Here is a 70,947-nt window from a genome sequence, read left to right as displayed (position 1 = left end):
TGGGTCCAGTCGATTTTTTTGTGGTACTAGTATCCACGTGCGCAGCCAGCGAAGTGTAGCGTACCGCGTAGCCTTCACTGCATGGCATGCATCCCACATGCAGTAGTCACGTACAGGCAGTGCAGGTCACTGCATGCATGCAGTGGTCGGGACTGTTGTACGCGTACCGTTCGAATCGAAGACTTGTCTGTCCGCGTATCATCAAGAGTAAATAATAGGTTAATGTACTCTTGGTATCATGTGACTTGAAACGATCGACAGACTGTCAGTTCAAGTGGTGGAGCAAAAGGTGGAAAAACTGCCACTTGTCCTCCTTACCTTCCTTGTCGTTTTGTTTCATTTCGCGCTGGCTGGACTGTACTGAGGTTTCCTCCGTTGCAGTACGAAGATATTTTTTGTGTTTGTCGTGTAGTTTGCCATGTCGCGGTGGAGAAAAAGGTGGAAAAACTGCCACTTGTCCTTCTTACCTTCCTTGTCGTTTTGTTTTATTTCGCGCTGGCTGGACTGTAGGTTTCCTCCGTCGCAGTACGAAGATAATGTTTGTGTTTGTCGTGTAGTTTGCCATGTCGCGACATCTGCCAAAGAGGCGAGCGGCCGATCAGTTGCCATTGAGCTTGGCTTCGTTCCGCCGTGTACGGCGCGAATGTGACGACACGGAGTCCCAGCCGGAGAACAGTCAGAGAACTTCGCCTTCCGTCAGTTCGGAAAATGCTGCAGGCACGGCCTTAGTTTCTGCCTGTGCTGCAGCTTTGTACTTTGTAAGGCTCTAAACGCATTACCCTTGTCTTATTGGCCAAGGGCTACCGTGACAATAAAGATTTTGCAACTCCCGGTGTACTGAACGAACCAAAATTTGGCGAAAACAGTTGGAAGCGAATTAAATTCTGTGCACTCGAAAAAATTTGACCCCCCCCCCCCCCCTGAAAAATTCCTGGATCCGCCCCTGAATGCATACAGGTAATGTTCTTAAAAAATGTACGCATCATGTTCAAAAGGACATACCTGGCAAGTATTGCTCAGAAGACTGATTACGCTTCATGCAGTGAAGGATTACTCTCTTGGGCCTGTCGTGGAGGCACTTTGGTATGGAGCTGTGGAGCTGCAAGCATACAAGAAAGGGCACATTCGGGGATGCATGATAACTGATCTTTTGCAATTCCAAATCTTCGTATCCGAAGGTGCATGATTGGAAGAGTAGATTGTCCAGATATGTTAGGTTGTTCCACTCCACACCGTATTGAAGTTTTTAGAAACAGTGAACAATGAAGTGAAGCCTGGTTCTTCGCTTTCCCAGCACATTTTAAGTTACCTTCGAAAAGAGCTTAGTTGGCTGACATCCATCACCACGAACTTCCGCTTTTGCTCCTCCAGAAACCTTTCAACGATAATGGTAAACGTCTCGCTCAGGGTCCTCTTCTTCCCGTTGCTGGTGTTGAGGAATGAGTATTTGAGGACCTTAATTAATCAAATCAAATGAGACACATGCTGCATTTCAGAAATGGAACCTGTCTAAGACCAATTTTATAACGCAAACTTCCTCTGGAAGTCAGGGAAGTTATTTCTACTTCGAACACTGGACTTAATTAATGTTCTACCTGCTTACCAGTGTCGTGGAACAGCGCTTTATCCTCTTAAGAAACTGTGTTTAAGCAAAATTGGTACTTTATGAGTGATACTTGCATTGACATTTAAAACCAGTGCATCAAAGGATACCTTGTTTTGCGCTTCGACTCCATTGTTCGTAAATACATTGTGCTAATAGTCTCGCGCAGTCCCCGCCCTCGCACACCGCTGCAAAAGAGAACACAATATCACACAACATCCAAAAAACCTACTGTAGCTTGATCTTTATTTCCCACAGTTTTCATTGTGTCGCACTACATCGCTATACTGCCATTCGCTACCTAATCACTGCCCACCATCATGCCCGCATTACTAACCACTGACTGATCTAACAAATTCTTACCTCTGGGATTGAGAGCCATTTTCCATTCAGCCAGTTTCTCACTTGCATATTGCTTCTAAAGACATCCACATCCTGCAATTTTGACTCTGCCTCACGAAAGTGCCTAAAAGACAGTATGACAATGCACACAAGTCGCAAGGTATTTCCTGTTTTCCACGTATCAACAGGTAAACGATTAGTGCGGCGATCAGGGATACAAGCTACAGAGAAAAATTACAGCGGACATGATCCTTGGACCCTTACTTATCAGGAGCTTGTCCCTCATCTCGGCATGGTGGATCATAAGCAAGGCTGCGCAAAGCCACTAGGAGTGCTGACGCTTCATCATCGTTAAGGCCATGGTTCCGGTTCTTCGTCCAGCGCTGCCAGGCTTGCTCGCAATGGAAGTCACACAGATATATCCTTGCTTCAGGGAACACCTGAATTGTTGTATATACATGTACCAGCATATATCCAACCACATATGCACATGTACACACAAACCATAAACACCATACACCAGGATACACACCATACACACACACACACACACACACACACACACACACACACACACACACACACACACACAGCATAGCATTGGGTATATAATATTTATAACTAATTATGCGGAATGCATCTTTCATCCGAGCTGCTGAAAATGAAATTCATATACAGTAAAACCTGGTTTAAGCGACCTCTCGTTTTAGCGACCATCTGCTCTTAACGACCGTTTTTCCATGCACGGACAGTTTATGCACACACTGTGGCCCGTGTAGGACCTGGTTCTGAAGACCACCTGTCTCTAACGACCGCTTTTCCTTGCACCGTGAGGGGAACTCCCACGAAAAAATGAAAATTTGATATCCAGTAGAGTTTCGGGCGCTGAGTCGAATGGTCTTGGTCCGAAGTCTCTACGAGAAAGCGTTCTTGAGATATTTCAATTTTAGTAACGCCCCTATACCAATGTATGTGTGACGTCATTGTGGCACGGTGCGAAAATACTTGATTTTGAATCTCACTTTCTTCAGGATGAAAGTCACTTCAGAAAGTAGTTTGCCAAGTCGCCTGAGCCGCTGGGATACCAAATTGTTGTGTTGTTGGTTGTGCCAGTATCACATAATCCTCCTGGGGTTTGTTTTCTCAGATTCCCAAAGGATGGAGATCTGGCAAAGTGCCGAGATGTTGCAATGCGTCTTGAAAATTTCAAGCCTATTTTCTAGGGCTGAAACGATCATCCATTTAGCCCAATCGATTACTCTTTATCATAACGATCGATTATTCGATTATAATCTTTAAGAGGCCGCACCTGGAATATGTACGTAGAATGGCCAAAAGTGGAAATATGTACAAAATTTTGCACAAAAAAAGTGTTATGTATGCAGACCTTGACCTTCGAGCTTCATGCTCCAGCTTCGTTGTACTACACTGTAGGACTGTTTTTCGATTTTGACAGCATGTAACAAGGCGAGTCGCGCGTGCAGTGCGTAAGAAATTTAAAATTATAAAAACGCAAAATAATCGTAATCGGTAATCTAAACGATTGCTCGATCGTTAGAGTTATCAAACGAGTACTCGATTATTCGGTATAATCGTTTCAGCCCTACTATTTTCACAGCACGAGCTATGTTTGCTCGCTGCATTTATGATCCAGAGGGACTTGAGAGATGGGTTTTGACGAGTACGCCGTCCAGGAAAGCCCTCATCAGTGTACCAGTGCCCTCTGAACCGTGAGCCTCCAGCAAAGCGAACTGAACAAGCTGGAACTGAGAAAGCAGGACGAGGTACGTACCATCAGGATCAGAAGAGTACATCACCCCATCAACTCAGACTGCAGCTAGCTGATGAACGATATTACCCCAGTAACTTTGCGCATACCAGTACTCAAACTGTGCACATCTGTCATCAACTGGGACGCAAACAGACAGACCCCCTTACCTCCTGTACGGTGAAGTTAGCAGTATATTGTGTAAGCAAGTGTGTTTTCTCCACATTCTTTTTGCCATGCAGGTATACCACAGTGTCATGCCAAAGTACATTCTCAAACGCATTCGTTTCTCAATTCTGGGGATGATTGGACACGCAATCTCGCAGCTCTTGACGACGTCAATGTCAACCGTCGCCACTGCACAACCAAAAAGACCGCGATAGCAAGGTAATAAAATCCAGTTCTCAAAGCATAAAGAAGACTATGTGGCCAGATAGATAATTATACGACAGAAAGAGCTATGAGTATGTTGACAAGCTCGTGTGTGAGGTGGTAGCGGTTGCAAATGGCAACCTCGATGTTCCTGCCTTGGAGCCTAGCGGAAGCGCGTTTCCCTGCCAAATTCCAGGTGGAAGCCTCCTGAGAAGGCTGAGGTGGTGCAGGATTTGGTATCTTTGCCTGATGGTATTCACAACGCAGGCTGGAAGACGACAACGAAGTGCTTGCCCAATCTGCCGTGTACATACAGTGTGTACTGCCTGTGTGCCGCATAGCGTAGAGATCTACAGATACATAGAATGTCATATGGAGTGTGTATGCTGAGTGCTTGTACACATGCCACATTTCTGTACTGTACTAATTATTATAGTCAAATACTCATTTACTCTACATATGCGCTGTATTACACCTACCGGTACCTACCTGCATGTTCAGTGCGCGCGCCATAATAATTTAGTGTCCACTGGTACAAAGATGGAGGTTCTTGTAGAATTTCCCATAATTGCTGATTTCAAATTGAATTCCAATGATCTGGGGGATGAATACTGATTAAAGGGGAAGTTAGAGCAAAAATCAAAATTTCACGAGTTGTAGTCTTCGGGGTGCTGAGTCGAATGGTCGTGGTCCGAGGAAGCTGAGACGCTCCCTTCCTACTTTAACCCCAATCGAACTCGCGCACTTCCACCGAAACTGGGTGACTGCGGTCTACTAGATGGGGATTTGTATGCAAAATGTCACTAAAAGCGATTTTCGTTCTTATAAAAGCACGGATGACCGCGATTGGCCCATATGTTGTAGTCTTTTGGACGCTGAGTCGATTGGTTTTGGTCCGAAAAGGCTGCGATGCAGCGTTCCTCCTTTATTCCCAATCGAACATGGTTGAACAAGCGGTCACGTGCTCCTGCGTACACCAGTCACCTGATCACCGTGCCTGCAGGGTACAACTTACTAGCCTGTTTGACCTTTTTTGGGTGCAGTCCTGTCACTCGAGTTGAACTCGAGTTCCTTTGTGTGAAAGTTGTCGCCTGCTGGCGCGGTGACCAGGTGATTTGGGCACCCAGGAGCACGTGACCGCTTGTTCAGCCATGTTCGATTGGGAATAGAGCAGGAACACTGCATCGCAGCCTTTTCGGACCAAAACCAGTCGACTCAGCGTCCAAAAGACTACAACATATGGGCCAATCGCGGTCATCCGTGCTTTTATAAGAACGAAATGGCGCTTTTAGTGACATTTTGCATACAAATCCCCATCTAGTAGGGCGCAGTCACCCAGTTTCGGTGGAAGTGCGCGAGTTCGATTGGGATTCAAGTAGGAAGGGAGCGTCTCAGCTTTCTCGGACCAAGACCATTCGACTCAGCACCCCGAAGACTACAACTGGTGAAATTTTAATTTTTGCCTTAACTTCCCCTTTAAGACACGTTCGATAATTACTACATGTAGTAGAAAGTCATCTTGGTCAGAAAGTATAGATGTCTTACCCTCCTGCCAGAATGTGTGCATTATTTTGGTGTACGCTTTCTTGACCCCACGCTTGTACGTTGCATGACATGGTATACTAGAGAACGGGTTTATTGACAAAGTCTATCCGTGAAATGATAAAGTATGGGTTCGGGTGTGATCAAATGCACCCATGGTGCTCATAAACAGTGTGCACTGCAGTGCTCTCTTCACCAACAGAACATTACCATACTTTGCAGATCTTGTACCAATCCAAGGGGAAATGACACAGACAAAATCTAATGTGTTTGAGTCATGCATGAAAACTTGTGATAACTACTAGCACTATTGTACAACGCTTTTCGTGCTATGCCTGACAACAATAAGTTACACACAAAACATTACGCCCATCGATCCTCACAAGACAAGTCAAGACAAACCAATTGAGGCTTACCTAATGTAAGACTCTTCTGTCACTGGCACTGGCGGCTTCTGCATGTCGAGATAACCTCGAAGAGCAGTGGTGGGCACAGCCTAATGCAAGGTTACGATCTCGTAATCTGCGGGGTCCGCTACGCAAGAAACCTTGGGCTGTCTTCTCGACAGCGACGGCAGCGTCCTGCCAGCAAAATCATTCCCGCGGGCTGGGCATGGCTATACACTTTTGTCCACGCTCGCACCAGTCGGAGTCCCAAACGAATCGAGATTCTGGTGGCCAAGCTACTCGTCTTCTGTCGGACACAGCTGCTGAGGCATCTTCTTCCTCAACATTTGTTACACGCGATGGCAGCTCCTCAGCAGAGTATCTGGGCTCCCTGCCCCAACCATATGCGGCCGTGGGTTGATGGTAGTCTTCACTGACCTCAGCATCGCTGCCTTCATTGCTGGGTACAGAGAATTGTTCGGAATAGCTCATCTTTCCTTGAAATTGTATATTAAAATAGTGCTCCGAGATTGCGACTGTGCCACAATGACGTAGGCAGGCCGGGATGACATAGCCAAATGGCCGCATGACGTCAGGGCGCGGCCCCCGTTTTCGCAATTTCAAAGTGAAATATCTCACGCACGCTTTGTCGTAGAGACTTTGGACCAAGACCATTCGACTCAGCGCCCGAATTTTTTTTTACTGTATGTACACACATATCTTCAAGCTTCTTCTCTTTACCTTTTCGATGGCAAGCATCTCAGCTTCAGAATAATCTGTCATAAAGAACTTGGGGTGCCACAACGGTGTGTTTTCTTTGATGATAGTGAGCGCTTCTGCAATTTCAGCATTTTTCTCCGACTGCACACAAACCTCTATAGGGACAATGAACAGGAAAAAGGATGAAGTTTCCTTGTTAGAGAGATTATGCGGTTACATCATCACTTGACATCTGTTGGGGAAGTCGTGGACTTATGGCACAGCACTGAACTTGCACTAGCGACTCACGATACAGACTTAGCAAACATAACCCGTATAAGATGGCTCTACCCTGGGCACATACGAGGAGAGCCCACAGACTCACACTGTGAGTAAGATGACATACGTAAAGAAGAGCAGAGCGAGGGCCCTGAGCTGGCAGCTCTCTCATTACATTAGCAATTGGCAAGTTGTCGTAACCCCAAAACGTAAACTGTTCCGTCAATAATCTATCCAATGGAAAGTATCAATTCTGTGCTTACAAAAATAATGTGTTCCACTTAGGACTTACCACCAACAACCACAACCTGAATTGGTATGGACGACCATGAAGAACAATGCCAGGTCGTAGCAGGTGGTGCGGTACTTGGCGTCCATCAGCACCAACTCTCCATACTTAATCAGTACCTCTTGCTGCCACTTTTCCTGATGTATCACCAGGAGGCGAGAGGAAGTTAACACCGGATCAATCAATGGCTCATCATCTCTGCCACCGCTGCCTTGAAACCTGTGTGAAAGTCGGTTAATGGTGAAAAAAAAGGAACATTTGTCAGAAATAGGACACAAAATAGGGCCATGTTCATCGCAGACCATAACTGACATCAGGCTTAATTGTATGCGTGTGTGTACGTGTGCCTGTATTTGCAAATAGAAACTGTCACATACCTTCCACCAGAGGGTGTTTCATTTCCCTCCAAAGACAGCTGATCACTCAGCTCGACCCGATCGGATGATTGAACTGGGGACGTGGCCACATATGGGCGAAAGTGCAACAATCGTGTAGAAAGGAGGAGGAAATGTGGATACGAGTTATTGTTATAGAGGATCACCAGATCCACTGAATCCGCTATCGGCAATCCACAATAACAAGGCCTCGGAGTGATAGAGAACGCCCATTCTATCAAGTTTCTAACTGCTTATAACGTCCCTGTAGACACTCATACAACACACGCCTTTCGATAGGCGCGGTCCTTCGATCCTTTCACACAAGTACATGTACAGTGCGTATCGCCTATAAGGTTGGCGGCTATAGGGATCAACTTCTGAAATTCATTTTCATTTGCCATACCTAAGTATACAGTTACCGTGTATAGTAATAGTCATCTATAGTAATATATTATCAAGAGTAGATAAACAAGAGTGTGCAACTCCGGATCTCTCCTGCACAATCTGCAGATACCCCCGCCCACGGCGGAATTTTTGTTGACGTCACCTTTTTCAGAGAAACGCCCATTTTGCCGCAGAGCAGTGTGAGAGCACGTGCTGGGCACCGACCTTGCAGTGTAAAGCCCGGCCAAGAGCACGAGGGACAACTTTCCGAAAGACTCGCAGTGTGTGCGTCGGCGAAAAGATTACGACAACAAAAAATTCCGCCATGGGCCTGCCCATCCGCGAGTTGCACTCTTGTTTATCTTCTCTTGATATTGCCTATTAATGATCAAATTCAATTTTCAAAAGACCTCTACTACATTATTTTTGCATCGACTAAAGAAAAATTGAAGTTGGTTGCTCCAACGAGGAGCACACGCTTCTTGCCGAACTTGACACTTGACTCGTTGGAGACTCGTTGGAGCAACCAACTTCATGACTATTACCGCCGAAGTCGCAACTTCTAAGTTCGTAAAGAAAAATTGATGTGGAATCAAGTGGTGCCAGAGGTGAACAGGAAGTTATTTCTTTGTGAAAGTTTTGCTCAGTGTTGTTTCGTGAGTCCTACTTGTAGTATTAATTGCCTAAAATACCTCCATTGTGAGGATAATGCTGACGATGTGTCTCAGGCGCCTTGGCTGCGTAGGCATGATAGGATGAATTTCTCAAAGTAGGAGTACACATGATGTACGCTGCAACCAACTATGCAGTGTGTATGTGCACGGCGCCCTGAATCTTTTGATACCCGACTCGCATACAGTACATACAGCATCGGTCAAAAAATAATATAATATCGCTTATAGTGATAAAATGCTCAAAATCAAAGACCAACGCTATAGGCGATACTGACTTTACAAGAAAGCTAACGTAAAACCGAGTCTACTTCAGTAGCAACAACTGCAAGAATGCTTCTGATGAAATAATGAGAGCGCAGCGGGCGGTCGCCATCTGAGGCACGTCAATGCACAAAGGCAAAACCGGCCAATATTGCAGAAGTATTCAATATGGCAGAAAACTACTAAACAACTCTCCGTCCTCGTCCAAACACCTATATTTAGAAGCTACATGGAATACTGTGATAATGCACAAAAGAACTAGCAGTGTTCTCCTGAACAGTTATGAGCGACTGTCCGTCACTGTAACAAACATATGGTCAGATAGTGTGACCGTGATCTAGATACCAAGCGGAGAGTACTGAGAAATTCAGCGATTCAGCGACACATCTCCAATGTGCAAACCAGGCACGTACGAACTGGTAAGGTTCATGGTATACAATCTGGTTACAGTGGTGGACCGTTGCTTGTTACTGATATCCATGTTTACTTTCTCCTTTCTACACACTGATATTAGTTCAGTATCCAAAAAATGGGGTTTTAGTCTAGGGTTATCACAAATGGTGTTCATTTAATGAGGAAACCCACCTTGTGAGCCATTTGCGTCTGGTCCAGTCTGGACTGCTGCAACTTGTGCATTGCCAGAGCGATGTGGGACTGGATGTCCTTTAATTCCGGATGATGTGCACGGCCAGTTTCCTGGGACATGGAGAAGTTAACAAAAAGAAGTACTATTATACATGTATGGTATTGAGTAACTGAGTTTTATGTTTCGTTACATTTTCGTCAGATCTCCTGTGTACCGGTTTTGTGGCACAATGATTATAGCCATTATAATTATTTGGTCGTCTCCATTCTTGTGCAATCATGCATTATGTAGGTTGGTTCTCTTCATGTTATTGTGACCAATTTCATAGATGTTGGTTGCCTTGTTGCTTTCTCTCCCCTCTCCTCTCACCCAAGCCATTCTGCATAAGCGAAGCTGTGGACGCAGCATACTGCTGCTACACTTCAACGCGGGAATGCGTATAATAATAATAATAATGGTATGGTATTCTATTAGTGACAAAAGATAGACTCCTCCTCTACTGTGAAGGAGGGAAAATCATGGAACGGCAATTAAGAAAGGGAACACGGTGCAATAGAAGGAGTGTATGCCTACTATGGGTTATGTTTATCTACTGTATGACCTACTTAACGCCCATCTGCATGTACACCACACAGCATTGAGAGCATTGAGTTGTGGGAATAGGAGTTGTTCGTCAATTGCTGTTTGCCAGGCTCGCAGTATTATTTTTACTGGCAGCAGGGTGAGTGTGACCCTGGCCGCATATTGTCAGCCATGCAACTCTCAGCAGGAAACAAACTGTAAAGTGTCCGGTGTGGCGCATGCGCCTTTCTTAACTTCATTTATTCAGTAAGATCATACCTAAGAACTTACGTTTTTGAATTCTACTTTGAATATAGTGTGCATAGCTCACGCACTTCGAAGTCCATTCTCGACCATTGTAAATATACGCCCGATTACTGCGGGGCTAAGCCTTTGGCTCAGCTCACCGGTAAGTTTTCCTGTTTCTGTTGTTATGTCACGACCAGTATGGCACTCAGCTGTGGGATAGCTAACGATGAACCTAGTAGGGTGCAGAAAAAAAACACATATACATCATACATAAAAAATCCGGTTTGCATTAGCTGTGGATTTTTCAACTCCCATCCTCCCTGCAGAGAAACGTTGTACAGGTGGAATCCTGATAATTCGAACCTCAAAATGCCGGGAAAACACTTCTAATTATCCGGACATTCTAATTATCCAAACATGAACCCACAACACAATATGTATGTCAAAATGCTCTCATGGTCACGCAGAGTTGCGCTGTGGACCTTAGAAACAGATTTCACGGATACTGAACTGACCGGCACAGCCTGCTCATGCAAACTGAACCGACCAGTACAGTGTACAGTGAACTTCGAATTACAGTTTGCTTACTTCGAATTATCAGCACAAATCCCACATGTTTTCTATGTAAGTGGAATCTGTGGGACTTCTAATTAACCGGACATATCCAGTTCGAGGTTCGAATTATCAGAAATGTTTATGTGGGAATCGTATTGATAGAAATCGGTCCTGGAAAAACTTCTAATTAAGTCAGTTTTGAGTCTCACCAGTGTCCCTGCCCTCCCACCCTTCATTTCTGTGCATATTATCATTGCTTTTTATCACTGTTTGCCGTGATGTGCTTGCCATGCCTCCATGATGCCTAATCGCCATTGGGGATATACACCCGTTTTTTTCCCTCACAACTGCGTCCGTCGGCGCGACGGTTTTTTCCCGGCTGGCTCGGCCCAGAAAAATTAATCTGACGGTCCCAAGTGGTTCTGCATCACGGCCTATTTCTGCTATCCACCGGCACGCCTATTCTATCTGAGACACTCTGTTCTCAGTCCTTGCTTCCATACCCCACACGTTATCCGGTTCACATCTGCCTGTGGCCAACTACCCTTCACTTTGTGTGTTGTCGCTATTGCTGTCTATGTCTCTGTGTATGCCAGTATATGTGGAGCGAGAAGAACGGAAATTTGGTATATTCTGATGTGATATTGAGTCGCGTGATATTGCAAGATACATGTAACACAATTTCACACATTGACTGATTGAGTGCCAGATCAGATAACATTCATATCACTTATGTAACACGGACAAATCCGATAGTGTGGGCACAAGTTATGCGAGCGATATGAACGAATTGATCATACCTGGTGCCTTCGGCAATGCTGCTGTAGGCTTTGCTCCTGCGTCCTGGGAACGATAATCCTGCTCATTCAGCGTGCTCAGTGACGTATTTTGCTGTTAGTACTGAGATGAACGGCTGCTGAAAATGTTATTGCGTCTGCGTTGTCAGTGTGACTGCTTTTGATACGCTGCCTGCTCTTCTTGGCATTGCTGCAGCTACGAGTACTGCAGTCTTCTTTCTTGGACTTGGGTACTGCACTGGTAGAATTATTAGAAGCGAAAAAGACATCACCGAAGGCGATAGAAGTATTTACACTTTACAGTCTATGTTTTGGAGCTCAACCCTGCACTACCATGACTACTGGGTCACGGCGAAGTGTCTCACTCGCTCTCCCTGCCGCGCGCAAGTCTGCAGCGCTTTTGCAGTGCCGTGGTGGCTCTCGCGTGTGTGCTTCTGGTTGCCATGGTGCCATGGTGCCATGGTGCAAGAAATCCGGCGAGAAATCCGGCAAGAAATCCGGCCCTCCTAGACCAGCGTCCCTACAATACAAAATAATAATGTAGTCTTTGTAGATCTACTCACTACTGCCAGGCCTTGACGGATTATGCTAGCATAATTTTTCGCATAATTCCTACCAAAATCGAATAATCGCATAAGTCGAGGCAAATTGCATACGAATCACATAAAATTGTAATAATACGCCTGTTCGCATCAAATTCCATACAGTTGTACATGTTCTACAAGTACAAGTACAAGTAGATGCACTAGGAAGTAATTAGTTGTAGGTTTACGACTCCCTTGATAACAATACATGTCCAGTCCACTACAATCAGTGATGGTCGTAGCTACATGTAGGTCGGACGGTGCGTTGACCCCGTTGAACTTTTGCTACTACAGTCTACAGTACAACGCCCTCTGCAAAAAAATTCCCCTGTTATTTTGCACAGAACCATTATGCATTAGCAGCATATGTGAGCATAATGCGGCATAATATGATAACTTTTAGCATAAAAATAGCATACTTCTGCAATTTTTTCAGCTATGCGAAAAGCATAATTAATATTTCACGAAAATATTAGCATAATCCGTCAAGGCCTATCTACTGCCACCGTACAGTGTACTATTGCAGTATTGGGTTTAGACTTGTTTGTTTTTTTGTTTAGTGCTTCGCTAATGCCGAGTAACAGAGTAATGCCAGTAATGGGAGTAATGCGAGGGCCTTTGACTGAGATTGTTTCCTGCATTTACATGATTGTATAATCGAAGGCAAAGAGGAGCACCAGCATATGCGGAGATCTTCCATTCTAACGGGTTGAACGTCTTGTGGCTGATATCAAGAGTCCATAACCCAAGAGTATGCAACTGTGATCTCTTATGGGCCAACCGCGCGGCGCGCTGCCTTCATTACATCATTCAGCTGCAGTCCGCGCACTGCGGAAAATCAAACACCGCACTTTCCCTCTAGTTTGAAATGAACTTTCGTACGGAACTGGAGTTCACGCGCCAGAAATCAGAGATTGTGTAGGTACTGGAACGAATCGAGCAAAAACGGATGGGCTCGTGCGAGAAATTGGGAGTTTGAATGCATGCTTTCAGAGCGTGATGAAGGCAAGTTACGTAATGAAGGCAGCGCGCCACGCATGCACCCATAATCACAGTTGCATACTCTTGGGTAAGTTGGGTTATGGACTCTTGCTGATATGGCAAAGAGATCATGTCATTCACCAATGAAGGGAATGCAGAACCCGCGAAACATGTGACAAATTTACATGACTTATTGTACTCGAAGGATGCATCCATTGATAGTGGCTGCACACCACAGTGACCTGCACGTGTTTCAAGTTAATTTTAATTAAAGGGGAAGTATACCCTAAAATCAAATTTTCACCAGTTGTAGTCTTCTGGGTGCTGAGTCGAATGGTCTTGGTCCGAGGAAGCTGCGACGCTCCCTTCCTACTTGAATCCCAATCGAACTCGCGCACTTCCACCGAAACTGGGTGACTGCGCCCTACTAGATGGGGATTTGTATGCAAAATGTCACTAAAAGCGCCATTTCGTTCTTATAAAAGCACGGATGACCGCGATTGGCCCATATGTTGTAGTCTTTTGGACGCTTAGTCGACTGGTTTTGGTCCGAAAAGGCTGCGATGCAGCGTTCCTCCTTTATTCCCAATCGAACATGGTTGAACAAGCGGTCACGTGCTCCTGGGTGCCCAAATCACCTGGTCACCGCGCCAGCAGGCGACAACTTTCACACCAAGGTTCAACTCGAGTTCAACTCCAGTGACAGGACTGCACCCAAAAAAGGTCAAACAGGCTAGTAAGTATTAGTTGTACCCTGCAGGCACGGTGACCAGGTGACTGGTGTACGCAGGAGCACGTGACCGCTTTTTCAACCATGTTCGATTGGGAATAAAGGAGGAACGCTGCATCGCAGCCTTTTCGGACCAAAACCAGTCGACTCAGCGTCCAAAAGACTACAACATATGGGCCAATCGCGGTCATCCGTGCTTTTATAAGAACGAAATGGCGCTTTTAGTGACATTTTGCATACAAATCCCCATCTAGTAGGGCGCAGTCACCCAGTTTCGGTGGAAGTGCGCGAGTTCGATTGGGATTCAAGTAGGAAGGGAGCGTCTCAGCTTCCCCGGACCAAGACCATTCGACTCAGCACCCCGAAGACTACATCTGGTGAAAATTTGATTTTAGGGTATACTTCCCCTAAGAAATGAAATTGTACCAGGCCCGCCGGAAGGCGAGCGAAATTGGTCCGGTTTGAGGGGGGGGGGTGCGGGGGATCACCCGCAGGGCATTTTTTGAAAAATCAGGTCGGAGACTCGGAAATAGCATAATTATTTGGCCCTTTCACAAGTTTTCAGGGCCCACGACAGGGAATAATTTTGCATGGATATCAATGTACAATTATTTTTATCACATTTTAAACAATGTTTGGCCTACTATGGGAGTATGGGTGCATGTAATTTATTTATCACAGCATCTCATAGCACAGTGAGAACACCGGCCAATACAAAGAGAGAGGGTGTTAGCCAACCACGGCAAGGAAGGGAGAAGGGGAGGAGAAGAAAAAAGGAACCGGCATGGATAAGCAGTGATTGCAACAAAATGAGAAACACAAAATCAAAGTAAGGTGCGACAAGGCTCTTAAAAAGGCGGAGGGAAGAAAGGTCTTTAGCTTCTTGGGGAAGTGCCAGCCACGCAGAGTACGCAGTGAAAAAGGGAGAGTGAAGTAGAAAGAAAGACTTAGGTTTCGGAAGGGGAAGGGAGTTTCTCGTGCTACGGGAAGAGAACCAGTTGAAACAGTGGAGGTGAGGTGGACACAGATTGAGTTTGAGAGAATGGATACGGGTGGCAAGATGTTATTATGTACATGTACAAGTATGCATGATCGATAATACAATTATGTACCCAGAACTTTTTCTCCCCGGTTATAGACGAATCCCAGGAGATGACCTGAGCCAGAGTTGGTCCGGCTGTCACCGGACCAAGCGGACTGGTTTCCGGCGGCCCTGAGTACGGTCATTGCAGAACAGTTGTTTACCTCGAAATGCTGAGTAGAGAATACAGTTCTTGTGTTCTAGCTAGCCGGTCCTTGAATAATGAGCATTGAAGCAAAGTAAACATAATAAGAAAAGCCATAGAGATAACAGGCCGCTGTGTGTTAGGACCGGATTACTGCAGGAATACACATCCTATGCCGACGTTGCATTCGGCCTTCATCTAAAGCAGCCTCATTTCTCGGATCTTCAAGACATCGCACACATCATTACACTTGTGTGACTTGAAGAAGGAGATCATACCACTGCTGCCATGGTTACCACCATGGCCGAATCGAAGGAGATCCTTGCTGTGGATGACTGGGTCAGTTAGATACAACTTCCGGCCAATGACGGCCCCTTGCAGATCCACGACAAGCATGCGCTTCTTGGAAGCAACCCACGTCCAGTGGGAGAATGCCTGAACAAGGTGGTTTAGCTCTGTCTCATCCTCTCGAACATATCGGCCGTTGTTATTGAACTTGATGAAGCCGCGTGGACCCACGCGTAGCAAAGCCTCCATGGCCATGTAGCGATCGCCTTCTGCAACGCCCTCAAATGCCATCACCTTTGCAACGACCATCTTGATGTCGTACTCACTGAGGAGGCCTCCGGGCACAACTTTCTTGAACTCAGTTAGAAACCTGGCTGCTGCAGCTTGGACCTCAGCATCCTCCAGGTAGCGTTTCATCCGATTGAACTGGATTTCCTGGAACTGGCTTTGCTTGACAACCAATCGCTTGTCATGGATCGTGTCAAATGCATGGTATGCCAGGCGAAAGCTTCCCATTGCGAACGGTTTGGGCGCAATCCGAACACATGCCTCGTGAGTAGTCATGACCAGTTCTCCTCCTGCTAGCAGCTGGTCAATGCTTTCTGGCATGGCAAACGTTTTGGCTACACCCTTTCGGTCCGGAATGCCGTGGAAGTGTTCCGGAATGCCTTGGGTTTCGTTCATTAGCTTCACTGCTTGTCGCGGTGTGCCCCTCAACCCTTCCAGTGAATGTTGAATACTACATTGGACTGCGTTCTCAAGATGGTCAATGAAGTGGCCTGTGTCTGGGTCGGTCACGTTAAAAGATGTGATTGATAGCTGCTTCTCTGAAGGAGAGTGAGCACGCAACATCCTGTCGAAACAGCGAATCATTCTGTCTGTTGAGCCGTTGATCCGTCCGAAGAAGTACTGGATCTCTTCTTCAGCCAAAGCTTTCATCATGTCATCAGGATGGTAGCCGTCTGGGTCCCCGTTCGGGTATTTGTCGTTGGCATCGTCATGGTAATCACTGCCATGGCAGGGGGCATCGGCAATGTGTATCAGCAGTTTTGTTACGTCCTTGCGCCACTGGAGCTTGGTAGTAACTGCGTCAAAACCGATCATGATATCCTCCGCCTGATCGTCACCGCCATCCGCCCGTATTGTGCTCAGAAACTTCTGGAACTTCTCTGGATCGTAGTCGAACGCAAACACTTTGACACGGTCACGACGCTTCACATCGTAATCGGTGTAGGCAACGAATGCGACCCGCATGCAGCACATTTTGCCATACAGCTTTTGCATTCTCTTGTACAGCTTTCCAATATTGCTCATGACAGCATCTATCCACCTTTGCATGCTGCCCGTGGCGTCAACCATAAAGCAAAGGTCAACTTCTTCGGAGATGCGTAGCTGCCGGTTAATTTCGTTCACACCGCGTTGTTTCTCTGCCAGCTTACGTGCATACTCTTTCTTCAACCTCTCTCGCTCAGCTGGGTCCTGTACATGACTGGGCATTGCCTTGACCGTGTATTCCCTGGAAGGGGTGTTCACTCGCTCATAGCGGTTCGCAGGCATAGGGGTTGCTGCCCCATCAGTATCCGCACAAGAAACTACGCTTGCTTCAGCAGCGCCCAGAAGCTCAACATTCAGCCTCACTTCACTTGGATCTGACGATAAGTCTTCGCTGTACGACCACCTTCTTTCGTTCTCCGCCGCAGCTATTGGTTCACCATACAAAAGGGTTGCAACATTTCCTTCGTCAGCTACATTTTCCACTTCCTCGGCTTCTTCAGCCCCACCGTCTAACAGTGTACGCTCGATATCCTCGGGGCTCATTACGCCGCTAGTTGCACCAGCTCCATCAATTCTCATATCACGCAGTGCGGCAAGAGGCGTTTCGAGGCGACGGTCACCAAGTCCATTGGCCCCTACACTCTCTGGCAGCCGGGTGACGTTCACACCTGAAGCAACGCTGTTCACAGCTCGCGCACCTCCCTTCTCCACTTCGCCGTCCGAGTAGCAGGAGAGAGAGGACTCATCACCCGAGGACGCCATAGTTTCCCTGCCCAACGTCAGCGAAACGATAAGAATATTGTTTCTTTCAGCCAGGGCAGTGTATGAGCTGAATCCAAGTTTCACCGAGAAGATTTCACCCATGCCAAGACCGGCAAACTCGTCAACAAAACTTGCTGTAAGAAACCTTTCTGACTTGTACGACCTGACTTCTGCCAAGTCTCATACAATGCATCGAATATCTTACAACATCTACGTTGCTCGCTCTCTGGTAGAAATACCTGTCATTTCAGACGGAAAATCGAGTCCGGCGCAGGTGCGCAAGACCATTTTCCTGCTCCCAAAATGTTTCGACACGTACTTTTTGTTGACAGTTGAAGCTGGCTGTGCAGTGGCCGTCGTCGACAAATTTCAGGAATGAGCGACACCATCATGTGCAACAGCGGCCGGATAAAAGAGCCCAAGAGAAGAAGAGACAGTAGTCGCTTCATTTGATAGTCTTGTGCTTGCAGCTTAGACAAGAACGAGGAGAAGGGGCGATGGGAGGGACCGCCTCACGGAAGTATGAAGCGAGGGAAGTTGGTAATGCCGAGAACAGCAGCGGTACAGCGGGGCTCGTAACTGCTGAGGAAACCGCCGAGACGCACACGTCGGCTGCAGAAATCAATGACCGGCATGGCCCCGAAGAACAACTCGGCGAAGAGCATGTGGACAACCCCTATACGCAAAACAGCTCCAGAGTGCAGGACAACCCAACGCAGGAAGATAGCGGCCCAAAGCACGGCCAGGATGAGCAATGTCGTGAAGTACCACCCAAACCTACTGATGGACGGGAGGCAGAATGGCGAGAATCGTCCGTGGATGCTGAGCCTTGCTGCAGTCCTGCGACTACTACTAGCACTAGCACCGGAGGCAAGTCTGAGCGTGAAGTTTCGTGTGGTACTTTGACTCGCAGCTCAGATTCTGACTCTGAACCCGAGTGTGTGACTGTGAGATTCGCACATGGTTTTGGTTCTACCGCACACTCTGATGCAGCTCGTGAGAAAAAAGACGAAGACCAGAAAATGGAGGAGTCCTCAGTGTGCAATCCAGGCGGTCAAAGTGATATGGATGATTCTGACCTTGAGCGGACAATTGTGCCATGGTCAAATGCATGCCCAGAACAAGGCAAAGCCAGGGGGGATGCAGAGTCAAGCCGACCATTACGCAGTCACAATGCTGCAAAGACTGGCGTTGTAGAGAGCATGAGAGGTGAGCTCAAACCTCTGAGAGACTACGTTGCCGGGCTGCACGGACACAGCAGCGTTGACGTATGCTTCCTAGTGGAGCTGACACAGAGAATGCAACCCTATCTAAACGCAATCTCCAGCAGCGCCAATGCTGCACTGTTCAGTCGACTTCAGGACTACACGTACCGTTGCCATGGCAATGTCAGGGTAGCTGTTGTTGGGTACACAGCGGACGTGAGTGAGAACACGTCCACTAAGCCCGTGCAGTTCATGGACTTTAGCGGTGATCCAGATAAGCTCACTGAGTTCATTTCCTCAGCAACCTTGACTCCATGTACTGGTAGGGAATGCGTAGAGCACGATACCAGTGCCTTTGACGCTGTCCTACGATTATCCTGGAGCCAGCATGCCACTAAAGTTCTGGTACACCTGACAGAGTGTGTGTGTTACGAACATGTACCGCCAGCTGGTGATAGCGATGGCGTCTCTGATCCGGCTCCTGCTAATGCTGGTGCTGATTCTGATGCTGCTTCTGATGCTGATGCTGGTGCTGGTGCTGATGTTCCTTCTGATGCTGCTTTTGATGCTGCTCCTGCTGGTGCTGCTGCTCCTGCTGGCGCTGATGCTGATTTGGCCACTAGTGCGGATGCCGCTGATGCTGATGCTACTGGTGCTGCTGGTGTTGATGCTGCTGCTGCTGCTGATGATGATGATGCCACTGGTGCTGATGCTGATGCCACTGGTGCTGATGCTGATGCCACTGGTGCTGCTGATGCTGCTGATGCCACTGGTGCTGATGCTGCTGATGCCACTGGTGCTGCTGATGCTGGCACTGATGCTGCTGATGCTGATGCTGATGCTGGTACTGATGCTGGGACTGGTGCTGGCACTGATGCTGATTCTGCTCCTGCTTCTGATGCTGCTGCTACTGCTGCTGCTGCTGATACTACTGGTAACAATGCTGTTGTTAGTGGCGAAACAGCAGCTGTTGCTGTTAGTAGTGATGATGCTGCTGCTGCTGTCACTGCTGATGCTGAAGATCATGCGGTCACTGTTGCTGCGGGTATTGAAGCTACTGTTGCGGATGTTGCTTGTGGTGCTGATGATGATGCAGGCGGTGATGATCTTGTTGATGCTGCTGCAGCAAGTAGTGATACTGCTTCTGGTGATGCTGCCATTGGTGCTGATGATGATGCAGGCGGTGATGATCTTGTTGATGCTGCTGCAGCAAGTAGTGATACTGCTTCTGGTGATGCTGCCATTGGTGCTGATGATGATGCAGGCGGTGATGATCTTGTTGATGCTGCTGCAGCAAGTAGTGATACTGCTTCTGGTGATGCTGCTTCTGGTGATGCGGCTTCTGGTGATGCGGCTTCTGGTGATGCGGCTTCTGGTGATGCGGCTTCTGGTGATGCGGCTTCTGGTGATGTGGCTGCCAATGGCGATGTTGATGAGGAGTTGATGCTTCTTCCACACGGTCTGAGCCAGGTGATGAAGGCACTTGTCGGAGCTGAAGTTCAGTACATCTTCGGCCGGGTGAGCGCAAAAACAGATGAAGTGCTAGACACCGTAAACAAGCGACTGCAAACCATGTCAAGCGGCACGCACCGCGTCACATCCTTTGATGCCTCCGACCCACTGGACAACACGTTCACAGATCAGCTTTTCTTGGCTATCAAGTCGAGCATAGCATGCACTACTGCAGCTCTGCCATTGCCTGGAATCAAGCGAACTGCCTGTGAGCGGATCCACAGTGCTGATGACGTCAGCTTCGACGGAGCCATGACGGAAAACGTCCAGGTGATGCACTTCAAAATGCCGTCATCAATCAGAGATGTTCTCTCCGAGACGGGCATGGGCCTGCAAACCTACCATGCCAAGCTGAAAATCTCCCAGGAAGCGTACGCAGTGAATGGCCATCGTCTTGCATATCATGGTTTCAACACGGCTAAGAACAAGCGAGTCGTTCTGAAGCAAAGTCAGTTTCAGGAGCTCAAGTACAATCGGCTCAAGCGCTACCTTGAAGATATGGAGGCTCAAGCCATCATGGCCCGATTCCTGACGGACTTCATGAAAGTCCTACCGGAAGACGCTCGCAAAGGCAAGAACGTGTCCGTGCTTGTGGTCAAAGCCATTGAGCTGGAGCGCTACTGTCGCCGTGAAGACAAGTACATGATCATGGAGCCATTCCTCGCCGGAGTACTAGCCCCTGCGGTCACCAGCCCCGCTCACTATGCCTCCCGGAACAGCATAGAAAAACTACTGAAAACGTTCAGTCACTGGAGCTACGCCGAATCCGCAGGCAAGATGGTGATTGCCGACTTTCAGCGAAGGTACCAAGGCGATGTCACCTATCTTTCCGAGCCAGCCATACACTGTACAAATGAAGACCGCTTCCCTGCCACAAACAACGGCCACGACGGAATACAAGCGTTTGTGTCCGGCCACGACTGCAATGGAATGTGCCAGCTTCTCTCTCTGGAGTCCTTCAAGACACTGTGAGTAGCTGTTACATGACTGTATGGATGCATGCACTTGGATATTCAGAAGTCAGTTTCACTGGTGAGGCTGCACCGAGGAAATGGAAACAAACCTATCAGTTCAGTTTTCAGCACTTTCCAAGACCCTGTTGGAGTGTTGGGTACATTTTGCAGACTGACAGCCCTACAGCCCCACAGCCCCATGCCTCTACTACCTTGTCACCATTGTTTCACAACGTGATCCTACCCACATTATGCTTCTTTCAAGTTAAAAGTTGATTTGTTTGTTACCCTTTCAACAGTCAAGAATTTGGCTGGACGCTAACTGCAGTTTTAGAGTGTTTGTGCAAAAAAGTGAATACCGGCAATCGCAATAGTTTCTTTCATCATTTCAGTTTCTGCCATTTTTCGTGATATGAATGTAAAAATGCACTCCTAATAATTATGTCTCCAGGCACAGAGGGAAATGCTTGTGGCATCTAAGTTAGTTAGCTGGGTGTTCCTCGTCGTGTGCCACTGCTCAACTGCTGCTTGCCAATCACATCATTTCGCATATACTGTTTCTCTGATTTCGTACATTGCCCTTTTGAAGAAGAATTTGATGCACCAATACTAGTGTCACATCTTGAAAGCCATGCTGATGACGTGGACTAATTTCTGCCGGGCAGCAGAATGGCTTTCCTTCACGGTTAAGGCTGCACATTTCTAAAAGAGGGATCCGGTCATAGTGTTCTAGCCAGGCTTGAGGTAGACACACCTGATTGCTACCGTACTTTGCCCCTTTTTTTATGTTGTCGGACTCCGACTCTACCACTCACAGGATTTCTATGAAATGAGTCAGTGCAAACATGGGAGAATACGCACATGTACAAGTTCGAACTCGAAAGTTTAGCCAATGTTATCATAGAAAAGAGGAAGGATAAAACTGTGTTCCGAGTGACGGCTAACGTACATGCACTCGCGGGATTGGTTCTTCAAAGTCCTTCACGGATGGGGCACTATTCGAGAGAGGCACTTTTTTCAATGCTTGTACATTCAAGCCATCCAGCACTAAAACGAAGAAGACAAAGAAGAACAGAGTCAAAAATTTACGAAGAACAGAGTCAAAAATTTACTGTTCTAAAACCGACCTCAAACTTACTTGCACATGCACTTGATTTCAAGCCGGGGGTGGCCTTAGAGATGGATTTATTGTGCACCAAAGTAACCTGATCAGATACAGCGCACAGTCAGACATGTTGCGAAATTACTCAAGGGTGGGAGACTGGTTGGATCATGAGTATCAGAAGCTGAATTACTTTATTTATAGTACCTGACGATGTCAGAAGCAAACAACTGTATCAACATTGCCACACACGCAACTGTTACAAAGCTAGCCTGGAGGAGCGAGGGGGGGGGGGGGACTCGTATTGGCATGCATGTAGCCAGTCTGATAATTGCAAACAAATGTCAGAATAGCATAATAATAATTATTATTATGAGGAACATCACCAGGATCCTGCCTTGCATCAGCCCGCAGTTTTATCAACAACAGAAGTCGCTAGTCTTTGCTTACTTTTAAGTTTCAAAGTTGCATTACTGTACACAATATTCATAGCCTTGAACAAACTTTGACGCGCTGAATAGCTAGATGATGATGGATCACATTTTCGAAATAACACAATTCTCACATGCCACCTCACACAACAGAAACGGGTGTGAGGTTCAGAGAACGGCACACTCTGTTGCACTCGTGGCCAGCAAAGAACATGCGCATGCCCTGCACTCCGTAGTTGGTCGTCTTGCCAAAGCGCTTGGCGTCGGTGCAGTGAATGGCCGGGTCGGTGAGATAGGTCACGCCGTTGTGAACGCTACCTTGGAGATCGACGACGATCATGCGCTCTCGGGATCTGGTGTATGTCCAGTGGCTGAACGCCTGCATAATACGCTCCAGCTCGCTACCAGCACACTGGCTATAGGCATTGTTGCTGAACTTGCTGTAGTTCCCGGAGAGGTACGGCTCCATCATCATGTAGCGATCCTCCTCGCAGAATGCACTCTGCAACTTTATCACCTTTGCGATCAGCACCTCGATCTTTTGCGCAGCGGCACTCGCAGTGGCCGGCAGAGCTTTTTTGAAGTCGGCCAAGAAGCGAGCAGTGACCGCCTGCATCTCCATGTCCTCGAGGTAGCGCTTGAAGCGGTTGTGCTCCGGATTGGTGAAGCGGCTCCGTTTCAGGACGACGCGTTTGTTCTTCGCGACGTCCAGACCGTGATAGGCCAAGCGCAGGCAGCCCTGTGCAAACGGCTTCACGGCCATGCGCAGCGTTACGTCATACTTCATCAGCTTCATGGCCGTACTCCGGAGAATGTCGTCGTCGATGGACGCCGGCATTTCAAAGCGCATGGCCACAGCGGCTGTGATCGGTAGCCTCTCCAGGTGCATTGGCAAGGTGGGATCAATTTCCCTGCATGCTGGTCTTGTCTCAAGTGGTGTGCGCAGTTCGCTGACCGAGTGGATGATGCTTGAACGTACGGCCGACAGCAGAGCGGTAGAGAAGCCCTCCCCCTCCGGAGAGATGGCATCAAACGTCGTGATGGACAGGCGTCCGTAGGATTCCCGCTTGAGGCACTCATTGAACACATTGATCATTTTCCCTGTATGCCCGGTGATCTCTCCAAAGTAGTACTGAATGTTCTCACGAGCCATCACCTTCATCATATCAACATGAGACCGTTTCCAGGGGTCCCCTGAAGGATAGTCGTCACTGACTTGCCAATGGTGGTAGATCCGACCGTGACATGGCTGATCCGCAATGTGAATGATCAGCTTCGTGACTCCCTCTCTCCACGATAGCTTGAAGGTCTCCTCGAATCCGGTCATCACGTCCTCTGCAGCGTCAGCACCACCACCAACATACACCTTGTTCACAAAGCTGTAAAACTTCGTGGGAGATGTCGTAAAGTCTAGCTTGGTCGAGGGCCGCTCCAGTTTGTACCACCTGTTTTCGACATCGTAGTAGCCTACGAATGCAGCTCGTATGTGGCACTGGCGGTTATAGATCTCCTGTATGCGCTGGTAGAGTGTCTTGATGTTGTTCCTTACAGCTACTATCCACCTACCCATGCTCTTCGTACAGTCCACCATGAAGCACACATCCACACTCTCCGCCTGGCTAAGCTGCTCACCAAGTACATGCAGTGCTGGGGGCTTGCTAGTGCCATCGGCCGCCGAGGACGACTTCCTCACCTTTTGCTTCCCTCTCACTTCCTGGAAAAGGTCCTGCGCTAGAACTGTTCCCGCATCGTCACTGCTTGCTTCTGAATTTGCAGTTTTTGATCGGTGGACGTCCAAGTCTGAGACAGTTTCGTCGGCAAGGACTGTACGTTCTGCGAGCCTGCGAGCACCGCTTGCCGTGGATCTGCTACTGAGTCTGTTCACGGTCCCATTCGAAGTGGCCAGGACTGTGTCAGCGTCTTCGCTCTCCATCATTTCTGGTCCGCATCGTGAATCAACATCCGACGTCAGGGACGACTCCGGCTGGCTCTCGGACGTGACCGAAGCACCAGATCTTGTCAAATCCGCAGTAGAGAAGTCACACGAAAGCCAACTTGCCGCCGGAGACTCTGTCACTGAGTCCCGGTCGTTTGCAGCCACACCCGTCGCCGCCACAGCAGCAGCAGCAGCACCACCACCAGCTGCTGCCCTGGTTCTCGCCAAAGGAAAACATTGCACCCCCTCACTCCCAGCTAAAACTGTTGCTGCGGACTCGTCGCTAGAACTATCTTCGTCGCCGTTCTGCTCGGCCTCAAGCACTGACCGCCGTAGAGAGTCTCGTCTGCCAATGGCCGTTTTCTTGTCGCGTAAGGACTCCGCCATCACCCTTGGAACTGGCACACGAGATGTCTACAGCATCGCAAGACCTCTTTCCTGCAGGCCTGTTGAACGTTTCCCGATCCGTGTGCAACTAACAATCACTTGCTAACTCGATGGACAGTGATTTCGGATGAGCGAGTTAGCGGCGAAGATGATTCGCTGCACTGCTCCAACGCCATTCCAGTGCACTCGATTCAGCTTTCGAAACACCCAGACTAAAACGATGTGCGTAGATCTATTGACTGCGCAATCAGTAATGGCCAGTCGACCACACTACTGCTAGTACTGGTCCACACCAACTTTCGTTTGAGGATGGGCCTTCCCCGGGTGCTCACTGTCTGTTCCTGACACCGTATTCAGCAACTAACCATTAGGCTAACTAAACGTGTTACTTCATGCACACGTTCACGAAGTGAACTTGCTTCTGTTGGAACAGTGTACAACTCGCCAGCATAGCAGTAGGGAATTGCTAAAAGTTTCGATTGTCGCCGCTTGACACCAACTCGCCTGGTGCAGGATCTAGGAAGGCCAGCACTTTGTTCTCGTCGTCGAAAGACTTTCCGTACTAACCAAAGCTGTCCCCAAATGCAAGAGGGCCGACGATGGCCGATACCTCTGGCACAGTTCTAGCATTTTTTGCCTAATCTTGGGTCCTGCTCCAACGAAACTTTGCGCCAAGGAAGAAGACCTTTGCCATCAAGATTGCCACGGAGTGGGAGATTTTGTTCTCGCGCTGCATGGCCGAAAGGCGCAAAGAGAGTCGGTGCAAGTGCAAAAGGCTAGTCGATTGCGTGAACCCATTTCGTATTTTGGTTGGGAACTATATTGGGTAGAGTTTTCTTTCTGTGAGGCTGCCTGTCGATAGCCATGGCCGAGTGCAGTGAATCCTACGATTCGGAGATTTCGGTACACGGATCAGCCAGTGCTTCGTCCGAGCGGGACGACTACATGGTGCTTGATATGCTGAACGTCGACGAGGATGCCGGCACGGAGGTACTTGATGATCACCTGGATAGAGAGCTCGAAGGGCTGACACTACGTGGCCCTTCTGTAAGCAGTGAAAGCCGCGTGGAAGAACGACGACTCAGGCATGCTCACTTCGACACGCCTGCGTTCGCACCAGCCACTCCGCACCGAGAACCAGCCGAAGACGGAGACAGCGGCCTCGGTAGTGTCCTTTCCACCATTTCACTGGCCCTGCCAGAGTGTGACGCTGATGAAGCTGTCGCTACCGTACTGGCAGAAGGTGAAGGCGCAGCCTCAGATTCCGTCACACTAAACCGCTGGATACACGAGGGCGGTGAAGAAACGGCGAGTCGACTGGACGTTGCTAATCCGATCAATGTAAATCTAGAGCTATCTTCATCGGATCAGACATCCGTTCTTGCCAGTGATGGATCTGGAACGCGACCAGAATTCAAGGGTAATCCTGGCAAACGATTTGTGCGCGTCAAAACCTCGACAGGCCTTTCCACAGTGAAGGAAGTCTCTGATTCGGTCACGGCTGAATCGAATACCACTCCAACGGAAATATCACGCCGGGAGGAGCTACGGCGCGAGCGAATGCAGAAGCTCCTGGAGGAGAAGAAAGCCGGCATTGAAGAGCTGAACAGGTTGATGCGACTGGCCCAAAGTGTGGACGTGTGTTTCATGGTGGACAGTACAGGAAGCATGCAGAGCTGGATTGATGGAGTCAAAAAGAACATTCATGCTCTCTACGATCGAATCCAGAAAGTCTACAAGAAGAGCTGTCACATGCGTGCGGCTTTCATCGCGTACACAGACTTTGACGTAGCAGAAAGCGAACGTGTGAAGGTTTTTGAGTTCAACCTCTACCCGCAGGAGTTCTACCGATTTGTTGATAGCGTCAAGGCCCATGGTGGCGGTGACACAGCGGAGGATATCATGGGAGCATTTCACGCCATGTTCACAAAGCTCTCCTGGAGGCCAGATGTGACAAAGCTACTCATCCACATTGCTGATGCTCCCTGCCATGGTAAACAGTACCACAACGGCGTCAGTGATAGCAACCCTGAGGGAGATCCAAACCGCCGCACACATGATGAAATGATGCGGAAAATGGCGGAGAACAAGATCCAGTACTTCTTTGGCAAGATCAACGATAGTACCGACAAAATGATTGGAATCTTTGAGCAGGCCCTACAGATCAGCTCCAGGGGTGACCTTTCGATCACAACGTTCAGCAGCGTCGACCCAAGCTGTGGGGATTTCCTCGAGTCGCTGGAGACTGCCATCAAGTGCAGCGTACAGCACTCCATGGCGGCGGCGCACTGCAAAACGGAGCGCCCGGAGTGCAGGCTACTGGACAAGACACTGCCGAAGGACTTTCACGGTGTGCAAGATCGTCCGGGCACTGCTGTGCGTTTTCACATGCCCAAGTCCATCGACGCACTCATGGACGGTGCCGGTATACAGATCGACAAGTACAAAGTCATCATTCGAGCAGCAGCACGCCCCTTCGCCAAGGGCTCGGCACGCCTGGCTTTTCATGGTGTGGAGCGAGTCCACAAGAAGCGCGTAGTCCTGAAGAGCAGCAAGTTCGAAGAGGTCATGTACAACCGCTACAAGCGCTACCTGGAGGACGCCGAAGTGCAAACCGTTGCGGCCAAGTTTCTCTCGGATTTCAAGAAAGCACTTCCAGCGCCGTACAAGGACCGATATCGCATGCACATGATTGTCTCCAAGGTGGTCGCATTCGACAACGCCGCCAGCGAAGGTACAAAGTACATGGCCATGGAGCCATTGCTGCCGCCAGCCGATTACGAGAAGTTCACCAATAACTACGACGTACAGCCCTCGGACACGCCGTTCCTGGAGACCTTGCAGGCTCTCAGTCACTGGAGCTGGGTGATTTCCAAGGAGAGAATGATGCTGGTCGACCTGCAGGGCGTGCCCAAGGACGGCATCATCTACCTCACCGATCCAGCTATCCACTCCAAGAACCTGCTGCAGTTCGGCTACGGCACCAACCTTGGCGTGCAAGGCATGATCAAATTCTTTGAGGCGCACCGCTGCAATGATATCTGCCGAGCGTTTGGCTTCAAACCCAACCCAATGGTATGATGCCCCTAGGAGAGCAGCTAGTAATTATCATAATGTACATATGACAATGATGGTGATCAATGATTATCATACTCACTCCAGGAATACATGCATGTTGAACTGTCTCTGCTAGGATGATGACTCAACCCTTGCTTACTTCTATGTAGAGTATCACTGGCCGAAGGTGAGGGTACCTCGTTCAAGTTCTGGTCGAAGTTTTCTGCAGATTTATTTTCCCTTTTTCCCTCCCTTAAACTCTTGAACACTGATTCCAGCTGATAAACCCTACAATAAACTCAAGGCTCATAGTGACACCGTGGGATGACCTTGGGTATTGTTTTACATGCTACAGTGGACACATGTACAGTTTGTACCTTCCTGACCATGCTCTTTTTAGTTAAATTTCTTTTTAATCATTAATTTTACGGTAGATGAAGAGCTGTGTTTGGCCTTTTGGAGCTGAGTTCTTTTCAAAATGTCAGTATTATATGACCTTGATGGACTACAATATGTTAACATATAAAGCAGTAGAAGACAATGCTTAGGGGGCATGGGTCCAATCTGAAGCTGCTTGATGCATGGTGCTACTGCCACAGCGAACATGCCGCAACGGCCATTTCTGTTTCCATAATATCTTGATGAACACAGTCATTGTCGAGTGCATCTGTTGTGTGTGGGGAGTACTCGAATACTAGTGCTAGTAGTAGAGCTAGTTCGTTGACCTAGGACTTGAGAGACTACCGAGTACCGTGTCATTCATGCGCCTGGCTACTTTGCCTGAGTGCAAAACTGAAATGGGCTAGAGATCGGCATCGGCTCCTAATGCTCATCTATTCTGCAAAATTAATGCTTTCGGCACTGATCGTTATTTCACCAAATAATGCCAGTTTGAATGTTCTTTCTGCACTATATTGCTTGCAACAGATGTGACAGATGTGTGGACAAGAAGTTGAAGAACTTCATAAAATTCAAAACCAGCTGCAGCATAAGACAGTGTGGTATAATTATATACAAGTACTTGCAGGCATTCCTTCAGCCGTTCAGGCTTCAATCAAATCGACTTGTTTGATTCATTGCTGTGTAATATTTGTCGTACGGTATAACTATAAACTCGACTCCCTGTTTGAGACTTTGAGAGTGAGGATCCTACAGGTAGACCATGGTAGACTAGTACTAGTAGATCTACGTACAAACATAAGATGATGACTGTAAGCGGTCGCAGGAAGAATTAACGGTTAACCGATAAAGATAACGGTTACGCAGTAACTTTTCAGTCAATTTTTCAAGTATCAGGTCGTTGCAAAGTATGCATTTTCGCAGGCTGTCGCACGCTTACGCAATTTCTGGGCTGTCAACTCGGTCATATCTGGTCTCTTGGTGTGTGTATGAATGAGCATGCAAGAGAATGTACATGTGTGCGTTGTACTGAATAGGGTACATTTTTTGAATGAGTATAGTCAAATATACGGTTAAAAAAGAGTCCGCAGGATTGCCGTGGCTTATAGGTTATAACCGTTAAACCGACCGTTAGCTTAGCGCTAGCAGTTAACCGTTAGGGGTAAAACCGTGACCGTTTGATGAGTTCACAAAGAACGAAACAGCATGCTGTCCGCAGATTGAGTACAAACCAGGGAGTCATAGACCCAGGCCAAGGAGTCGTATACCCTCCCTGGTACAAACATAGATTGATCACTGAAGACTGAAGTCGAAAAGCAATGCACTTGGGTCGTAACCATGGTAACGTGTTTACACAGACCTGCGTGAAGAATCATCTTTGAGTGAAGAGCTGGAGCTGAGGCCGGGTGAAATGAAAGGTCCAGGGCTCGCTTTATCCTATCGTCCACGACTTGTGTAACCATCAAGATATCCAGACACGTCGGAAGTAGCACGTTTGTTTTGTCGTAGAATACTAGATCTGCTGACCTGTGCGGCACTGAGCGGTGCCGATTTATCGGATTTGAGGAGAATAGTGCAGAATGGCGGCCGGTCGCATAAGCTGCCTCAAGGCCGTGTTCTGCCTGCTAGCGATTACTCTGCCCACTGGCAGGGCAGCGGTGGACAAGAAACCGAACTTCGTGTTCTTGCTCATGGATGATGTAAGAAATATTTCCTAACACTGGCGGCATTTGTACTGAACATGGCTTCCCTTGCAGTGCTAAGTGCTCCGCGATGTGGAACATTGCGGTGAATCCACTCGTTCTGGACCGACGTGCTTGTAAAAATGAGTTTGTGACCATGTTGGGCAGGGTTGTATAGCATGGTAGATTTACACGATGAATCCTTACTTTTATGGTCATGGCCAGCGATGCCCGATCAGCTACGGCTCAGTCGTTCTCTCAGCAGACACCGCTCCAGCTAGTATTTGACTGCGCCGTAGCTGGTGGAGCATCATTGGCCATTAATTAAGTAAGGGGCTCCTGGCTCGAGTCCTGTTGGTGACAGTCATTGTTCTGAATGAAGCAGTTTAGATTCTTGATTTAGTGCGTTGATATGCACGGACCACAATGTATGAAATTCTACAGCTGCGCTCGCTGAAATTTGACCCAGAGTACAAAACTGGCGCCCCTGACCATTTTCGATAAAATTACTGTACTTATACAAGTGTACGTCCAGCTGCATTCGTACCACTTCCAGGGCGTCAAGGGCCATCACAGGTCCCCATCGCGATTCCGCGGCCGCGTTTTTTCCCGTTTTTTTGCCAATTTTTTGAAAGACCGCGTTTTCCGCGATTTTCCCGCGTTTTTGAACTTTTTTGTTGCACTACACGTACACACAGTGCACTGTTCGGTCAGCAACGTCTCATCGTGGCGGCTTTGCACTCAAATATGACGAGTGCTTACACCAGAGACTTGTAACTGATTGATTTCACCACATACTCACTGAAAATTGCCTCATATCAACTGCAAACTTGCCGCATACTATTCACCGCATATATACCGCAAATTCACCGCAAATTATGCCAGTTTTATCCGCAAATTATGCCATATTTACCCGCAAATTGCACCGCAAATTCTGGGATTTTTCCCGCGATTTTCCCCGGGGACACTGACAGGTTGAGGACGGCAGATATGCACTTTGGGTTGGATTGCACCACGCACAACAGCACTAGTGGTAGTACCATGACCGGTATTCTTTGTTCAGTACGAACCCACAGATTTACCAGCCAAACATGCTTTGCGTGACGTACAATTTGTTTGGCTGTAAGTCCATGTCAACTGGCTTTCTATTTATTGGCCAGAGACCTGGATAAAAGAGACCGGAAAGGCGATGTCTGACCGTGGCATTATTGGTATGATTCTGATGACCTGGTGCTGCAATGTGCGTACAGATGGGATGGGGTGACCTTGGAGTGTTTGGACACCCCGCTAAAGAAACGCCCAACCTGGACAAGATGGCTGCCGATGGAATGACCTTTCCGGACTTCTACTCCGCAAATCCCCTCTGCTCGCCATGTAAGATTGTGGTCCATCAACACAAACACTCAACCACGGCCTCTTTGCTGCATACATCACTAAAAAATGTTCACCAAATTTCCGGGCCTGGCCCATCATCAGAGTTAAACAAAACTAAATGTAGTATGTGAGGTTGTCATTAGCTTATAGGGAACTAACATACACAGCTGTTCATGTTCTGCATCATGTGAAGGATTACCGGTAGGGAATGGGGGAGGCAGAACAGTGCCTGTCATTGCGTGCTCTCAAACAGTTACACTCAGGATAGGTTACGCAATATGACATTCAGACCTGACCAACGGAATGCTGCTGTCTATTTATGGTGCTGGGCACTTTGTAAGTATTGAATTTTAGATCCTGGAGAGGGGGGGGGGGGGGTGTTAACATAACGTGATATTGCTATTTGTACATTATGTCCCGGCTTAACAAATCCAAATGTATGAGTCAGCTCCCTGTATCCCCTATTCTGTTCTGCACAATCCTGCTGGGACTGATACTATGTAGCACGGGCAGCATTGATGAGTGGCCGACTGCCCATCCGCAATGGCTTCTACACGACCAACGCACATGCCAGGAATGGTGAGTGATGTCTGATGACGGTGTGAGTGCTTGATGGTGAAGCAGCAATAGATCAAACTTAGCATAAATTTTACCACATAATACCATTGTTATGACAGCGTAGTTTCATGCCTAGTCTTGATCATGTCTCAATCTCCTTCTTCACCACCACGGTTTCACACTGTAATCGTCGTAAATATCTCTCCGAATGTTCGGCCTAGGGGATTCATCAGGGAGTACACAAATGTGAAGCTAGGTCAGCTGCAAAAATATCAGTATAAGAATGACAACTAGTCTTGATCACAGAAATAGTAACTGCACTGTGATCACAGAAATAGTAACTGCACTGTGATCACAGAAATAGTAACTGCACTGTGATCACAGAGTACTTAGAGAGTGCTGACGGTGTGCTGTTAAGAGTGGTGAATGAACAGAGGACAGCTGTGCGTTGGACGGCCTTTAGAACACCGACATGAGCTGTGCATTCCTCTCCATTGGTACGAGCACACCGATCAATGTTCATGCTCTCATCGCTTGTTTTCGTTCATTGACGCAGGGTACACTCCACAAGACATCGTGGGTGGGATTCCAGACAAGGAGATACTGTTCCCCGAGCTGCTGCAGAAAGCCGGATATAAGAACAAGATCATCGGGAAATGGTAAGAAGCTATCCTCAAGACCGAGGCAGCATAGAAATCATAAGTGCTGGAAACATTACATATTTGGAACTTGAAGCAGCTGGCAGACATACACAAAATTGGCCTGCGCAATGGATAATACAGTGGACCTACCCTTATAACGATATTTGCGTCACACCAAGAAATTTTGTTATAAGGGTAATATTGTTATAGGGGTAACTGGTTCATTTCATACACATACGTCATAATGCATGGATTTTGTTCATTTTTTACACTCCTCAAAGCATAAATAACTGACGTACATGCACATTATGTTCAGAGCAAGGTGCCCACTGGTGCCCCCATTGCATTTCGTCATGTCCCAGCGACTTATCAAGTGAAGCTTGCCCTACCTGGATAGTAGGATTCCCTCTAGATCTTTACTTATAAAGAAGAGGCACCTGTGACGTGTGTCTGTACCAAACTCAGCATCACTACGGCATTCAGACACGAGAACGGCATCATCAGCATACTCCAGGTCACTAACAGACAGTGACTCGCCAGCCCTGCGCGATGATGAGCGGGGGTAGAGTTGGCCATCGATGGAAAACTGGATGCTGACAGAGTGACTACGACCTGCATCCTTTAGCCGGGCACGCCATGTCTGAACAACCGCCCCGAAGTACAGGTTAAAGAGAACGGGTGCCATGACACATCCTTGTCGGAGACCATTAACCACAGGGAACTCATCAGAGGTGGAGTTGCCAACTCGGACCGAGGCAGAGGTAGAGGTGTGGAAAGCCTTAATCAGGGCCACTAGCTGTTGCGGGACCCCAAGTCGGCCCAAGGCCACCCAGAGAGCAGCGCGTGGTACAGAATCGTACGCCTTTTTCAAATCCACAAACACACAGAAGAGCTGCTGACGATGTTCGTATGCTTTCTCGATTAGCTGGCGGAGCGAGAAGATGGCATCAACACAGCCCCTGCCTGGCCGAAAGCCGCTCTGGGACTCTGGGAGTTCCGACTCAGCCAACAACTGCAGGCGATCTTGAATCATGCGGCCACACACCTTGCCAACAACATCAAGAAGGGCAATACCCCGCCAATTATCACATTTGGACAGGTCGCCCTTCTTGGGAACAGGAACCAACTCGGCATCGCGCCATTCCTGCGGAACAGTGGCCGTCGTCCAAGCAAGTTGGACGAGATCCAGCAATGCGTCCAGGGAATCATGGCCACCTGCTTTCACAAGCTCGGGGACTATACGCGAGGAACCTCCAGCTTTGCCATTTGCAAGGTGTCTGATGACGACGACAAGGTCTTCCATTGTTGGTGTGACTGCCAGAGACTCGTCAGGCTCACGTTGAGGGATGTTAGCAACGGTGGAGGCATTGAAGGTACTGGGGACATTGAGCAAGTTCGAGAAGTGAGTGGACCAGCAGTCTTCCTGCTCCTCCAAAGACGTGCAAACTATGCCCTCAGCATTACGGACCGGATGGATGGTGACGGATCGGAGTCCTGAATAGCACCGTTGAATGTCTCGGATGGCGGACCAAACGTGCTTACCACTAAATTTGCCACGCTCCACAGTGCTAGCTCTCTGCTCCAACCATGCACTCTTCGCTGCACCAACTGCGGTACGCCATCTACCTCGGACATCGAGGAAGCGGCGGTGGTCCGCTGGCAGCTCTGATTGACGCCACTGTTGATGGAGGCGTGTGCGCTCAGCAAAAAGAGGTTGGAGGATGTCTCCTGCTGCTAGGAACCAGTCTGGTTGTAGTCGAACGGGTTTGCCCAGGTGTGCCTCAGCGCTGGAGGTCAAGGCAGATTTGTATGCCGACCACTTGGCATCAACGGTATCAGCTGGCCCAGACGATTGCAGATGGTGTTGCACACCGGAGGCGAATTGGAGCCGAGTAGCCTGCACGGCATTAGATTGTTCGTCGGTCATACCAGGGCGGGTCATGAGAGCTTGGATATTAAAGCGTGAACGCCGTGCTACTCCGGTGCGAAAGTTGACGGTGTACGACAGACAGAACGATAAGCATACAAGATTGTGGTCGGTACTACACTCCGCACTACGGATAACGCGGCAGTCTGTGCAGGCTAGCAGATCTTGCCGCCTGACAATGGCATAATCGATACAGTGCCACTTCTTCGACCGTGGGTGCTGCCATGTATACTTGTGGATACGCTTCTTGGCAAACCAGGTGTTGCACACAGTGAGGCTGTTGCATGTCAAGAACTGGAGCAGTTCCAGTCCAGCGTGGTTCGTTTCCCCTATCCCATTATCTCCACAAGTCCCATACCATGGATCAGCACTCTGGATGAGACCAACCCGTGCATTGAAGTCGCCAAGGATAATCAATTGTTGACTTGGTGGCACTGAGTTTACGCTCGCTTGCAGGGATGCAAAAAATTCATTTTTGGACTCCCTACTTGATCTGAAAGTTGGAGCGTAGCATGCAATCACATTGATCCAGGTGTTTTTGTTTCCGTGGTGGACGAACTTCAACTTGCATTGTGCAATTCTCGACGATACCGCCGTCCATTGGTTTCCTCCTGCCGAGAAAGCGTTCCGTGCACGGCCTCTCAGGACGATGCAGACTCCTTCTCCGCGTTTGAAATTTTCAGCTGGTACGGGACGTCCAGACGACAACACGATCGAATCCGCGACATTGTAGATCTCAGCTCCAAACCACTTCGATTCCTGAAGTCCAGCCACTTCGATGTCGAGTCTCTTCAGCTCATTTATGACAGTATTGATCTTCCTGTCCTCGACTACTCTATGTCCAGACGCAGCAGTTTCGATTGGGCCGTCAGCATTCACGAGAGTTCTGACATTCCACGAAGCGAATTTTAGTAGAGAATCGCTTCTGCTGGGGGGATCCTGCCTGCGACGACGTCGCCCGTTTTCTGGTTGCTGAAAAGCTGAGGATGGTAGAGGCGACATCCGAGGGGTAGCTAGCCCACTGCGGATGGAGGACGGAGAGCGGCGCGCCAGTGACAATATCAAAATTTAAATTGTCCTGGAAAACGCGCCGTGAGCCTCTCCGACCTGTATTTCTATCTGGACGCCAGGGGCTCTCCTAGCAAGGCTAGGAGAGCCCTGGGGGGCGAGAACTAACTTAGGGAGAGCTCCAAGTAAGTAGAAGACGGGAACTAGACAGAGCCTCAAAAGATCAAACTGACCTCAAGAGACTCAACTCAACACTAACTGTGAGCATCGCCAAGACGAAGATCATGACGGCGGGCCATGGGGTCTCTGCTGAAGACTCGGCTGACATCGTTCTCCCCCTTGGCACTATCGAAGCCGTGCCGAAGTTCACCTACCTAGGATCCATAGTGACCCCTGACAGTCGTTCTTCATCCGACATCAAGCGCCGTATTGCCGAAGCCTCAAAGGCCTTCGGAGCCCTCCAGAAGGTATTCACTGACAGATCTCTGTCCCTCTCTAGTAAACGCCACCTGTACATGGCCTGCGTTTCCTCAATATTACTGTATGGCGGAGAGTGTTGGACCCCACTCCAACGGGATATCAGAAGTTTGGATAAATTCCACCATCAATGCATCCGGACTGTCCTCAGCATCACCAAGCCTCGTCAGTGGTCCGAGCGGCTGTCATCCACAGACCTGCGGAACCGTTGGGGAGACCCAGTACTGATGTCTACACGCCTCCGCAATCGGCGTCTGGAATGGACTGGGCACGTTGCGCGTATGGATGAGGATCGCACCCCCCTCCAACTCCTCTTTGGGTGGCTGCCTGTGCCTCGGCCGTTTTGTGGTCCCCGGCGACGGTGGAAAGACACGGTGATGACCGACCTCAAGGTTGCACTGCAACAGCCATCTCAGTGGTTCATCCTTGCTCAGGACCGCCAACAGTGGAGGGAAGTACGGGTTGCCCCTCAGTCGAGCTCCACCATGCCCAAGTCTGTGCATTGCGCAGTGTGTGACCGGAACTTCTCACGGGTCTCGGATAGGACGCGGCACAAGTGCACCACTCAGAGACGGCTTCCCATCCAGCTCCAGCGTGGATCAGTGCAATGCCAGAACTGCCAGAGGTGGTTCCGCAGCAAGGGTGGCTACTCTGTTCATCGATGCCAGCCTGTCACGAGTTCTCCTACACCAACAGTCAGTCTGTCTGTGCCACTTTCAGCTTGTTGCCAGCAGCACTGCCCAACATGTCAGCGATGCTTCCGTTCTGCGGCCGGGTTCAAGCGTCACAACTGCAATCGTGGTGCGAGACCATCTGCTGCTGAGAGAGCAGCTCTGCCCCTCAGCTGCCCACGTTGTAAACGCAATTTCCGCCGGCAGCAGGACCTAGCCAGACATTCGCGGTCCTGCTTGTGATCCGTGTCCCGTTTTCTGGTCCCCTTTCCATTGGGGTGACACTTGCCCCTCTGGGCAGTCATGCTGCTAGTAGTAGTAGTAGTAGTAGTGTGTGTGTGTGTGTGTGTCACGCTCCTTATAAAGAAGAGGCACCTGTGACGCGTGTCTGTGTGTGTGTGTGTGTGTGTGTGTCACGCTCCTTATAAAGAAGAGGCACCTGTGACATGTGTGTGTATGTCACGCTGAAGCGCTGCGGAGCAGCGCTGCCCTGACTACTGGCCTGAGCACGCGAAGCGTGTGAACAGTGTAGCACAGTGTAGCTAGCGGCCGCAGAAGCACTGAGCACGCGAAGCGTGCGAACGAAGCGTGCGAATCGTGTAGCTAGCGGAAGCAGCCACAGAAGCACTGAGCACGCGAAGCGTGCGAATCGTGTAGCCACCTAGCCTAGGCCATAGGTAGCACTAGCAGCCGCACAAGCGCTGCGGACCACGTGAACCGTTCTCTGCAAATAGAAACATCTGCAACAAAAGGATACAAAAGATCTGCACTGACTGCACTCTGCATCTGATCTGCAGTGAAGAGCGCATCGCACTTTTGTTCGTAAGTTTATGAATTTTTTGAGCCGCTTCATCCGCCACCAGGTGATGGACAACCCTGACCAGCCTCCCGAAGGCGTAACAGACGTCCCTCCTTCTCCTTCCAACGATGAAGAACCTCCCTCACCAGGACTTCAGCGGTCTGGCCACCACCACGTGCTGAGCACGTGTGCTGTTCACGTACTTGCTTCACGCGGCCGCATGCCACATTCGGCCAGGCAACGCTGGCCGGTGGTGCTGCTAGTATTGTTATAAAATGGAAAATGTCGATTGATCAGCCCATTTTATATCGTTATAGGGGTAATATCGTTATAGCAATATTGTTATAGAGGTAAGGCATTGTATACAAAAGTCAATGGAGTGATTTGGTTTAGCAGAAAAATATCGTTATAAGGCCAAACTAAAGAAGGTGTGTGGTTCGACTCACCCGACCGACCGTACAATTTCAGCCCGACCGTAACTTTTTTTCGGCGGGCTGTCGTGTGACTGACGTACGTGGACTGAACACGTCCACGTCTACGTGCTGTGTGGCGTGAGTCTGCGGACGCAGGCGGCTCCTTTTGGACTTGACTTGTAGTTGTACTGCAGTGCAGTGCAGTGAGTGGTACGACTGCTGCCTTGTGCTGGTAGTAGAGTCTACTCGATACGCGTATACAGTGTATTTACATGTACTAAAAAATATATTAAAAAAAAAAAAAATCCGCCCGCCCGCCCGTAAAAAAAATGTCCATGTTAGTCGAACCACACACCTTCTTTAGTTTGGCCTAAGGGTAATATCGTTATAGAGGTTATCGTTATAAGGGTAGGTCGACTGTACAAAGAGGTTTTGCTTATTTCAGAATGGGACTCTCTAGCTTTGCATGCCTAACATACATTCAATGCATCTCGGGACGTAGGTTTTGAGCAAGTGCACCCATGTTTAAATCATCCCTGCCCCACCCGAGTCCGATCATTCTTGGGTGGGAAATACCCCTGTAACCAAATCAGAACATCCTGCAACCAAGTTAGATCATCCTACAAGCAAGGCAGATCACTCCCACAAGGAAGTCAGGAGTTGCTAAGGACAACCCGTACCTGGTGATAAAATTGATTGGTAGAGGTACTACGTTGCATACCAACCATCAGCCTCAGCATGACCTGTTCAATCTCACTCTTACGCCGAATAATCTCTTCTACGTCATATCCAGTACCTTAGTGTATCACCTAGTGCATGTAATACATGCAAGCATGGACAGTGCTGTACAATAGAATCCTATCTCACGAGTCACGTTTGCGCCCCACGCCCAATCCACATCCCAGTGTTCGCATGTCCAGGTCTGCACAGTGCCCGGTGTGGCATTGGCATCGGCATCGGCATTGGCATTGGCTTGCTTGATTGGATTTTCATTGAGCAGCATTGTGCTACTAATGAAATCATGTTGAGACTGACTTGGCTTCCTCTGTGTACATACATGCACTTGATCCTTTTTGCTCCGATCTAGGCATCTAGGTCAGCAGGAGCAGTACTTGCCTCATAAGCACGGCTTCGACGAGTGGTTCGGAGCTCCCAACTGCCATTTTGGACCGTACAACGACAAGGGAAAGCCAAACATTCCTATGTATCGCGATGATCATATGATCGGCCGGTTGTACGAGGACTTTGTGATCAATAAAACCAGCGGGTATTCCAATCTAACCCAAATCTACATCGAGGTCAGTGTCACCATATTACTTGTATTGCATTGCTTAACGTGTAGTACTCTCTCTTCTGCAGCCAAGCAAGAAAACCCTGTGAAGAGGGTTGAAGTGATTGCTCTACGGACTGGTGGTTTCACACACAAGGCTGAGTGAAGCCAAGTTGCATTCTGCCCCCCCCCCCCAATCTACCGCCTTTCTCTGTGAGGTTGGAGGTTGTGAACAGGTGTATGTCCCTGCTAAAGATGAATATACAGCCGTAGGAAACTGTTGCATACAATGAAGTCAATGTGATGTGATTTTCAACCCTTCAATATGTAGTCTGCGTTTCTTTCTTTGTCGAGTAGACGCGCATGACTGTGGACCACTGTTATAGAAAGTACATGAACTGAAGTCAGTGGACAAAGAGGAATATTCAAACTGTTCCAGATAGTCCTACCAATGTGTTGAAACTCATCCCTGTGTTGTTTGTCAATGTTTTCAGGAAGCTACAAACTTCATTAATGAGCAGTCGACGGCGGCCAATCCGTTCCTCTTGTACTGGGCAGTGGATGCCACACATGGTCCAGTCTATGCGTCACATGACTTCCTTGGGACAAGCCAGCGTGGGCTGTAAGTCACACGTCAGCTACCGCTGTCCATTAGTGGTATTCAGTTCCCTGGAACTCTGTTTGTTGTTCACTTCTTCACTACTGTTCTGTGTATCGGGTGCAGGTCGGAGGAGGGGTGGAGGTGTCGGAGGAGGGCATTGTGTGCACCTGCACCCCCCCCCCCCCCGACCCCACCCCCATTCATTGAAAGTAGTATTCAAGATATGAAAAAGTCCAAATTGGTATACTGGGTAACCAGTCATTTGACCTCTGAAGAGAATGGCGGTTATGAAACCACTACAGTCAGTTGAAATGCCGTGTGTTTAATATTGTAGTTCCAGAGGCGATAATGACCTACTGGCTGTCCTTCATCGCAACGTAATGTTTACGAATCAATCATGGTGACGTTCCCGTAGGGTGAGCGACATTCAGTGCACCCCAAGGGCCTTTAACAACTAGGCATCAACTTCCAGCTCCCTCTGTCAGTGGTAACGAGGCATCTTATAGCGTGTAGAGTAATAGCCTGAAGATGTTAACTTTGTCTTTATCTTCACATACACATACACACACACACATATATAAACACACATGTACACGTAAAAACACACACGTTTACACACTGTTATAGGTATGGCGATGCAGTGCGTGAGTTGGACTATGGTGTTGGTGTCATACTGGCTGCAATCAAGTCAGCTGGTGTTGAGGAAAACACACTAGTCATGTTCTCGTCCGACAATGGTGGAGCTACGTATGCCAAAGAACAAGGTAAACATCACACAACATTTACTAAGTTAGTAGGAGCACATACTTCACGTTTTTCACCAATAATTTGAAATATTTCACGAGCAAACTTTCGTGCCATCTCTTCAGGTGATATACAGGCAAGAGTAAAGGAACAAAAAAGTTTACTTGTGAAATTTCCAAATGCTGTTCAAGAACCAGAAGTGTGTGCTTCCACTAAGTACTGTATTAGATGAAGGGCTTTATTGCAAAACGAGATAAATCCGTTTTGACCAGTTTTTAGGAGGAGAGATTTTTTTCTGTGATCAAAAACTGGCTGGGTTTGTGTCAGATCGAACTTAGCAGATTAGAAGAGTAGGGTGGTGTATGCGAATACAGGCGAATACAGGCTTTCTCAAAAATTAGGGTCTATATATTTCTCAAGCAAGGTGTTTCTTCAACATTTGTTTTGGAAAACCAGATATATCCGCCGGACTAATCAGTGTTATGAGGTTAGAAAATACAAGTACAAAGACTTCACTGAGCTCGGAACTCTGAAGGACTCTGGGATCAGCAGCAGCAGCAGCAGCAGCGTCGTCGATCCCTGACGCCTCTAGCATACTGCTCCTCTCAGTTTCGAAAGCGAAAAAACAACCGCTACGAAGAAGGAAATATGCAAAGAACAAAAAGGAAACGCAGATGTAGCTGCTATAAAGCAACAACACGAAAACAATGTACTTTGAACTGTGGCATTGACATTGTGTACAGTCGCGATGTTTGCCACGTGCTGCGCCAGCACTCGCTGGCTTTTCACGGGTCACACTGGCCCGCGTGATAGGGTATGTTACCCTTAAATCTTTGCTCGAAAACATTGGTGGTGTTTATCGCGTTTTGCAATAGAACGTCGACTTCAAAGTAGATGTTCAGTGGTATATGTCTTGTTTTGGCGAATTCCTTTTGTCCATCATTTGCAGTGGTCCCTACTGAGTCGATTGATACCGAAAATGCCATATAAGATTGGCGTTTATCGCGTTTTGCAATGAAGCCATTCATATGCATTTGTGTTTACATGTGTGTGTGTGTGTGTGTGTGTGTGTGTGTGTGTGTGTGTGTGTGTGTGTGTGTGTGTGTGTGTGTGTGTGTGTGTGTGTGTGTGTGTGTGTGTGTGTGTGTGTGTGTGTGTGTGTGTGTGTGTGTGTGTGTGTGTGTGTGTGTGTGTGTGTGTGTGTGTGTGTGTGTGTGTGTGTGTGTGTGTGTGTGTGTGTGTGTGTGTGTGTGTGTGTGTGTGTGTGTGTGTGTGTGTGTGTGTGTGTGTGTGTGTGTGTGTGTGTGTGTGTGTGTGTGTGTGTGTGTGTGTGTGTGTGTGTGTGTGTGTGTGTGTGTGTGTGTGTGTGTGTGTGTGTGTGTGTGTGTGTGTGTGTGTGTGTGTGTGTGTGTGTGTGTGTGTGTGTGTGTGTGTGTGTGTGTGTGTGTGTGTGTGTGTGTGTGTGTGTGTGTGTGTGTGTGTGTGTGTGTGTGTGTGTGTGTGTGTGTGTGTGTGTGTGTGTGTGTGTGTGTGTGTGTGTGTGTGTGTGTGTGTGTGTGTGTGTGTGTGTGTGTGTGTGTGTGTGTGTGTGTGTGTGTGTGTGTGTGTGTGTGTGTGTGTGTGTGTGTGTGTGTGTGTGTGTGTGTGTGTGTGTGTGTGTGTGTGTGTGTGTGTGTGTGTGTGTGTGTGTGTGTGTGTGTGTGTGTGTGTGTGTGTGTGTGTGTGTGTGTGTGTGTGTGTGTGTGTGTGTGTGTGTGTGTGTGTGTGTGTGTGTGTGTGTGTGTGTGTGTGTGTGTGTGTGTGTGTGTGTGTGTGTGTGTGTGTGTGTGTGTGTGTGTGTGTGTGTGTGTGTGTGTGTGTGTGTGTGTGTGTGTGTGTGTGTGTGTGTGTGTGTGTGTGTGTGTGTGTGTGTGTGTGTGTGTGTGTGTGTGTGTGTGTCTGTGTGTGTATGTGTGTGTGTGTGTGTGTGTGTGTGTGTGTGTGTGTGTGTGTGTGTGTGTGTGTGTGTATGTGTGTGTGTGTGTGTGTGTGTTTGTCCGTGTGTGTGTGTGTGTTTGCTTGTGATATTCCCCTCGTGCATGGTTCAACAGGAGGTAGCAACGGGCCATTCCTGTGTGGCAAGGAGACGACATACGAAGGTGGAATGAGAGAGCCAACCATCGCTCAGTGGCCTGGTCGTATACAAGCTGGAACAGTAAGCAAGGAGCTGCAGATCCCTGGTTTCTTCAACCTCAGACCTATTTTTTCAAAACAAAGATTGCTTTATAAACCTGCAGAACAGAGTGAGTGTTAGCTGGGGTAGGGAGCAGGCCAGGGTTTGTCTCTAAACTGAACTGTTCCTCTTTTAGTGGAGTGGCAGGGATTTGAGGAATGAGGGGAGGGAAGGGGTGGGGAGGGGGAGTAGATGTACAGTCACAAGTAGATACCGTACTCACTCGATTAGAAGCCGGGGCTTCTATTTTTTCAATACCAATTTCGAGGAGGCTTCTATTCAAGAGGGGCTTTTATTGTTTCATTCTATACCAGTATTCCAATCGAATCTCTAAAACTTTCATTTTCACAGCAACTCAGCCCCGAGTTAGTTTGCACACACTACGTCGACCAGGACATGTACCAATATGAATATGCACGAGATGTTCTTTGCACACTTGACCTTCATACATCGCACTCGCTGGTCACCCCATGCTTTGCGAATAGTAGTCCGGACTTCTATTCAAGAGGGGCTTGTATTTTTTCAAACAGTCCTTGTAGGTTGATAAATATGGTGGTAAAGACACACCTGGCAATATGGCGGTAAACACACGCCTGCCCACACACGCTCTCTAGGCTGCAAAGTTCTGGCACAGAGCTCTCCTTCTCACCACCACCACCACCATCAGTTCGCGCCTGGCGCCTGGTCGATGCATGGCTGGCGGTAACCGGCATAGCAGGCTGGTACATCAAGTAGCGCATGGCACATAGATGATGACACAGCAACGACATAGCTCGATTGCGACGTACGTTTCGTCCCCGCTGGACTCATCAGGCAATCTTCTTCTTGGATGTCTTCATACGGAGCTTGACTCGGGAGAATGAAGTCGTTGCTGTGTCATCTATGCTGTGTCATCTATGTGCCATGCGCTACTTGATGTACCAGCCTGCTATGCCGGTTACCGCCAGCCATGCATCGACCAGGCGCCAGGCGCGAACTGATGGTGGTGGTGGTGGTGAGAAGGAGAGCTCTGTGCCAGAACTTTGCAGCCTAGAGAGCGTGTGTGGGCAGGCGTGTGTTTACCGCCATATTGCCAGGTGTGTCTTTATCACCATATTTATCAACCATAAGTACAGCTGCAGTGGTGTCTTCGACTTCATTCTCCCGAGTCAAGCTCCGTATGAAGACATCCAAGAAGAAGATTGCCTGATGAGTCCAGCGGGGACGAAACGTACGTCACAATCGAGCTATGTCGTTGCTGTGTCATCATCTATGTGCCATGCGCTACTTGATGTACCAGCCTGCTATGCCGGTTACCGCCAGCCATGCATCGACCAGGCGCCAGGCGCGAACTGATGGTGGTGGTGGTGGTGAGAAGGAGAGCTCTGTGCCAGAACTTTGCAGCCTAGAGAGCGTGTGTGGGCAGGCGTGTGTTTACCGCCATATTGCCAGGTGTGTCTTTACCACCATATTTATTGTTGTGTCCTACCCCAGGTGGGTTCTACTCGGACTCATCCAGCTCGATCACACACACACTCGAGGCCATTACAGATTTCAGTTCGTCTCAAACTCCATATCCGAAAAAGACCAAGCTCACGTGCGAGCATGCGCACTACATACATATGGTCCATGTCCAGGACATGACAATTTCCCCCTCACTAGTTGAGGCGAAGCATCTAGAACTATGCAATAGTAAACATATCAAGATGCAATCACAAAACTCACAACTGCCGAGACATAATATTTCATGATACACTATACACCATATATACACCATAAATATATAATTATATACAATATCCAGCAGAGTCCAAAATATATCATTTAAACTCTACAGACTAGAATAGGTCCATATGAACTGAGTGTTCTGAACGTCAATCCTTGAAACGAACTGGTCGAACAGTAGCGCGGGTTGACCGTCGTTCAGCTTGCGGTGACGACGTCTTGCTGTAGCTGGCACGTGAAGTGCTAACGGACGCAGACTCACTAGTACCGGTTGTTGCTGAGACCGGCGCGCCTAGCTCCGCTGCCGTGACACTGGCGTCGTTGTTGCTGAGTGACGGTTGTGACGGAACCTGAGCTGTTAAACTTGCTCCACTCTGCTCAGACGCCCCTGCATCGAACTGAGGGATTTGCCGAGGACGGAGCTGGTTGCGATGGCGTTTCCACATTGCATCACCGACTTGTATCTGATACGTCATCGGACTGAGAACTGCCGTGACCACGGCTGGGGCCCACTTATCTCCTCCTTTGCCGAAATTCAAAGCCAGGACAGCTTGGCCGCACTGAAATTCCGGGGTCCCATTGCCATTCAGCAGATTTCTTCACCAGATTGTACAGAGGTACCATTATTGTTGCGAAATGAGGTATGAACCGTCGCAAGAAATTCGCCGTTCCAATGAATGATTGAAGCTCGATAACATTCGAAGGAGCCTTAGCGTCCCGCATTGCCTCAATCTTATCCGCTGTAGGAGCCACACCAGCACTAGAAATCGTGTGACCCAGGTAGGAAATCTCATCCATCATGAAATGAAACTTACTGGGATTAAGCTTCATCCCGACCTCCTGTAGGCGACGTAGTACCCTGATCAGGTTGTTGTGGTGTTCATCCTCATCCTTCCCAGTAATCAAGATGTCATCCACATAGACGATGCACCCAGGCAGATCTGCCAATATGGATTCCATTGTGCGTTGGAAAATTGCCACTGCCGAGTGAATGCCAAACGGCAATCTCACGTATTCATACAACCCCTTGTGAGTAGAGATTGTTGTGTACGGCCGAGAAGCTGGATCAAGCTCCAGTTGGTGATAGGCTTGGGAGAGATCCAATTTGGTGAATTTATCTCCCCCCGACAATTTCGCTAACATTTCCTCAATAGTAGGTAGCGGGTAGTGCTCCAAATCAGACTTGGCATTGATTGAGCGAGAGTAATCAGCACAAATTCGGATACTACCATCCGATTTCAGTACTGGCACAGTAGGCGATGCCCATTTGGAGTGCTCAACTTTGCGAATAACTCCCTCTGCTTCCAATTTCTCCAAAGCCTCCTCGTACTTCTCCGTGATAGAGAACGGTACGGGACGCGCCTTGTGGAACATTGGATCAGAATCATCCACTCTCAGGGTGATTTGAGCCGACCTCAGCTTGCCAACCTGAGTCGTATCGAATAGCTCCTCAAATTCCTCAATGAGAGCTCTCCTCCTACCATCCATTTGAACATGATTGACATTGACAATCTGTTTCCACGGTAGAGTAAATTGGGACAACATATCCCTGCCCAACAATGACGGACCACCATTATCCACCACACGGAGTAGTGTTGGTTTCTCCACACCATCAATGCTGACATTGAACTTCCCTTCACCAATACATTTGATTTCTGCCCCAGAAAAACCGGTCATGCGTACACTCGGTTTGGTTAAATTTGTACGAGACACCCCAAGTGACTCAAAATCATGGACAGAAATGATTGAAATGCCACTGCCCGTGTCGATTTCCATTACAACAGGAACATCATTCACAGCAATTTCCAATTTGTAGGAGGGCACAGATTTGCTCTTCAATTCGCCCTGATCCGAAATGTGGAACATTGGCATGCACTCAAGATCAGCAGATTCATGCTCACCTGCGTCATCAGTCACAACATTGTGCACCGACGCGCCTGGCGTAGATTTCTGCCGACAAACACGCTCCAAGTGCCCCTTCATGTGGCAGTGACGACACTCAGTGGCCTTGTGTTTGCACTTATCCGCCAAGTGTTGAGTAGACCCACAGCGGTAGCACAATCTCTGCTCTCGAGATTGATGAGATTGACGAGAAACACCAGACTGCGCCTGCGAACGCGATTCCACTGGCCGGTGATTCACCTTGTGCACTTCTTGCTGAGAGGTAAGCTGCACGGCCGCGCGCGCAGCCGATTCCTGCGTCAAAGCTAGTTTGACGATGTCATTGAACGACTGTGCCGAAGTATCTTCTTTCGTCAATAAGAAATTTCGAGTGGATGAGCTGCTCAAGCCAGCAATAAACTGGTCTCGAAGCGCTCGATCGAGGTGATCAGCAAACTCACACCTCACAGCCAATCTCTTCAGACGAATGATGAAATCCGCAGTCGACTCATTTTCCTTCTGCTTCAACTGATGGAAATTGAACGTCGCCGAAACTTGCGAAATTGCAGGTTGAAAATACTTCCTCAAAAGATCGCAAATCTCCGACAGTTTCTTGTCAGCTACTTTCGCTGGCAGACAGAGGCTCCTCAAAATCGAGTAGACTTCCGCAGACAGCAAACTCACTAATACAGCCTTCCTTTTCTTGCTGGCAGCCAACTTGTCTGCAGCATTGGCCGAAGCAGCCACAGTTCCAATATCATTGGCAAAGAAATAGAATTCAAGTCTTTCCTCAAACTCTTCAAAGTCGCCGCCGGTAAACGGCTGAAGCGATGATATCCGAGCCATATCTTCGTCGCCAGTTGTTGTGTCCTACCCCAGGTGGGTTCTACTCGGACTCATCCAGCTCGATCACACACACACTCGAGGCCATTACAGATTTCAGTTCGTCTCAAACTCCATATCCGAAAAAGACCAAGCTCACGTGCGAGCATGCGCACTACATACATATGGTCCATGTCCAGGACATGACATTTATCAACCATAAGTACAGCTGCAGTGGTGTCTTCGACTTCATTCTCCCGAGTCAAGCTCCGTATGAAGACATCCAAGAAGAAGATTGCCTGATGAGTCCAGCGGGGACGAAACGTACGTCGCAATCGAGCTATGTCGTTGCTGTGTCATCATCTATGTGCCATGCGCTACTTGATGTACCAGCCTGCTATGCCGGTTACCGCCAGCCATGCATCGACCAGGCGCGAACTGATGGTGGTGGTGGTGGTGAGAAGGAGAGCTCTGTGCCAGAACTTTGCAGCCTAGAGAGCGTGTGTGGGCAGGCGTGTGTTTACCGCCATATTGCCAGGTGTGTCTTTACCACCATATTTATCAACCATAAGTACAGCTGCAGTGGTGTCTTCGACTTCATTCTCCCGAGTCAAGCTCCGTATGAAGACATCCAAGAAGAAGATTGCCTGATGAGTCCAGCGGGGACGAAACGTACGTCGCAATCGAGCTATGTCGTTGCTGTGTCATCATCTATGTGCCATGCGCTACTTGATGTACCAGCCTGCTATGCCGGTTACCGCCAGCCATGCATCGACCAGGCGCCAGGCGCGAACTGATGGTGGTGGTGGTGGTGAGAAGGAGAGTCCTTGTAGGGGGGGGGGGGGGGCTATTATTCAAGAGGGGCTTTTATTTGAGAGGGGCTTCTAATCAAGTGAGAACGGTATCCATGATTTTCGCAATAATCCTTACTGATAAGCCTGGGAGAGTTGAGAGTTGTGTTTAGAACAAGATCCATACTGATATGTGATGTGTGTCTGAATGTATGCTTGTCCAGATCAGCCACCAGCTAGGCAATCTGATGGACTGGTTCAGTACAAGTCTAGACCTAGCTGGTATTGAGCTACCACAGGATCGTATCATTGACGGCATCAGCCTGGCACCAGCACTCTTCAACAATACACCGGTGGACAGACCAATCTTCTATTACCGTGGCAATGAGATGATGGCAGTGCGTGTCGGCATGTACAAGGCTCACTACTGGACATGGACGAATAGCTTGGCGGAGTTCCAGAAGGTTGGTTCAGCATGTCAATAACTGTGACCAGGGTACAGCCTGTGCATAAGGCAGTGACAAATAATATCAGCCTGAACAACAATACTGAACAGTGCTGTGCATGCAGTCAGTGTGTTTATTCCTCTTTTCATCTTATAGTACAGTTGCGCTCGGTGAAATCAGATCCACAGTGTATATTTGGCACCTCAATTTGCACACCCCTTGATGCCCTGGAAGTGGTACAAATGCGGCTGAACGTACACATTTACAAATACAATGATGTCATCAGAATCGTTAGAGGGCACCGGTTTTGCACTTGGGGTCGGATTTCACCGAGAGCGCAAGTGTAGGCAAATCAACGCATGTGTTGTTTTGTCTTCCGTTCGGCATGCCATTAGGGTACGGACTTCTGTCCGGGTGAAGACATCGCCAACGTGACCACACATGATCAAGTCAACAACACCCTGGCACCGATAGTGTTTGACCTGGGCAAAGATCCTGGTGAAAAGTACCGTTTACGGTTAGTGCGACAGCGATTACTTACATGATTGTCATGTTATGTTATCTTCATTTCACTTCACCACAGGCACAGGCATTGATGCCTTCTGCACCTCATCAGTTTACTGATGAAATATACTTTAGCGAATTAGGCCAGAGTGCATGCATGACCAGGGAGACTTTATATTTTATATTAGACGCCAGCCACCTGGTTTTCTAACCAATCCTGCTTGGCTGTTGGCCGCATTTCGATCAGCCAGCCGTCGTAAAATTGTGAGAGATAATTATGCAACAGTTTAATTAAGCTACATGTATCGCTACCAGAGACACATTCAGTCTCTGCAGGTCATGGTATGAATTGTTAACGGTACTTGGCTATATTGGACTGTCTAGCTGGTCCATGCTGCGTGTGTAGAAGCTCATGCCGCAGCTGTACCACTCCTGTGTTACTGTACACGGAAAGTGTTTTAACTGAAAGGTGATAGATATGTCTGTTGTCACCACCGAGTGCAGTTTGGTAGATCGCATGTACCGAAAACTACTAGCATGTATTTGCTGTGTATTGAACACTGTGTTTATTTAGTCTATTCAGTGTATTGAACACTGTGTTTATTTAGTCTGTTCAGTGTATTGAACACTGTGTTTATTTAGTCTGTTCAGTGTATTGAACACTGTGTTTATTTAGTCTGTTCAGTGTATTGAACACTGTGTTTATTTAGTCTGTTCAGTGTATTGAACACTGTGTTTATTTAGTCTGTTCAGTGTATTGAACACTGTGTTTATTTAGTCTGTTCTGTGTATTGAACACTGTGTTTATTTAGTCTGTTCTGTGTATTGAACACTGTGTTTATTTAGTCTGTTCAGTTTGTCATTTACACACAGTAAGCCTCTTTTACAGGGCAAAACAAACACAAGTGTACGCTTCTCGTTGGCTGAGAATTCGAAAGAAACGAGAAGCAATGTTCTCTCGAACTTCGAATATTTGTGAAGCTTGTTTTTTTGCATCTGTATTATTTTGTTGTGGCACGCAGTGTAGATTGACGTCACTGTAGTGACGTAATCGTTGTTGAGCGAGCGCTGTGAAACAGCGCTTGCGCAAAAAGATTGTCCTTCTTTTTGTCTTGCTCGTCCCGCCCTCTGTATATATATATATATATATATATATATATATATATATATATATATATATATATATATATATATATATATATATATGTATGTATTGGCTCTAGTACCCCGTACTATTGAGCACTATTCGCAACGGACGGGATCACCCCAACTCATATATTGGAAGCTCTCTCTCGAGATAGAGCACTCTCTCCCATACGTCGCAACTATGGACCCACCGAGAAAGACGGATTTAGGGTATTCGCTCGGCAACATACCCATCCCCTCAGCAAGCGCATACCGAAAGTGCCTAGTAGAGAAGGTCGAGAGCGTCATCCGCCGCATGCGCTGGAAGGCCCATTTCTTCCTGAACGGCAAGGACAAGGCGCAAGGCACCGAGACCTTTGGCTTCCCCACCCAGAAGTCACCCCCGCAAGTACCACAGATGAAAGCATTCGAAGAGGACTTGTTGAGCCTAGTGGCAGAGATCAAGTTTCGCCGAGTAAAGGACGACTTCCAGGACACACTGGAGGAGGACATAAAGACGCTAACGAACACGGACGACATCATTGTGAAGGCGGACAAAACCAAGAACTTATACTCCGTCAGTAAGCCTCAGTATGAAAAACTCCTGAGAGACAACGTCACAGCCACATACAAGCAGGCACAGGACAACACTTACACCGAAATCAACAACGAAGCAAAGCAGCTAGCAGAGAAGCTAAACATCAGCGACCGCGTAGACATTATGGCAAAATCAGAGGCTTTCATCACTCTAAAAGATCACAAAGACCGATTCAAGAACGACCTGCCCTGCCGACTCATTAACCCGGCAAAATCGGAACTGGGTGTCATTAGCAAAGCGATTCTCGACCGCATGGTGAGCGCTGTACGTGTGGCAACGGAAATCAACCTCTGGAGAAGCACCGGATCTGTCATCGACTGGTTCAAAGGAATAGACGACAAGAGCAGACACACATTTGTTTGTTTCGATGTTGTCCAGTATTATCCGTCAATCGGCGAAACGCTCCTCAAAAAAGCCCTCGACTTTGCAGAAACGTACACTGTCATCACAGATGAAGAAAAAAACATTGTCATGCATGCAAGAAAGTCCGTGATATTCAAGGACGGCCAAGCATGGATCAAGAAGGGCAACGGATCCATGTTTGATGTCACGATGGGATCGTTTGATGGTGCAGAGGTGTGCGAACTGGTCGGAGCCTACCTGCTGAACCAGCTCGCAGAGCACATCCCCAAAGGACAAATCGGCCTCTACCGTGATGACGGCTTAGCCATCATAAAGAACGCATCCGGTGGTACTGCAGAGCGACTTCGGAAGAAACTGACGGCAGTCTTCACGGCAAACGGACTCCGTGTCACCATCGACTCCAACCTCAAGGTGGTAGATTTCCTTGACGTCACGTTCAACTTAGCCACGGGAGCTTACCTACCACACCGGAAGCCAGGCGACACACCAAGATACATCCATACCCACTCAAACCACCCACCGAATATACTAAAACAGCTTCCGGCGGCTATCAGCAGACGTGTCTCTACCAACTCCTCAGACATCGACGCATTTAACCAAGCAGCCCCCATGTACAATGCAGCACTCTCAGCCAGTGGATATACAGAAAAAATCCAGTACACTGAACCAACGGAGCAAAACAAAGAAGAAAGGAAAAAGCGAAACAGAAAACGAAAGATCATATGGTTCAACCCTCCCTTCAGCCGAAACGTGAAAACGAACGTCGCCGCCGGATTCCTGAGGCTCATTGACCGGCATTTCAGAAACAGCGAGCTAAAAAAGATATTCAATCACAACAACGTCAAAGTTAGCTACTCCTGCCTCCCCAACGTCGCAGCCAAAATCAGCAGCCACAACAAACAACACCTCACGGGAAAAAGCCCAGGAAAACCATGTAACTGCAGGAAAAAAACGGAATGTCCGCTGGATGGCCACTGCCAAGCCACACAAATCGTCTATGAAGCCACCGTAGCCTGCCAGGAGGAACAAAAGGTGTACATCGGCTCGGCAGACACAACATTCAAGCTCCGGTACAACAATCACACTATGTCTTTCCGACACGAGAAACACCGGAAAAAGACCGCACTGTCGGAACACCTGTGGCAGAAGAAGGAAAACAAGGAAGAGTACCACCTTACCTGGCAGATAAAAGACAGGACCAGCTCCTACAACCCTGCAACAAAAAGATGCAAACTCTGCACAACTGAAAAGGCCAGAATCCTTATTGCTGATAAGACCCTGGCACTGAACAAGAGGAGCGAAGTCGTCGCAAAGTGCAGGCACGCAAACAAGTTCCGACTCGTGAACTTCCAAGGAGTCACCTAGAATGACCAATACGCCAAATGCAACGCCCTGCCTACGTATGAGCATCGCGTGAACAGCCTGCACACTCTGCCAATTCATACACCATACCCAACGCCATATCCAACACATGCACACAGTACAAGTACAGAGCCCTAAACATTGCCACCTCAAGCCTGCTTTTTTAGCACGGAATATTCTCACCCCTAACTTAGTGCCTTCTTTCGCGCTTGCTGTGTGATTGGGTATTTAACCTGTAGTGATCTAGTTGCCCTGTATCAGTTTGTTTCTATTGCCTGATGATTGATTCATTTCATGAAACTCAGAGTTGCAAAGAACGATGATGTATCTCTGGTGAGGACCTGATCGTGCAGTGTATATATATATATATATATTAACTGGTTTGAGGGAAAGAGACAAACGGGAAAGTCTGAAGAAAAAATTGACTGTCACCACCAGGACTCGAACCAGGGACCTTCGCTTGTAGCCAGCGATGCTCTAACCACTGAGCTATGGTGTAGTCGTCATCCCAGCAGAGGCCGTTCAACATTTTCTTCAGACTTCGTAACTCACACTTCCTATGAATCCACACAGGCGGGTGGGACGCAGCCCTCACTGTAACCCACACACTTCACGTACAAACTAGCACGCGGGGAGCCCCAAGTCATAAAATATTAACTGGTTTGAGGGAAAGAGACAAACGGGAAAGTCTGAAGAAAAAATTGACTGTCACCACCAGGACTCGAACCAGGGACCTTCGCTTGTAGCCAGCGATGCTCTAACCACTGAGCTATGGTGTAGTCGTCATCCCAGCAGAGGCCGTTCAACATTTTCTTCAGACTTCGTAACTCACACTTCCTATGAATCCACACAGGCGGGTGGGACGCAGCCCTCACTGTAACCCACACACTATATATATACTCAATCTGCGGACAGCATGCTGTTTCGTTCTTTTTGAACTCATCAGCGCAGCACAGAGGAAATGAGGCCGAACCTGATAGCAATGGAAATAAAAATTTCCAATCAGGCCCGAACGTACCTTGCCAGAGTGCTCAAACTGACAAGTCAGTGAGCTCTGCAAGTCAGTGAGCTCTGCATATATATATATAATTGCTCTGATTGTGAATGCGGTGGTTTCCTTGCTGTATCTTTCTGCACTGCTGATTTTATAAGTTCTAGTTGCTTATTTTTTTGTTATCTGGGTGGTCATTCTGCACTAACTGTTGCTGTATCATTTTGCCTCAAATTCTGGCAACTCTTCTTTTTGTCTTCCAATGTGGCTGTCCCCGCAGCCGACCCTGCACTATGGTTTTGCTGTTGCAAATGTGAGGTGTGAGAGAGAATGAATTTAGGCAATGCAACTTTGTTGAAGAAATCCAGAAATACTACAATAGTCATGCAAATACTACAATAGTCATGCAAATACTACAATAGTCATGCAAATACTACAATAGTCATGCATATTCATATACAGTGCTATGTGTGTGGTTTTGTCTCAGTCCCCACACAGCACAGTACAAAGCAGCCATGGCGGCCATTCAGCCGGTCGTGGACGACCATAAGTCCAAGCTTGTGCCGGGCGAGCCACAGCTCAACAAATGCGATCCGGCCGTTCAGGTATGTAACCTAGCCACGTGCACACGGAAGGGTATGTAGCTACGGTGTAATATTGCTTGCATACATGTGCAAGGGCACGGCTGAGAACCGTGACAGCACGTAATGTCATGTACATAGAAGGGTATGGTCTAACCCAGAGGTCCAGTGGAAATACCTTTGCTTGAAAACAGTCTCTGCTCAGGCTACCATGCACTTTGCAATAAAGCAAGCACCAGTAGACAGAGGGCATGGTTCTAATATGAAAATTTGCTTGTTTTCTCTTTCTCACATGCTCTTTCTCTGATTTATTCTTTCACATGATAAGTGATCCGCATTTATGGTGCAAAGCAAATTGGGTATGTCAAGACATCAAGAGGACAAAAAATAGTCTAGGAGGATCTACTCATCTGTGTGGGAGAGCTCCTATCTTGGTTCCTGTAATATGTTTGATCTTGGGTTTGTAGGTGTGGACAAAAGAAAATCATGCAGATCAAAGTATCCGGGAGTCAATTACCGTGCACATTTTTCAAATGCTTAGCTTTTAGTTGCACATCGGCTCAGTACATCTTCTGAAGAGTTCAGGATCTGCACTGCACTATAATGCGAACCCGCAAAACTAATCCAAGGCCTTGAACGCGTCATCAAAGAGTAGTAAAATTACGACTGAGCGGGCTTTACACTTTGATGGCTCATGAGGCCCTTGGCGGAAACTTCCATGATTGGTCGTCTCCTAGATGCCGAGACAGAACTCGCTCTAAAAAAATACTGCTTGTAAGTGGAGAATGGCTGGTTCTACACTATCCTGAGGCAGAGCACTTATTTTAACTTACATGTACATGTAGATGTTTTGGGGTGCTAGACCACCAGACAACACTGCAATCCACAGTTGTGTGCACCAAAACACAACTTTATGTTTCCCCAAGCATCGCTGCACATCTCTTGGTACGCAGTTAAGCGCCATGGCTCAGTTGTGTTTTTTTTGTTTTTTCTCCACTCTGCTGACAGAACTGGGCACCGCCTGGCTGCAAGGAGCTGAACAAGTGCCTGCCAATCCCACCGCACGCCGAGACCGACTGTGTATGGGTGCATTGATGATGGAATTCTATTGCTGCATGCAGTCACACATCATGCTAGGGAAATCGCTCAAGTACAATGGCTTTGGCAATAGTGGCAATATGGTCATGTTAGTGATACCATTGTGTCCTGAGCAAAGACATTAATTTTATCAATCTTTATCATGATCGTTGCTTTAGGCTATTTTTGACAAGACTCATTGTGGAGAGCAGTTTTGATCGACGACTGTGCGGAGTTGCTCAGTGTTACCAGAACCTTGTTATGAATGGAACAACATTCAGTGAGGATGTTTGTTCACCAGTGGACATAATTTATAGCACACATTTTGGAGAATTCTTCTTTTGACGACATGGCAGACAGTAGATAATTCCGAAAATTTGGCAAACCCACCACATTCAGTGCCTTGCTATGTTATAAAGGTATCAGAAGCCATCCACATACATGTCCTTTGAAGTATACACCGACATACATGAGGGACATTGGACATGGTACGGTCACAACGGTACTGAACGTACGACTACCTGCCCCCTGTAAATCAATAATCCTAAATGTTGGAATCAGACACCCCTCCCCGAGTCATGAGTAAATAGTACTGCAGATGGCTGACCGTAACCACACTAAAATACCTTGTGATGCCCCCGTACAGATACAGTGTAGGGAGAGAAAGGAATTCATGTTACAACTCCAAGTTTTACAAGACTCTGGGCGATCTTTAGCAGGTAACTAACTACCTTGAAGGTCCTCTGTCTCTACTGGGTGTGCACGGACTTCACCTCACGGGGTGTTGAGCACTCTTCAATCGGTGGGTGACTCTGCTTATTCCGCCTAACATAAACTACCGTACTGGCAATATATGTTGCCGCAGTGAGGCCATGAAGCGTTACATTGGCACATGTTTGCCGCACGCAGGGCGTTACATGCAAAGTCGCACAGGAGCCGTTACACAGGTTTCTATATTGCCGCAGTCCTTTTTTTTGCTATTGCAGGACTTCCTGCTGCGTCCAGTTTTGAACTTTTCACCACGCGGTACACGTGCTTTCACAGTTTCAGCCTTTTTTGTAATGAAAAGATCGCCGCACCCCGCCGGACGCGCGTTACGAACGCAACGAAAATTTGTCGCACTAGCCTGGTCGCGCGTTACGCCGCACCCCCCTGCGTTACGCGTTACGCGGCAACATATATTGCCAGTACGGTATACCAATACTGTTTGGAACTAGCACTCTCAGTGTGTTGTGCCTGCTGTGCATGACAATTCCACTTTGAAGTCCAAATCCACTATTCACAGCCATGCATGAACAGCTGCCTGTACACCTGTACAGTAGCTTTCAGCATACGACACCACCTGGTACCCCCACCGTATGCTCCCACCCGGACACACGGCGATGCGCACGTAATGACACACACATAAATCAAAGTCACTGAATGTTGCACTGATTCGTAACAGCGTACCTCGGGTACGCAGGCTTATAATTCTTGCATGGCAGCATGAACGCACAGAAGAGTTCAATGCAAGTCATAATGAAGACAGCTTGCGTGAAAATTGCTCTGCGAGGCCTATAATACTCAAAGTAATATTCAAAAACAAAAATTAGGAAATATTGGCTAGCTGCCACTGTGTTGTCTCAAGATCATGAACACTGCTCCAGATAGTACCTGGCTCAAGTAAAATGATGAATATTTTGGTGTACGGCTGACTCAGTGCAATGACTAAGTCACGTTATATACTAAGTTGTTTGTTATACTAGTAATGGTTTATGGTGAATTTCCCAAGTACACTATGGTTGCAGTGATCATATCACTCTCGCTAAATGCCAGCATTGCGAGAAAACGTGAAGTGCAGAGGCAGTGCTGTCTATAAAAATATGCCTGGTGACTAGAGCCTGCCGAACACACAAACAGAGTATGGGATGTGTGACAGAGCAGGCTGTGTGTCTTGACGATCATTCACATGTATATGTAGAACACTAGAATGATCCACATAACCTGCAGCACAGCCAGGCCAAACATACACCACATAACCTGCAGCACAGCCAGGCCAAACATACACCGTGCCGTAACTGATCCTATATGAAGCTTGGGGAACACACTAATTGTAAAGAGGAATGTAACGGTATGCTCAGTCTCAACAATCATACCATAAAGTGATCTCTTTGCTAGGTAAAACTGTGTAAAAGACTGTGAGAGAGTGTGTAAACTCTCGAACAAAATCTAATGCTATCTGGGGATGCGATCGCACTCCAATCTTTACTTTGAACAAAAAGGGTAAATTCCGCAAGAGTAGTCATGGAAACGGTGTCGTTGCCGGAAAGGCAGCAAGGAAAATGTCACAGTTCAGGAGGTGAATAGATATTGTCCAATACCTACTGAAATGTCTTGCTGTGCTTGCTGAAGCTTTGCTTCTTCGACGTGTAGATCATCACAGAAGACTGCTGGCCTTAGTGTTGTGTACTCAACTTGTATTTCATCAGGGATTTTGTGCAAGTGGGGATAAAGGGACTCAGTTCGAGACACATTCAAGGAGTTCCTCAAGATTTTGCCACGAGGCGGTATTGAGTAGTGGCGCCTTGAATAGCGTGATGGAGCACGGATTGTCGAGCAAGTCAATCCTATCCATTGCCATGACCGCAGGTGACTGGAGAAAGTAGCTGATACCAACATCTGTGATCTTGTCCTGCACGAGGCAGACGTGTCGCATGCTGCAATTGGCTTCGCTCAGCTCAACAAGGGCACGAGCTGTATCATCTCCGACATCGTTGTGCGACAGTTGAAGCCAACTAATGTGGGGAAGATGTTTTAGGCATCGCACAAGGTCCGCACCAACCTCGTCCGACATTCCGGTTCTTTCGAAGGAGAGGAAGTGGAGCTGTTTGCAGCTAGACAAGCTCTGCAGTAGACGTGGATACTCTTCATGGCTGGTATCGATACCGTGGAACACTGGGTTTTTCTCAAGGCACAGAGCACGCAGGCCAGAGTGTGGTGATGCTGCAGCTTCCAGTAATGAAACCGTTCCAGGCAATCTGATGTTGTTGCAGGTGAAGTCAATAACTTTCACTGATCTATTCTCAGCCATTCCTGACATTGCTAGCGTGGTTACCCCTGAATCAGTAAGTAGACAATAGCTGACGTCAACGATGGACAGTCCAGGGTTGGTCGCAAGGTACTGGCCAAGTGCACCCATCAAGTCATCAGTCAACATGCCGTAAGATCCGCGGCCTTGTTCCTCCACTAGTTCCTCTACAGAGCGTTGCAGAACTAAGTTGCGATACGCCCAGTGACTGCCGATGTCCACAATGTCGCTGCCACAATTGCCGGACTGAGCAATGTCCTCGAGGAGCTTGGTCGAGATGTTGTTCCCCTTCAAAGATATCTCACAAGTCGGCAGAGGCTGACGATGTCCAAGACTGCCACTAGTAGCTGTTGACTCGTTTCGGCTGGTCTGCACTCTTCTGGCTTGCAGAAAGGAAATGACGCTGGGCACAAGATCGTCTCCCAATCCGTTGTGGTCAAAGTTTAGATGTTGAATGCTTTAATGTGAATGCAGAGCATGTAGCGTGCATGCAACGTCATCTTTGGACAGTGTGTTGTCACGTAACCAGAGTGTTGTCAGGTTTGGTACTTTCTGAGAGAGTGTAGCGAGGGTCGCTCCACAACCATTCAACAGGTTGCAAGACCCAAAGAAGAGTGAGTTGAGGTGTGGAGAATCCATTAGGCCGTTGGCAAATGCTCGAAGTCCATCGTTAGATAGAGCCCTTGTGAGATCAGGATGACCTCCAACAGTGAGCGTCGATAGGCTTGGATGCTGGGCACACCGAACGAGAGATTCATAGTCTTTTCCAGGCATGAAAAACGCATCTTCGAGTGACAGGTTCTTCAGATGGCTCTGCTGCGTGGAGTCTGACAAAGCTGCAGCAATGCTCTCCAATGGAAAGCCACTGAGACGCATACTACCGACATCAACGTTCACCGCCTTGTCCAGCACGGTAGACAACCTATCAAAGTGCTCATCAGAGAGATTGCAATTATCGACGTTCAGCAATGGTACCTGCTCAGCAAGCTCAAGGACGTTGCATATGGCCATGACGTCGTTCGTGTCCAGGCGTATTCCAGAAACGTTCACGCCTTCTTCTGCCAGCTTTGACGCAGCTGCTGCGTACAGACCATGGTTTGGTTGGTCGTCATCAGCTGCTGCAACATTAGACTGGAGTGAGAGGTAGTTTTCAAGCAGTGCGCGCATCATGAACAAGAACATCTTCTTGCTCAATTTGCCCGCGGTGGTGTCGACCGCAACAGACCGTACCACATCCAACGCAGAACACAGGTACTGTGGATGGAGCTCGCCGAAGACGAATCTCCAGAAGATGTGACGGCTCTCCTCCACTCCTACGTCCTGGATGCAGTCCCCAATGGCATCAATGCATTTGTCAGATGCAGTAAGAGCTCTTGAGGCACACCACTCTTGCACAGTCAAGTGAGCCAGTGTAGTGAGCTGTTCTCTGCCACCAAACGGCGCTGCTTCAAAGTGCTGCGTCAGTCCAAGGTCCTGCCATATCAGTAAATGCCGGCCATCCAAGGAATTAGAGGGAAATGTTGTGCAATTGCGCAGCAGTTCCTTGAGACATAATTCGTTGAGGCTGCGTAGCGCCTGCACCACCTCAACGGCAGCAGGATCACACCGCTCCTCTCCGGCCAACTGGGGATGGATAGAGATAGAGTTCTCCAAGTGATAGTGGACAACCGTGTCCAGAGACACCAGCTGCCCCTCGTCAAACTGCCGTCCACCACACAAATGACTGAGGACGCTGCAGCCAAGCTGGACTTTACCAAAGCTCTCTCTTCGTCTTGCTTCTAGCTTTGACACTGCCGAACACATGAACTGCTTGTAAAACAGTGTGACGCTTGAAGGTATGATCTTTTCAAAGCCGTACTGGTGGCAAAGAAGAGCACACAGCAAGGGTGTGTTGCGAATGGCCTCCTTCAGTGGACGATTGGCGCGTGTACAGAGTTCTTCAAAGCACTGCCGGCCCTCCGTCTCGCCAAGCTGTTGAATGCAAAACTTCTCTAGCTGAGAGGCATCGAATCCACGCAGTCGATAGTGTAAGGCGCAGGACTTGACCAGATCGTACGCTGCCTGGCACGGGCGACTTGTGGCGATTATCGTGGCATTAAGCAGCCGGCTAGCAGAGGATGCACTGCCATGGTGCTGCATCAACAACTTAGCTGCTGATTGGTCAGAGAATCTATCGCCACCAGCTTCATCAATGCCGTCCAAGATGACCAGTACTTGCTTGGAATTTGCCTGTAGGTGGTTCAGTAATGCTGTCTGCTCTGCTTCATTCAGACCCATCGCAGGGTCATGCAAGCCTAACAGCTCGCTGCACTTACTGCTCTTGATCTGTTGCAGATAGCGGCATGGAATGTAGAAGACGTATTTGAACTCCGCCAGAGGTCCCGACTTGGCATCCGTCACCTCAGCTACGACACGCTGGCACAATGTGGTCTTGCCCTGACCAGCTCCACCAATAACCATGGAGCTGGTCTTAAGCTGCACACAGCTACTGCTGGCTGCTGAACCTGCACTTGCAGCATCAAGACTTGCACCGCTCTTCTGGTTTACAACAGTATATTGCTCTGCATTACTGCTGAGCAGTTGTATAGCGTTCTTCAGCACAAATTCTCTCCCCATCGGTGAAATCTCGTCTTCATTGTGTTGTCGGCTAGGCCGCTTAACCGTAGTTACTGCTCTGTTTCCTCGCTGCCGTTGTTTTGCAGCTGCGAGTGTCCGTGTCCGACGGTGATGCTGGAAAGTCTCGCGCTGCGCTTCTTTTTCGCTTATGGCTTGCAGTGGCACGAAGCATTGACGCACATTGGTATTCAAGTAGGACAGACAGCTAGCACCATCCTGGCTCATCCCGCAGAAATTCTCATTCAGGTTGCCAAGGTGATTCTTCAGAATCTGTGCGCATTCATCAACTGTTCTATTTTCACGGTCACCCTTCGAACTCGCTCCTCCACACTCTAGTTTCTTGGCCAGTTCCTCCAAAACTTTTCTCTCAACACGCGAATCTAGACTTTCCATGGCTCGCACCAGCTCACAACAGGTCGCATCTTCTGGCCCCATTGTTTTCTCGCAAACCTTAGCCTCTGCTTCCAACGATTCAGCCAGGTTTGCTAAACCCAGACAGTCTCTCAGCACTCTGCAGAAGGCGCTGAACGCGTGTTCGCACTCCTTTCTCTCGCCAATGCTATACAGATAGTGTAGCAGGTCATCCACTCGACCAGGACTCAGTGGGCTGGTGCTGATCTTGACGTAATTCAGATCACTGCTACTAAAAATACCGGCCTTGATAAGGTGATCCAAGATTTCGTCCACATCGCCGACTAAACGGCGTTGCAGCTCGATCCGCAGCCGATCCAACGCCAGCACTTCATTCCAGATCATGGTAGATACGCTGGAGGGGAGTGAACTCCACTACAGGCACTAGATACGCACTACTGACTGTCTTCACCGCCAAGCACGGACTCAATCAAGGTTTCCAGACACTGCAACTGCAGTCACTTCAGAGCCAAGCCAGGCAATAAAGACAAGGGACGTAGCGATGACTGTACTCAACTTCAGTTCAAGATCTTGCACGCGGACGGTCACTGAGAGCACAAGTCTATGATCGCCTCAGACATCCACCACGGCACCAGTCCGAGTCGTTTTGAGCTCCGTTGATCATCAGTGATCATGAAGACCTACTAAGGAGTCGAAAGACGATCCAAACTCGAAACAACGAGCCAACCGCGGTTTGAATCCTGCGAAATTAATTCTCTTGCCAACCAAAAAAAAAAATTTCACGGTTCGCGTGAGACTCGGCTGGAAGCCGGGTTTTCCGCATCCGTATAGTAGGAACGCCACCACCCTTCAAGGATCAAGGCGCAGATGCAGCTCCTAAAGCGGTGGGAGGTGAGTAGATCAGCTCACCAGCAAGTGGTCAAAGACCGAAAATCCCATTCACTGCATCCATGTTTTCCTCGTGCCAGGCCACGAGTTCCCAATTAACTGCCAACCAAACGAGTCGATAAAACTGAACCATGTGAACGGCGAGTGAAGGGTGTGCCTGAGAGATGAGCAAGTTAAAAACAAACGTACACGGTAGACCTAGCTACTTAGTAGCTAGGTCTACCGTGTACGTTTGTTTTTATGATGTGGACGCAAAGAACACGAATTATGGTGAACTGAGTATTTAATTAAAATTTAAAATGGTCATTGTGACAAAATGGAGACCCATAGTCCATACAAACTGTCGCTGCATATTTTGAAATACGTCACGTGAAAGGTCTCGCTATATCCTACTAATCTATACTATTCCTACTTTGTAGGTTGAGTAGTCGTTTACGTTCAAGATCTCCAGAGACGCGCAAGGCGAAAGCAGTCGGACGTTCGTTCGTAGAATACTAGTAACTAGATCTGCTGCTGTGCTGCATGCACTGAGGTCAGTGAGGGGTGCAGTGCCCATCTATGGGATTTGACTGTCGAGGAGGATAATGCAGAATGGCGGACGGTCGCATAAGTTGCCTCAAGGCCGTTGTCTGCCTGCTAGCGATTGCTCTGCCCACTGGCATGGCAGCGGTGGACAAGAAACCGCACTTCTTGTTCTTGCTCCTGGATGTCATCATGATGTAAGAAATATTTCCTAACAATGGCGGCATTTGTACTGAACATGGCTTACCTTGCAGTTCTAAGTGCTCCGCGATGTGGAACATTGCGGTGAATCCACTCGTTCTGGACCGACGAAGCGCTTTTGAAAATGAGTTTGTGACCATGTTGGGCAGGGTTGTATAGCATGGTAGATTTACACGATGAATCCTTACTTATAAGTATTAGTTGTCATGGTTATGGTCATGGCCAGCGATGCTCGATCAGCTACGGCGCAGTCGTTTTCTCAGCAGACTCCGTTTCTGTATTAAATTTTGACTGCGCCGTAGCTGGTGGAGCTGACTGTGCTGTAGCTAGTGGAGCATCATTGGTCCTGAGTAGGGGGCTCCTGCCGTCCTGGCTCGAGACCTGGTGCCAAAAGCCGATAGCTATACATTGCTAGTCCATGAAAATCAATCATGTGAGCCAACAAACACCATGAACACAGGGCTGTGAACACTGGGTTCTGTTCCCCTCGAAGCCAGATGCTGACATATTCATGAAATTGTATTTCATTGATCAGCATTGCATAATGGATGTGGAGTTGTGGAGAAAAAGTTTATCCATGCACCAATACCATTCCGTTGCCAGTGTGTGTGTGAAGGAGGGGGGGGGGGGGGGGTCGATTCCCGATGATTATGGTCACACACGTCCTTCGTCTCTTTCTCAGACTCCTCCTGACTTTTCTTTCATTCTCCTGGGTGGTAAGGTTACCAACAGCCAGTGCATGCCGGAGTATGTGGTGCGATGTGTGTGCGGGGAAAAAATGGAAAAGACCAAACCTGAATAGGGATTCACTGGCCAGAAAAAACCACTTCATACCTGTGTGGTGTAGACCAGGCTGAATAGTGGCGGTCAATTCTTCAGCCTTGCAAGCTGTTGAATGGAGCAATCCCAGCACAAGTTGCTATGGCTTCTGCTGTAGCATCGCTATTATCGCCTCCGGCGATGGGCGTCAAATGTTCGAATGGTGTGTGTGTGTGTGTGTGTGTGTGTGTGTGTGTGTGTGTGTGTGTGTGTGTGTGTGTGTGAGAGAGAGAGAGAGAGAGAGAGAGAGAGAGAGAGACAACCTGTTGGAAGGCTACCTTCTTGCCAAAGTATTTGGAAGTTGACTAGTTTCGGCTCCACAATCCAGTGTGTCGTTACTATAATATCTTTCATGGCTGAGGTTGTTTGTATGTCTGTTGGCTCTGGGTTCCCAGTACTCAGTTACCGAGGCTGGTTGGTAAAGTAACTCCAATTTCACTTCAAGGTACCAGTGCATCTAGTGTCTGCTTCTACCAATGCAGCGTACTGTCCATACTGGTTACCCCAGCAAGTGTAGGGTGTGCATAGGTAACAGTCTTTGCCGTTTTATGCCAATGTACTCCGTGTGGTGTAGACCAGGTGTGCATTGGTGGTCGATTCACATGGCTTCGCTAGTTGTGTGGATTAGACAGTTATCTGGTGCAAGTCTTGATCTGTTTCATTCAGATCTTGTTCGCTATCGTTGCTATAAGAGAAAATCTGTGGGTGCACATCCAGACGGACGTATACCGTAAAGTCGCGGATAAAAGCCGGGCTTATAAGCACATAAGCCGGTTTCTGCATCAGGCTTTAATGCAAACCAGGCTTGTATGCAAACCATGCTTATATGCACTACTGATATTTTTTGCCAGGCTTGTATTCACGTTTACTATGCACTGTACATAGTGCATGCACTCTTGACCTACACGATCCGCGCTTGCACAGAAGCCAGGCTTCTACGCGCAACAGGCTTATATGCATTTGACCCGTTTGATTTTCAGGCTTCTATCCGCGATGTGCTTGTATGCAAACCCGGCTTTTATCCGCGACTTTACGGTACATGGTACATGGTGTGTGTGTGTGTGTGTGTGTGAGAGAGAGAGAGAGAGAGAGAGAGAGAGAGAGAGAGAGAGAAGTCAGAAAATCTGCTCTGGACTCCATTTTTCCATAGCTCACGTAATACTGAGATAATACAAACATGACATGATGAAAGCACTATGAGTATGAGAATGCTGTCGGGTGGTACATGGCGTATGTGCTTGTATTCTGAAACATCCAAAAGACCTGTTGTACCGAGCACCTCTGCCCTCTCCGGCTCCTACCCGACCTGTTCTCGATTCTATTCGGACAAGTGCTGTCGATTGGCCAAGAAATTATGCACTGTGCATACCGGGCTGGCAAACGAAAGATTTTAAAAGAATTTCAAGTTTACGAGTCAACTGCCTGTATCCCCTTTTCTGCTATGTGCTATTTTGCTCGTATCGGCACAATGTAGCGCAAGCAGCATTGATGAGTGGCCGACTGCCCATCCACAATGGCTTCTACACAACCAGCGCCCATGCCAGGAACGGTGAATGATGTCTGATGACGGAGTGAGTGCTTGATAGCGAAGCAGCAATAGATCAAACTTAGCATAAATTTTACCACATATTACATTGTTATGACAGCGTAGTTTCATGCCTAGTCTTGATCATGTCTCACTCTCCTTCTTCACCACCACGGTTTTACACTGTAATCGTCGTAAATATCTCTCTGAATGTTCGGCCTTGGGTATTCATCAGGGAGTACACGAATGTGAAGCTAGGTCAGCTGCAAAAAATATCAGTCATGATAAGAATGACAACTAGTCTTGATCACAGTAATCAGTAGTAACTGCACTGTGATCACAGAAATAGTAACTGCACTGTGATCACAGAGTGCTTAGAGAGTGCTGACGGTGTGCTGTTAAGAGTGGTGAATGAACAGAGGACAGCTGTGCGTTGGACATGGCCTTTAGAACACCAACATGAGCTGTGCATTCCTCTCCATTGGTACGAGCACACCGATCAATGTTCATGTTCTCATCGCTTGTTATCGTTCATTGGCGCAGGGTACACTCCACAAGACATCGTGGGTGGGATTCCAGACAAGGAGATACTGTTCCCCGAGCTGCTGCAGAAAGCCGGATATAAGAACAAGATCATCGGGAAGTGGTAAGAAGCTATCCTCAAGACCAAGGTAGCATAGAAATCATAAGTGCCGGAAACATTACGTATTTGGAAATTGTAGCAGCTGGCAGACATACACAAAATTGGCCTGCGCAATGGATAATACAAAGAGGTTTTGCTCATTTCAGAATGGGACTCTCTAGCTTTGCATGCCTAACATACATTCAATGCATCTCGTGACGTAGGTTTTGAGCACGTGCACCCATGTTTAAATCATCCCTGCCCCACCCGAGTCTGATCATTCTTGGGTGGGAAATACTCCTGTAACCAGATAAGAACATCCTGCAACCAAGTCAAATCATCCTACAAGCAAGGCAGATCACTCCCACAAGGAAGTCAGGAGTTGCTAAGGACAGGTGATAAAATTGATTGGTAGAGGTACTACATTGCATACCCACCATCAGCCTCAGCATGACCTGTTCAATCATATCACCTAGTGTATCACCTAGTGCATGTAATACATGCGAGCATGGACAGTGCTGTACAATAGAATCCTATCTCACGAGTCAAGTTTGCGCCCCACGCCCAATCCACATATCCCAGTGTTCGCATGTCCAGGTCTGGGCAGTGCCCGGTGTGGCATTGGCATTGGCATCGGCATCGGCATCGGCATTGGCTTGCTTGATTGGATTTTCATTGAGCAGCACTGTGCTACTAATGAAATCATGTTGAGACTGACTTGGCTTCCTCTGTGCACATACATGCACTTGATCTGTTTTGCTCCGATCTAGGCATCTAGGTCAGCAGGAGCAGTACTTGCCTCATAAGCACGGCTTCGACGAGTGGTTCGGAGCTCCCAACTGCCATTTTGGACCGTACAACGACAAGAGGAAGCCAAACATTCCTATGTATCGCGATGACCATATGATCGGCCGGTTGTACGAGGACTTTGTGATCAATAAAACCAGCGGGTATTCCAATCTAACCCAAATCTACATCGAGGTCAGTGTCGACATATCACTTGTATTGCATTGCTTAACATGTAGTACTCTCTCTTCTGCAGCCAAGCAAGAAAACCCTGTGAAGAGGGTTGCTATGATTGCTCTACGGACTGGTGGTTTCACACACAAGGCCAAGTGAAGCCAACTTGCATTCTGCCCCCCCCCCCCCCCAACCCACCGGCATTCTCTGTGAGGTTGTGAACAAGTGTATGTCCCTGCTAAAGATGAATATACAGCCGTAGGAAACTGTTGCATACAATGAAGTCAATGTGATGTGATTTTCTACCCTTCAATATGTAGTCTGCATTTCTTTCTTTGTCAAGTAGACGCGCATGACTGTGAACCACTGTTATAGAAAGTACATGAACCGAAGTCAATGGACAAAGAGGAATATTCAAACTCTTCCAGATAGTCCTACACATGTGTTGAAACTCATCCCTGTGTTGTTTGTCAATGTTTTCAGGAAGCTACAAACTTCATTAATGAGCAGTCGACGGCGGCCAATCCGTTCCTCTTTTACTGGGCAGTGGATGCCACACATGGTCCAGTCTATGCGTCACATGACTTCCTTGGGACAAGCCAGCGTGGGCTGTAAGTCACACGTCAGCTACCGCTGTCCATAAGTGGTATTCAGTTCCCTGGAACTCTGTTTGTTGTTCACTTCTTCACTACTGTTCTGTGTATCGGGTGCAGGTCGGAGGAGGGTGGAGGTGTTGGAGGAGGGCATTGTGTGCACCTCCACCCCCCCCCCCCCCGACCCCACCCCCATTCATTGAAAGTAGTATTCAAGATATGAAAAAAATTGGTATACTGGGTAACCAGTCATTCGACCTCTGAAGAGAATGGCTGGAATGAAACCGCTACAGCCAGTTGAAATGCCGTGTGTTTAATACTGTAGTTCCAGAGGCGATAATGACCTACTAGCTGTCCTTCATCGCAACGTAATGTTTACGAATCAATCATGGTGACGTTCCCGTAGGGTGAGCGACATTCAGTGCACCCCAAGGGCCTTTAACAACTAGGCATCAACTTCCAGTTCCCTCTGTCAGTGGTAACGAGGCATCTTATAGCGTGTAGAGTGATGGCCTGAAGATGTTAACTTTGTCTCTATCTTCACATACATACACACACACACATATATAAACACACACATGTACACGTAAAAACACACACGTCTACACACTGTTATAGGTATGGCGATGCAGTGCGTGAGTTGGACTATGGTGTTGGTGTCATACTGGCTGCAATCAAGTCAGCTGGTGTTGAGGAAAACACACTAGTCATGTTCTCGTCCGACAATGGTGGAGCTACGTATGCCAAAGAACAAGGTAAACATCACACAACATTTACTAAGTTAGTAGGAGCACACACTTCAGGTTCTTCACCAATAATTTGAAATATTTCACGAGCAAACTTTCGTGCCATCTCTTCAGGTGATATACAGGCAAAAGTAAAGGAACAAAAAAGTTTACAGTCAACTTCGCCAATAACGATATTCGGCGGGGCATCAGAAAAGTGTCCTTATTCGCGAAGTGTCCTTATAACCGAAGTCCCATTTGAATGTATGTGAACCCATATTTTGTATAGTATGACATGCATATCAAAATGAAGCTCTTTTCTTGCTCTATGTCAATGTGTACTTTATTTTCATATTGCAGTGAAAGGAACTAAAAATTCAATATGCAAGGGAAATCAATTGAAAAATATGCCTTTTTGAGCCATCTACAGGCCAGAGACATGTACATGTATGATGATAACTGTACAATCATGCACAACTACATGTACATTGTATACATATACATGTCATGTAGGTGTGCTGGTAAATCCAACAATTTTGAAGCCAACATAAAAAAGGAAGAAAAAGCCCCCCCCCCCCTTGGCTGTATTTTCTTGCATGTGTGCCTGTATATCCATCACCATAGGTTCTGGTACTTATGCATGACAGGTACTTGAAATAGCTGTCAAAAGCCCAGAAAGTCGTTATTCAAGCAGTGAATATGACCTGGGGGGCACTAAAAGCATGTCGCTATACGCGAATTGTCGTTATTCAGATAGTCGTTATATCCGAAGTTAAATGTATACAGTTAGATGGGTCTTTGCTCTGGGCATGGAAATTCTGTGGTTATTCGCGAATTGTCGTTATATCCGCAGTCGTTATTAGCCAAGTTGACTGTACTTGTGAAAATTTCAAAATGCTGTTCAAGAACCAGAAGTGTGTGCTTCCAATAAGTACTGTACTAGTTGAAGGGCTTTATTGCAAAACGAGATAATCCGTTTTGACCAGTTTTTAGGAGGAGCGATTTTTTTCTGTGATCAAAAACTGGCTGGGTTTGTGTCAAATCTAACTTAGCAGATTAGAAGAGTAGGGTGGTGTATGCGCATACAGGCGAATACAGGCTTTCTCAAAAATTAGGGTCTATATATTTCTCAAGCAAGGTGTTTCTTCAACATTTGTTTTGGAAAACCAGATATATCCGCCGGACTAATCAGTGTTATGAGGTTAGAAAATACAAGTACAAAGACTTCACTGAGCTCAGAACTCTGAAGGAGATCAGCAGCAGCAGCAGCGTGGTCGATCCCTGACGCCTCTAGCATACTGCTCTTCTCAGTTTCGAAAGCGAAAAAACAACCGCTACGAAAGAAGGAAATATGCCAAGAACAAAAAGGAAACGCAGATGTAGCTGCTACAAAGCAACAACACGAAAACAATGTACTTTGAACTCTGGCATTGACATTGTGTACAGTCGCGATGTTTGCCACGTGCTGCGCCAGCACTCGCTGGCTTGTCACGGGTCACACTGGATCGCGTGATAGGATATGTTACACTTAAATCTTTGCTCGAAAACATTGGTGGTGTTTATCGCGTTTTGCAATAGAACGTCGACTTCAACGTAGATGTTCAGTGGTATATGTCTTGTTTTGGCGAATTCCTTTTGTCCATCATTTGCAGTGGTCCCTACTGAGTCGATTGATGCCGAAAATGCCATATAAGAGATTGGCGTTTATCGCGTTTTGCAATGAAGCGATTCATATGCATTTGTGTTTACATGTGTGTGTGTGTGTGTGTGTGTGTGTGTGTGTGTGTGTGTGTGTGTGTGTGTGTGTGTGTGTGTGTGTATGTGTGTGTGTGTGTATGTGTGTGTGTATGTGTGTGTGTGTGTGTGTTTGTCCGTACGTGTGTGTGTGTGTTTGCTTGTGATATTCCCCTCGTGCATGGTTAAACAGGAGGTAGCAACGGGCCATTCCTGTGTGGCAAGGAGACGACATACGAAGGTGGAATGAGAGAGCCAACCATCGCTCAGTGGCCTGGTCGTATACAAGCTGGAACAGTAAGCAAGGAGCTGCAGATCCCTGGTTTCTTCATCCTCAGACCTATTTTTTCAAGACAAAGATTGCTTTATAAACCTGCAGAACAGAGTGAGTGTTAGCTGGGGTAGGGAGCAGGCCAGGGTTGGTCTCTAAACTGAACTGTTCCTCTTTTAGTGGAGTGGCAGGGATTTGAGGAACGAGGGGAGGGAAGGGGTGGGGGGGGGGGGAGGAGGGAGAAGATGTACAGTCACAAGTATATACCGTACTCACTCGATTAGAAGCCGGAGGCTTCTATTTTTTTCAATACCAATTTCGAGGAGGCTTCTATTCAAGAGGGGCTTTTATTGTTTCATTCCATACCAGTATTCCAATCGAATCTCTAAAACTTTCATTTTCACAGCAACTCAGCCCCGAGTTAGTTTGCACACACTACGTCGACCAGGACATGTACCAATATGAATATGCACGAGATGTTCTTTGCACACTTGACCTTCATACATCGCACTCGCTGGTCACCCCATGCTTTGTGAATGGTAGTCCGGACTTCTATTCAAGAGGGGTTTGTATTTTTTCAAACAGTCCTTGTAGGGGGGCTATTATTCAAGAGGGGCTTTTATTCGAGAGGGGCTTCTAATCAAGTGAGAACGGTATCCATGATATTCGCAATATTCCTTACTGTTAAGCCTGGGAGAGTTGAGAGTTGTGTTTAGAACAAGATCCATTCTGCTATGTGATGTGTGTCTGAATGTATGCTTGTACAGATCAGCCACCAGCTAGGCAATCTGATGGACTGGTTCAGTACAAGTCTAGACCTAGCTGGTATTGAGCTACCACAGGATCGTATCATTGACG

At 47.9% G+C, this 70,947-nt stretch overlaps 6 protein-coding genes across 9 annotated transcripts in view; 3 read left to right on the top strand and 3 right to left on the bottom strand.

Moving 5' to 3' along the window:
* Window positions 1-12,005, bottom strand: part of LOC135823477 (uncharacterized) — a 14,190-nt gene extending 2,185 nt beyond the window's left edge. The window contains exons 1-9 of one of the 2 annotated variants that reach the window (XR_010554720.1): window positions 11,728-12,005; window positions 10,415-10,604; window positions 9,562-9,672; window positions 7,284-7,499; window positions 6,755-6,888; window positions 2,210-2,385; window positions 1,714-1,791; window positions 1,310-1,455; window positions 1,003-1,099 (exon numbers count right to left, since the gene is read on the bottom strand). Coding sequence is in view for 1 of the 2 variants with exons in the window: in XM_065336321.1 (XP_065192393.1) it covers window positions 1,051-1,099; window positions 1,310-1,455; window positions 1,967-2,069; window positions 2,210-2,385; window positions 6,755-6,796 (516 nt within the window). In the remaining variant the exon portion in view is untranslated. Of the gene's footprint in view, window positions 1-1,002; window positions 1,100-1,309; window positions 1,456-1,713; window positions 1,792-1,966; window positions 2,070-2,209; window positions 2,386-6,754; window positions 6,889-7,283; window positions 7,500-9,561; window positions 9,673-10,414; window positions 10,605-11,727 lie in introns of both variants that reach the window. The other variant, XM_065336321.1, reaches the window with a different exon arrangement.
* A 2,598-nt stretch (window positions 12,006-14,603) lies between these two features.
* Window positions 14,604-17,747, bottom strand: LOC135822705 (alpha-protein kinase vwkA-like). The gene has a single exon (XM_065335527.1). The coding sequence runs from the start codon at window positions 17,670-17,672 to the stop codon at window positions 15,444-15,446; it is 2,229 nt and encodes a 742-aa protein (XP_065191599.1). The 5' UTR covers window positions 17,673-17,747; the 3' UTR covers window positions 14,604-15,443.
* Window positions 17,748-22,094: 4,347 nt separating this feature from the next.
* LOC135822707 (alpha-protein kinase vwkA-like) lies at window positions 22,095-25,468 on the bottom strand. Its single transcript, XM_065335529.1, has one exon. It carries the CDS (start codon window positions 25,094-25,096, stop codon window positions 22,916-22,918), a length of 2,181 nt encoding a protein of 726 aa, XP_065191601.1. The 5' UTR covers window positions 25,097-25,468; the 3' UTR covers window positions 22,095-22,915.
* A 119-nt stretch (window positions 25,469-25,587) lies between these two features.
* On the top strand, window positions 25,588-28,807 carry LOC135822706 (alpha-protein kinase vwkA-like). The gene has a single exon (XM_065335528.1). It carries the CDS (start codon window positions 25,961-25,963, stop codon window positions 28,175-28,177), a length of 2,217 nt encoding a protein of 738 aa, XP_065191600.1. The 5' UTR covers window positions 25,588-25,960; the 3' UTR covers window positions 28,178-28,807.
* A 1,124-nt stretch (window positions 28,808-29,931) lies between these two features.
* On the top strand, window positions 29,932-55,500 carry LOC135822702 (N-acetylgalactosamine-6-sulfatase-like). The gene is made up of 12 exons (XM_065335523.1): window positions 29,932-30,252; window positions 31,485-31,608; window positions 32,113-32,187; window positions 32,723-32,825; window positions 39,190-39,400; window positions 39,867-39,994; window positions 40,601-40,737; window positions 42,808-42,911; window positions 48,352-48,591; window positions 48,969-49,090; window positions 54,004-54,121; window positions 55,106-55,500. Exons 1-12 carry the CDS (start codon window positions 30,133-30,135, stop codon window positions 55,190-55,192), a joined length of 1,569 nt encoding a protein of 522 aa, XP_065191595.1. The 5' UTR covers window positions 29,932-30,132; the 3' UTR covers window positions 55,193-55,500.
* A 7,198-nt stretch (window positions 55,501-62,698) lies between these two features.
* The window catches only part of LOC135822703 (N-acetylgalactosamine-6-sulfatase-like), a 12,283-nt gene continuing 4,034 nt past the window's right edge, over window positions 62,699-70,947 (top strand). The window contains exons 1-8 of one of the 3 annotated variants that reach the window (XM_065335524.1): window positions 62,699-62,836; window positions 65,134-65,208; window positions 65,728-65,830; window positions 66,577-66,787; window positions 67,250-67,377; window positions 67,978-68,114; window positions 70,012-70,115; window positions 70,857-70,947. The exon at window positions 70,857-70,947 is cut by the window's right edge and continues 149 nt beyond it. In XM_065335524.1, the coding sequence (XP_065191596.1) occupies window positions 65,148-65,208; window positions 65,728-65,830; window positions 66,577-66,787; window positions 67,250-67,377; window positions 67,978-68,114; window positions 70,012-70,115; window positions 70,857-70,947 (835 nt within the window). In that variant the 5' untranslated portion in view covers window positions 62,699-62,836; window positions 65,134-65,147. The other 2 variants (XM_065335525.1, XM_065335526.1) reach the window with 2 other exon arrangements.

This window comes from Sycon ciliatum, chromosome 8, assembly GCF_964019385.1.
Source record: "Sycon ciliatum chromosome 8, ocSycCili1.1, whole genome shotgun sequence".
NCBI classification, from domain to species: Eukaryota; Metazoa; Porifera; class Calcarea; order Leucosolenida; family Sycettidae; genus Sycon; species Sycon ciliatum.
Note: the sequence above shows the minus strand (reverse complement) of the source record. Positions and strands in the feature narration are given on the sequence as shown.

Bases quoted from the DNA above. Each gene is read 5' to 3' on its own strand.
- LOC135822702 (XM_065335523.1), top strand. From the start codon at position 30,133: ATGGCGGCCGGTCGCATAAGCTGCCTCAAGGCCGTGTTCTGCCTGCTA. The intron at 30,253-31,484 runs GTAAGAAATATT...ATGTGCGTACAG, and splicing joins TGTTCTTGCTCATGGATGAT to ATGGGATGGGGTGACCTTGG. The intron at 49,091-54,003 runs GTTAGTGCGACA...GTTTTGTCTCAG, and splicing joins GGTGAAAAGTACCGTTTACG to TCCCCACACAGCACAGTACA.
- LOC135822706 (XM_065335528.1), top strand. From the start codon at position 25,961: ATGGCCGAGTGCAGTGAATCCTACGATTCGGAGATTTCGGTACACGGA.
- LOC135822705 (XM_065335527.1), bottom strand. From the start codon at position 17,672: ATGGGTGAAATCTTCTCGGTGAAACTTGGATTCAGCTCATACACTGCC.
- LOC135822707 (XM_065335529.1), bottom strand. From the start codon at position 25,096: ATGGCGGAGTCCTTACGCGACAAGAAAACGGCCATTGGCAGACGAGAC.